Source organism: Microtus oregoni, unplaced genomic scaffold (genome assembly GCF_018167655.1).
Source record: "Microtus oregoni isolate MIOR12 unplaced genomic scaffold, Mior012 000033F_ref0000390, whole genome shotgun sequence".
NCBI lineage: Eukaryota > Metazoa > Chordata > Mammalia > Rodentia > Cricetidae > Microtus > Microtus oregoni.
Genome location: NW_024543092.1, coordinates 9448011 through 9520099, shown reverse-complemented (window position 1 = coordinate 9520099; position 72089 = coordinate 9448011). Strand labels below are relative to the sequence as shown.

Below are 72089 nucleotides of genomic sequence, written 5' to 3'. Positions count from 1 at the left end.
CTGGTCCTGCGATACCAGTGACAATGCAGCCTCAGGGGTCCATCAGGAGCTGAGTCCTACCTCTACTATGATGTGAGGTAGACTGGATGGAATTGAGTGATCCCAGAAGTAAATGGTAACAGTGACCTAGTGAGTTACCCATAGGATCACAGTTATACCACAAAGAGAGAGAGAGAGAGAGAGAGAGAGAGAGAGAGAGAGAGAGAGAGAAATGTTAATAACAAATAAATAAAATTTAAAAGAAAGGTTAATTTTATTTCCTTTTGCTTCTGCTGAACAGCGATTAGCAAACTATTTCATTAAAGACTTATCTGTTATGTATAAGGTGCTCTGCTTGCATGTAAGCTCACTCGCCAGAAGAGGGCACCAGATTTCATTACAAGTGTTGTGAGCCACCATGTGGTTTCAAGGAATTGAACTCAGGACCCCTACAAGAGCAGCCAGAACTCTTAACCTCTGAGCCATCTCTCCAGCCCAATTAGCAAACTCTTTAGTACTCAAGACAGAGGAGAAAGGAAAGCCTGTGGGGAAAGGAGAAAGATTAAAGAGTAGAAATAGAATAAATAACAGAAAGCACATTGAGATATTCTAACCCAGCTGTGGTTTCCCCCATCAAATGGGTCCGGATCCTAAAGGTAGGTCCTGGATTATTTGCTGGGGTTAAGCCAGCATTCTCCAGATGAGCAAAGAGATCTTATTAGACAAAACTATACAAAACTACATATCCCCGTAGAAATGTTTTCAAAAACTCACAAGTCTATACTATATTCCTAAGACACGGTATCTGGCAGAAGTAAGTAATGCCTTCTTGGATTTAATCCATAGCAGACACTTAAATGTTCATTACATGTTAATTAATTAACTGCCCTTCCCCCCACTGCCATAAATTTTAGCTACAAAACTGTAGCTCAGACTCCACAGACATTTAAAGTTCCCAGCTCTTCCCTACCATTGCGTATTTATAAAGGCCACCATTCATAACCGCTTTGTTCTGATTTTCTCACTTTTTCAATTCAAAAAAAAAAAAAAAGAAATTGCTGTCAGTAGAAAAGGGGGTGCTAAGTAAGAATCCAACAACAGCCAGGCCCTGGTAGCACAGACCTTTAATCACAGCACTCAGGCCCAGGCAGGAGGATCTCTGTGAGTGAGAGGCCAGCCTTGTCTACAGGGAAAGTTCCAGAACTACACAAAGACACCCTGCCTCAAAACATATCCTCCCACCCACTCCCATAAAAAAGAAAAGAATCCAGTAATAAAGTGACAGTCACAAAAGCATGAAGTTCAGATCCTGAGCACTCCCACAAAGAGCACCCTCATCTGTAACTTGAGCACTTAAGGGAGGGTAGAAACCTAGAAACCTAAGGAGCCCTGTAGCTCATTGGCCAGCCAATCTAGCCAATCAGTGAGCCAGATTTAAAGAGAACAATCAGGTTGGGTGGGGAAAGAAGATGAAGAAGAAAGTGGAGAGCAATACAGGAAGGGAAGAGACAACTCCAGCTGATCTCTGGCCTCCCCATGCACCCATCCAAACCATGCACACACACACACACACACACACACACACACACACACACACCTTAGTACAGTGTTACTTTTCCTCAAATTTCAAGCACACTTGGTGTCTACTTATTAATATGTTCAAAGCAGTTCCCACAAACTTAGTGTTTTTTTATGTTTCCTACTAACCCTGGCACACATTTTCCTTGATTTCCAAATGCAGCCAGTGTTCTGCATTCCTAGTATATAAGAAACCAATTGGTTACAACAAATGACTATTCCCTCAAAGTGGTGGTGAAAGACAGAACCGTCTGGCGGTCTTCACAACTGCTATGCACCCCAATCTCCTAAGGATCTAGCATTGATTTTAAAAGAGAAAAAGGAAGGAAGAAAAAAATTCACAGCCCTCTCCTTAAGCCTTCACATCTGTAATCTAACTTCAAACTCAACATGCATCAGTCCACAAGGCATCGCTCTGTGTGTTAGAATAAATACAACCAGTTCCACATGAGACGGAATTAATTTTAATCATTCACATCATCCCCATATTCTAAGTTCACACAATAAAATTCCTCATTTTAAATAAGAGTACAGCTATGCAAGTACTAGGGGAACTGGGGCAGGATGTAAGTTCAGCACCAGCCTGGGCTACATAGGTGACCCTGTCCCTCTCATTGTATGTACGACAGACAGGTGGTTAGACACAACCTTCATTTCTCTGGTTTTTACCTTTAAAATTCAAGATTCTTTAACAGTATACACACTGGGAAATAGGTATGTAACGCATTTAAAACATAAATATAAATATGTTTTAAATCCATAAATTATTCAAAGTATCCCTGAAATAATTTCTTACCCAGTGAATCAAAATTACATTCTTACAACAAGAATATTTATTTTATGAATATATATGTAGGTTAGTGATTACCTTGTTAGCCTGAGACGACATAAATCAGAGAACAAAATGATCAACTCATAGAAAAAATTTATTTTTTTTCACTTTTTGTAAACTTTTAAGCCCATGTTTTGTTTAATTTCTCCTTAACGTTCTAAATTAAGCTACCTGCTATGCCTCCTTAGAGGTGGTAAACGCTGAAAGATACAGACGATGGTTATTATAAAACAAATTTCCTTATCTGAGGTATGTCAATATCATATCTCAGAATAAAAGGATTTATTTTTTAATTTAAGCCAGAAAGAGCAGAAATCACAGGACTCGAAAACTCCCAGTTCACTGTTCTCTGATTCACAAAACTTTCTATTTCTGATCAGCACCAGTTCCCACATCCAGCTGCTAACTTTGGTCCTCCGATTATTTCCAATTCTAAAAGTAACAAGGGCAAACTTTGCTCTCTGCCTGACCAACTTAAGATGCGTGTAACCATTAGAGTGGGCCCGCTCGCTGTTTATGCTACACTTGAAACTTGCTGAGAAATGCTCTCTACTGGAATCAGTGTTTTAACAAAAACTTGCGCAAAAATCCGCCCGACCGAGGTAGCCAGTGCAAAGTCTCCAGGGCTCCCCACACCACTAAAGACATCACAACCAACCATGTACGAAAATCGAAATGAGAATTCACCACACACACACACACACACACACACACACACACACACACGTGTTTACTTCTTGTCTCAATTTCCCTTAACTTAGAACAATTTTTTAAAATTTATTTTTGGTTTCTGGTGACTTTGGGTGATCTCTATGCCTCTATGGGCAGGAAATCCAAGGAATCCATTGGGCAGCAGTGGAGAGACAAAGGAGCCCTCTTATGTCATTTCTAGATATCCCAGACATCACAGGCTGCATAGAACCCTCTGCTGACTGGGAAACACGCAGCTTTGGCAGTGCATTTGATGACGCCTTGTGGGGATGGGCACCAATACTAGGACATGGATATGCCCTAATCTGGGGTCAGAAGAAGGGCAGAGGACAAATCTGCTGTCCCCTTCATCAGCTTGTTTCCTTCTGTTGCTGTCACACTGAATGCAGACCTGAGGATTTGATGCAGGATTGATATAGTGAGAATAGTGCCTGCCATTTACAGAAAAAAACAAACCCTCTCCTTCCTAAATGAACACCAGTATCTAATGTCATCTCCCCAGAAGGTAGACTATACGAGCTTGGGAGCAAGGACAGAAGATTTCAAACACCCCACCCAGGACCATCGCTAGAGTCTTCCATAGTGGACAAGGTGTGCTAGCCCCTGCTTAGCTGAGGGTTTTTCAGGCATGAGCAGTCTGCCACCTGGTGGAAGAGAACGTAAATGCATTTTATGGATGGGAGAACAGGAAATGCAAGAAGGACCAGAAAGTGAGGAGCCATAGCCTGAGTCACGTGGGAATGGAAACTGAGCTTAGACCGAGGGAAAGATGGGATTATGGGAGTAGGAATTTGTATGGCTGTGGCTGCCTGTGGCTGTGATTGTCCCTGGAAGTGTCTATTGTCTTCTTCCAGAGAACAGCGTCTGAAGGTGGGGAAGGAAGTTCAAGAACAAAGGGTTCCTGGAATGGTGGAGGGCTTGTGAGGAACCCCAGGAAGGCAGTCTTCAGAGCACAGACTGCCTTAGGTGCAGGGCAGCTGTCTGACACCGCTTCCTGGAGGGCTGCACACTGGGGACTCGGTTAGCCTTCTGTGGACCCCAGTGGTGCTGAGGGCCTCACTAGCTACTCCCCTCTGCTGCTGTGCCTTCCTCATTCATGCAGCCCCTTCTGGCCCTGCCACAGTAACTTTCCCCACAACTTTAGTCAATCCACTGAAGAGAAAAATGAGGGGGACGCGGTGAGGACTAGGGCTCCCAGACTTATATCCGGGTGATAGCAAAGAGAAAGAAACCCAGGAGCTTCCTGTGAGACTTTAATCTTCCTGACTCAGTAGCCCAAATCTCCCCTTTCTCATCCCCATCCAGTTAAGTCCAGGTAACTCACTGGCTTGCAGCAAAGGTCCCAGACAGATCAGCAGAACGAAAAGGCACAGAACTAGGGAAAGGTAGTATCCGAAGGCTGCAGCCTTTGCCATGGTTCCTTCCTGAGGCCCAGGCTCCCAACAGGTGTGTCTGGAGCTGTAGAGAGAATGGGGAGTCCTTAGTACTGCCCCGCAGAGGACACAGCGCAGAGATTCCCCAAAGACTTGACACCTGGGCTGTGAATTCAGTCCTTCCTGTGCTAGAGCCATGCCGGTTCCTAGTTCCCATCTTTTCCTACATCTCTTCGGGGTCCCTCAGGGCCATGCAGCTCCGGTTCTCTGGGAGCCCACTGCCATTTCCTTTCAGTCAAGCTTGGGCACCTGGAGCGCTCAGCTCAGTGTGAACAGAGAGGCGAGGGCGCTGTGGTCCTGGGCCCCCACACAAGCTGTCCCTTTATGTCACTCACCTCAGCTGGGCCCTCAGGGACCCTGAACAACAGAATCAGGAGAGACGAAGACAGAGTAATTCGTGCCTTCTGCCGGTTCTCTGCTCAATGTGCCCCAGAAATTTACCCCAGCTTGTCCCTGTGAGGTTCCATGCCCACAGCAACAAAGTGTCTTTTGGTCTTTCCAGTAGGTGGCACTGTTAGCTTTAGCGGTTTCCCCTACTCCTCTAGATTCACACTCTCTCTGTCTCCCTCTAGACCATCCCTCTGGGTCCCATGGGACCTCCAATATGCTCTTCCTCACTTCCTCTTTCTCAATTTTCTCCCCCATTCCAGACTCACTTGCCGTCCAGGTCCCTTCCCCATCACCCCCTCAAAGTCTTTGCACCCCAAGTTCCTGTCTCCCTGCTTGTCAAGGTGGTTGCTCCCCCAGCTCTTTCTAGTCACTCTCCCTTCCTCCTCCATTTCCTTCCTTTCACTCTCTCCCTGTTGGAGACAGTAGCTGTCTTGTGGGGAAGGAAGTCTGAGCTTTCCTCCTTACCTCTGTGACACTGGCACCTAAGACCTTCAGGAGAGTTCTGCAGTTAAAAATCTTCCCCCAATTAAAAGGAGCTTCTGGGGTCTGGAGAGAGGACTCAGAGGGTGAGAGGACCAGCTGCTGTTTGGGGACCCAGGCTGGATCCCCAGCACTCAGTCAGCAGCTCACAGCCTGGGGAAATGAGGTTCCAGGGGATTCCATGCAGGCTCCTGGCCTCCATGGGCACTGCACACACATGGGCCAGAGAAACACACATGGATAAAGTGTTCATACACATGAGTTAAAAATTATTTCCCCCTATGTATTAGAGAGGTTTTTACATATGAAAAGTCCAGATCTTTGGTAAAATATTTTTGAATTTGCTGTCACTTTTTTTTAAAAGGGATTTTTGTTTTGCACATTTCTTTTGCAGGTGAACCCTATGTTTGTGAAGATGTGTGTATGAGTGTGTGTGTGTGTGTGTGTGTGTATAAACACACAGTGGGTGCTGTACATGCAGGATGGTGATTGATCTTGGCTGTAGATCCACAGGTTCCATCCATCATACTTGAGGACACAGTTCTTTCTTTCAAAGGCCTCAGCTCTCTGAGTTGGAGTATGGTCAGTGAGTCCCAGAAATCTCACCTCTCCCCACTTCTGTATCTGAAATAGCTTTGAATTCATTCTGGATCCCAGTTTCTAAAAGTTAAATATAGTGATCTAATGGGGAGTAAGTGTGGGGAGAAACCAGGAAATAAAAGAAGGTCCAGGAGATGGGAGAGGGGGTATAAGGCAGAGATGAAGAAGGAGAGTAGAATATGAAAAGGGAACGGGGAGTTACTGGGAGAGGAGGGTACAGTAGGGCAGGGGTGGGAGAGGCTGTGAGATTTATCTGTAGTGCAATCTGTGTGTTTTTATGTGAGTGTTGCCTCCATGCTGTGTTTACTCTATGGTAGGAACTCTAAGTTAAAACACGGAGCACAAAAATGTAAGGGGCAGTTATGGTGGACTCTATTGTCGGTCTGACTGTCTTAGCAGATAGGAAGAATGGTTGAGATGCTCTGTGTCTGTGGGAGTGTTTCCAGAGTGGACAGTGAATGACAGCAAGACCCTCCATCAGTAGGGGTGACTCAGCCCAGGTCACCATAAAGAGAAAGTGTCTCTATTACTGCTACAACCACATGTATTCTCAGTGACAAAGGCATGGATCTATACCTGCAGTTGCCAACTTTAACTGTCAGATTGCCACTGCAGAGGCACCCAGCCTGTTGGACTGAGCAGTACTGAGTTCTCTGCTTCTCATTGTACCCAAGACAATCTGTCAGCCCAAGGTGTCTGTTCTAGGAAATGGACCAGGGTGGAGTTCATGGCAGTGTCTAATTAGAGAAGCACCTTGACTGGGCAGGAGTCAGTCTGGTCCATCTGGAGCAGGGAAAATACACTCCATTTCAGTGCTCCCCCTGGCATGGTCCTGGGCCCTGGGAGAGAACAGCCTGTGGTCCTGGGCTATCAGAAGGCCATCAGGCCTCAGGCAGACATCATGAGGTGAGCTCTTTCCCACTAGGCTGTTATGTGAACAGATCACAGTCAGACAAGATGTCCAGAAGTGAGACAAATCCAGAAGGGACATGGTGGTCATACATGTTGAGAAATGCTGTTAATGTGTATTGCCACGAGGTTGTGGCCTACTGACAAAGTTTCACCAGGCTCCAGTGCAGGCCTCTGTCCTCAGCGAAGGCTACATGGCTTTTCCCCGACTCTGCCTACTCTCTCCTCGTCCATCTGCTTGGAACTCCTGCCTTGCCCTATTCTTATAGGCCACTGGCAAAACCAGATTTATTCATTAACCAATAAAGGCAACACATAGACAGATTTCCCACACCAGAGGAGTGTTGGTATTAGCTCTTTTTTGAAATTCTGATAGAATTCTGTGCTGAAACTATCTGGCCCTGTTTTGTTGTTGTTTCTTTGTTTGGTTTTGGTTGGGAGGTTTTTAATGACTGTTTCAAATTTCTTAGGGGTTTTAGGTCTATTTAAAATTTTTGTCTGGTCTCTATTTAATTTTGGTATGTGGTATCTATCAAGAACATTGTCTGTTTTTTTTAATTTTTTTTGTCTGTCTGTTTCTTTCACCAGCTGTTTTAGTGGTAGGAGGAACAGTGAATTTTGAAGGCATTTTAAAGAAAGCATCCCTGACTTCCAAACATTTGCCAATTAATAATAGCAATAATGATAACAATAATAGGTTATGAGGGATGAGTTATAAGGAAGTATTTATAAATAGACCCCCACGCTGTAGTAAGGAAAACATTTCTATAACCTCTCACAACTGTGCTACAGCAGTATTGATTAGACAAGGTCTCTAAGAGACCTGGGACTCCACAAGTAGTCTAGACAGGCTAACCACTGACCCCAGGAATGGCTTTCAGGGACCTGGTCAGAGGCTGGTCCATACTGCATGAAATAGAAAATCAAGAATTTCTAAAACTGGTAATAAAGGGCGTGAGTAAAGACTAAGAAGAGTACACGTGCCAAAGGGGATGTGATATGAAATATGTCCACTCTGTTCCATAGGAGAGCATGGAGGACTCTTGCATGTCAAACATGGAAAGATTGCCCGGGGAGAAGGACATGGGCCTCTGCAGACGCCCAGTGATGAAAACTGTACAAGGCCAGGGCAGGGAAGGCAGATGGTGTTCCTGAGATGAGACGTCAGGAACATGGGCAGAAATGTCCTGATATAGTAGACCAAAGTGGAGTGGTCAGGGGACAGCATCATGGAGGGACCAGGGTTCAGACGATTTGTGATGTGTGTGTAACCCAGGCTCTGATCTCAGGCTGGGGTGTGTGCCCCAAAGTGACAGAACATACAGATTCTACAGGCAAACAGATGGTCAGCAAGTTACATGTTGCCAGAAATTGATAATTAACCATATGAGAACTAACATGCAGGACAAAGCTAGTGCCCAGTGTCCACCACAGAACCACTTCTCAGAGATCTCAGAGTCCTTTCTGGGAGGAGAGAAAGGATTCAGATAAGGAGGACTCCTCACCCACAGCAGGTGCAGCTCTTCTCCCAGGGTCACTGCTCCATTTAGACAGACATATGGCCCTTAGATTCTACTGTGAATGGCTAACGGGTTTGTAGGCTCAGGTCTGCTCTAATAAGTTAAAGCCCCCATGGACAATATATGAATGGTGAGTGTGGCACAATAGATGTCCTCTGTGTCGTGACGGAGGACGATCTGTGACACTGAGGCATGTATGGTAGATGCTATGTGGAGTTCTTGGTGGTAACTAATTGAAGAATCACAAGAGACCCCAGAGGTTGAAAGCAAGCCTGCACAGTGACAGCAGAGACAGTCTTAGAATTTCAAAGTGGCCACTGGCACAGTCTTGGACCCTGGGAGAGAGGGGCCCTCTGGTCCTGTGATACCAGTGACAATGCAGCCTCAGGGGTCCAATAGGAGCTGGGTCCCCCACCTACTATGATGTGAGGTAGACTGGACAGAATTGAGAGACGATCCCAGAAGTAAATGGTAACAGTGACCTAGTGAGTCACCTATAGGATCATGGCTATTACACACACACACACACACACACACACACACACACAGAGAGAGAGAGAGAGAGAGAGAGAGAGAGAGAGAGAGAGGAATACTAATAACAAATAAATAAAATTTAAAAGAAAAGTTAACTTTCATTTCCTTTTGCTTCTGCCCAACAGCGATTAGCAAACTATTTTTTTTTTAAGATTTATCTCATATGTATAAAGTGCTCTGCTTGAATGTATGCTCACCCACCCGAAGAGGGCACCAGATCTTATTACCATGTGGTTTCTGGGAATTGAACTCAAGACCCCTACAAGAGCAGCCAGAACTCTTAACCTCTGAGCCATCTCTCCAGCCCAATTAGCAAACTCTTTAGTACTCAAGACAGAGGAGAAAGGAAAGCCTGTGGGGAAAGGAGAAAGATTAAAGAGTAGAAATAGAATAAATAACAGAAAGCACATTGAGATATTCTAACCCAACTGTGGTTTCCCCCACCAAATGGTCCGGATCCTAAAGGTAGGTCCTGGATTATTTGCTGGGGTTAAGCCAGCATCCTCCAGATGAGCAAAGAGATCTTATTAGACAAAAACTATACAAAACAATATATACCCATAGAAATGTTTTCAAAAACTTATAAGACTGTGCTATATCCCTAAGACCCCTAAGACATGGTTTCTGGCAGAAGTAAGTAATGCCTTCTCTGATTTCATCCATAGCAGACACTTAAATGTTCATTACATGTTAATTAATTAACTGCCCTTCCCCCCACTGCCATAAATTTTAGCTACAAAACTGTAGCTCAGACTCCACAGACATTTAAAGTTCCCAGCTCTTCCCTACCATTTTATATTTATAAAGGCCACCATTCATAACTGCTTTGTTCTGATTTTCTCACTTTTTCAATTCAAAAAAAAAAAAAAGAAATTGCTGTCAGTAGAAAAGGGGGTGCTAATTAAGAATCCAACAACAGCCAGGCCCTGGTAGCACAGACCTTTAATCACAGCACTCAGGCCCAGGCAGGAGGATCTCTGTGAGTGAGAGGCCAGCCTTGTCTACAGGGAAAGTTCCAGAACTACACAAAGACACCCTGCCTCAAAACATATCCTCCCACCCACTCCCATAAAAAAGAAAAGAATCCAGTAATAAAGTGACAGTCACAAAAGCATGAAGTTCAGATCCTGAGCACTCCCACAAAGAGCACCCTCATCTGTAACTTGAGCACTTAAGGGAGGGTGGCAACCTAAGGAGCCCTGTAGCTCACTGGTCAGCCAATCTAGCCAATCAGTGAGCCAGATTCAGAGAGAGCTATCAGGTTGGGTGGGGAAAGAAGATGAAGAAGAAAGTGGAGAGCAATACAGGAAAGGAAGAAACAACTCCAGCTGATCTCTGGCCTCCCCATGCACCCATCCAAACCATGCACACACACACACACACACACACACACACACACACACAGACACACACACGTGTTTATTTCTTGTCTCAATTTCCCTTAACTTAGAATAATTTTTTAAAATTTATTTTTGGTTTCTGGTGACTTTGGGTGATCTCAAATGCATGTTTCCAGCGTTGGCCCCGAGGTGGCAAAAGAGAGGGCCAAGAGATACAGAAATCGTGGCGGGGGAAGGAGGCTTGCAAAAGGCGCCCAAAGGAAGTTCCATAAGGAAAGAGACCCCGCCAAAAGAAAAAAGAAAAAAAGAAAAGAAAAATCAGCAAGGAGAAAGAAGGAAATGGAAGTTGGTCAGTGACTGCAGGACAGAGAAGGGAAACAGAAGCGAAGTTTACCTTCGTGTCCCCCGTGGAAGTGTGGGGCAAGAGCCCTAATGCCACCACGCAGTGCGGCTCGACCCAGGCTGTCACTCGGACTGGACAGATTCCTCTGCCTTGGGCGAGCCTAGGGCAGAGCAAGCCTCTGGGAGGGTCAACTATCTCTCGGGGCCGCGCGGTGGGCCGCGAACTCAGGGTTTGAATTCCAGACCCCCCCTCCTTTTGGCCTCCCCACCCCCCATCCTCGGGAGGCGATTAAAGTTTTCCCTCGCCAGCCAGCGAGCCCCTTGGCTCTCTCAAGTTTGCCTCCTCCGGTTGCGGTAGGCTGGGAGCGGGGCGGATCCCAGGGCTCCTGAGCTTCACAATCCCCACCCCTGCCTGCCTTTTCTACCCCTGCCTCCACTGCACCCACCGCCACCATCACCACTGCACCCACCATTGCCGCCACCGCCACTGCACCCACCGCCGCCACCACTGCACCCACCATCGCCGCCACCGCCACTGCACCCACCGCCACCGCCACTGCACCCACCGCCACCGCCGCTGCACTCACCGCCGCCACCACTGCACCCACCATCGCCACCACCACCGCACCCACCACCGCCCTGTCTGGCCCAGGAATCGAGCCGGCACCAGACAGCAGCCTCTGAGTGCTGAAGGGCGCCTGCAAGGGGTGCGAGAAGAACGCGACTCGCGACTCTAAGGCCATCGCGGGCGACCGACCGCAAACAAGTTGCAGGCACCAGTAGCACCCGCCACCGCCGCCGCCGCCGCCGCCGCCGCCGCTCGCCTCTCCCACACACTCGGGCCCGCACGGCCAGCGCTGCACCGAGGAGAACGCGGCCCGGAGGGCGCGGGTGCCCCGCCCAGCCCGCGCCCTCCTCCCCGCGGGGACGTCAATGCCAGGCCTGCGCCGCTGGCCGCGCCCCCTTAAAAAGCACTTTCCTGCCTCGGGGAGAGCTCACGCGAACTCTTGCCGGCCCCGCCGCGGCTCCGCTGTGCACGCCAGTGAGGCCGGCGAGAGGAGCCTCTGCCACATTCAGCCGGTCCCTTCTCCTAATGTAGCCGGGAAGCAAAGCTCCTTTTCCCACTGCCTCGGTCTCTCGCACTTGAACTTGCCGCACTCGCTCCTTTGCTCTCCAGGTGTGCGCCTGGCGCTAAGGCCACGCGGGTGGAGAGGGCTGCAGGGGCGGCGCTCCTGGGCTCCAGTCCTCCCGCCGCCTAACCCAATCGTTAAGGCGACGTCCCCGCGGTCTCCTCCCGAAGCCTGCGCTCCCTGGGGAGGCGCGGCTCCGTGGCGTTCCCCCCACCGCCGCCACTCCACGCCCAGTGTCAAAAAAAAGCAACCAAAGTGACAAGCTAAGGCTGCAGTGGTGGGGCAGAAGCATCCCGCCGCCCGCTCTCGGTAAAGGCCCAACGAGGCCAACTTGGCCGGCTCCCTTCCGGAGGGCCCTCCACACCCTTAGCTCTATGCACCTAAAAGGAGAAAAAAAATTACATCTCTCTTCTCCCCCCATTTTTTCCCCTTTTCTCTCTTTTCTTCCTCTTTCACACTTTTTACCCACAGATTTCCCCACCAGCTGCTTCCAAGTCACTTGCCCACTACCCCGCCCCCAAATTAGTTTTCTCCTCTTATGGAAAGGCACAAAGAAATTGGGGAGAAACTCCTTCCCCTCCCCTGACGTCTTTCCAAGACGAGGGTGTGAGCTCTCCTCTCGGAACTTTCTTCCTCACACAGATTAAAAAAAAAAAAAATCAATGATTGACTTTGGCACCAGCTGAGAAGGTTATAGATTTCTTTGTCTGCTTCTGCACCTTCCTTTTTTCTTTCCATAAGGCAATTCTCAGAGCAGCTAATCCACAAGGTGCTGGTTAAATGTGTGCATTCAGCTATTAAATAGCAGGCCCTGCTCTCACACCAATTGCTACCCGGGGGCTGAATACAAGCCACAGGTCAAGAAAAGTAAGAAATGAAGTTCTATGCTTGTATGGAGTTTAATTTGCCCCTTTCGAGACTGGAAGAATACATAATAAAGTCTGAAATGGCGCATTTGTTCTGCATCCAAAATAGGATTTCTATTGACAGATTCAGCGGGGTAGGCCTCTGTTCTAAGGAATGCTGGGAGTTCTACCTCAACTTAGAAATCCCTGGTAAAGTGCCTAGACAGGACTGCCCTCTTAATGTACTCAGGCAAGATGGATGAGCTCTCCTAAATAGCAAACCCTGCCTTTGTCAGCGCTTCAAATCTGGGTCAAGCTAGTATTCTATTTTGATATTGACAGTTTTCTGCTTATGGATGGACTACAAATTGGCTTTGGGAGAGTTTATGATTCCTCTTTCTACAAGGCTCGGGGGGCAGACAAAACAATTTAAAGTCATTAAAGTTGCTAAAATATGTTGATGTCAATGGGAGAGTCTGCTGTGAAAGGAAACGGGAATAAAGCAGCAACCTGTGATTGCAGAGACAAACCTAGAACTTTGTCCAGAGGGGACAAAAGCGGTCATGTGTGTTGAGAGATGCCTAGCAGAGAGAGAAAAGGACAAAAATCTACTTTCCCCAGCTGGCTGTGGAAATCTTATTCTAGACGAAGTGAATGGGGTTCCCTCAGCAAGCATCTCTGACTCAGGAGCGTCCTCATTCCCAGGGACTGCAGAGCACAATGGGCACAAACACCAGGAACTCCCCATATCCTCTCCAGCTGACCCAGGAACTCCCCATATCCTCTCCAGCTGACCCAGGAACTCCCCATATCCTCTCCAGCTGACCCAGGAACTCCCCATATCCTCTCCAGCTGACCCAGGAACTCCCCATATCCTCTCCAGCTGACCAAGGAGGCACAGGCAGCACAGGACCATTCCTGGTTGTTTAGCACACAGCTTTGGCATCACTTGCAGAGAGTGCTCAGGGAAATGGGTACCAATAGTGGGATAAAGGATGCTATCTAATCTGGAGTCAGAAAATGAGTACAGAGGCCAAACCTGGTCTCCAGTTGTCCACGAATCTCTTGAGCTGCTTTCACACTGAAGCTGGGATAGGGTGTTTGATGTAGAGCCAGGTAGGGAGTGGCTTGCCAAATGTAAATATTATGTGCCCCTTAAGTAAAAGCTATGCACTGTCCTCTGAAATGAACACCATTATCTGCTCCTTTCTCCCTAAGAGTTAGTCTAGGGGGGACTGAGAGGCCAGAACAGAGGGTTCCTTATGCCCCACTTAGAACAACTGGCAGATCATATGTGATTTAAACTTTGCCTGGAGCCGGGCGATGGTGGTGCACGCCTTTAATCCCAGCACTCGGGAGGCAGAGGCAGGCGGATCTCTGTGAGTTCGAGACCAGCCTGGTCTACAGAGCTAGTTCCAGGACAGGCTCCAAAGCCACAGAGAAACCCTGTCTCGAAAAACCAAAAAAAAAAAAACTTTGCCTGATAACCCTTGCTTTAGGTTCTATGGGTGAGAGTTGATGGATTTCCTAGTGTGTGTCCTCAGGCAGGGGCATGCAGTACGGGTTGAGGAGGGAATAAATCACCTTTCTGGGTGGGAGGGTGGGGGAAGGGGATATAAGGATGGTGAACTGGGTGCTGGTTCAGTATATGAAGTATTCAGTGAAGCTGTGTGTGGTGACCTCTGCCCTCAGCTCTGAGAAGGCTGATGGAGGGAACTGGTGAAGCTGGCAACCCAGCTTATACAGGGAGGGAAAAAATTAGGAGGAGAAGATAAATAAATAAAGAGAGAACTGGGGTGGTGTGAATCCTGTCCCTAGGAGCAACTTTGGTTTTAGAGATTCAGTAACTTCTTTTGAACCACAATGAACTTCAGTTTCTTTTATTCTAGGCTCACCATCTTGTTGTAGTATTTTCTCGGCTTTTCTGAAAGCCTCTGAGAGAAAGTGTATGGGTTGAGGTAGGGAACAAACCTCAGGGTCTGGACTGTACAGTCATCCGGAAGGAGCCTGAAGTGGATGGGGGTCTGATGTTTGAGGCCAAAGATCATCAGTTCAGCTAGGAGCACCCTTCTTCCTTGATGCTATGGCCCTGTGTCCCTCAAACTCTATTGTTGATTCCTCCAAACTCATGGGTTGGTCTCCAGTACAATGGGAGAAGAGCCAGGGTGCAATTAATGACCGTGTTCACTGTGGCCCAGGCCGTGGGTTCCCTTCTCTAAACCCAGCCTCAGATATGAAGGGCACTGTAGTAGACGCCAGCTTCCTGCTGATGACATTCATGAAAATTTCTGAATCCGGGCTGTGACCTCAGGCAGTTTGAAGTTTGTCTGTCACATCCTTCACTTTTTTCTTAGAGGTTTTGTGGTTACATCAACTTCCAGGAGAGCCTCCAGGATCTCAGGACCTCTTCCTGAGAGGCCATGGCACCCAGGCAGAAGTTGAGCAGCCTGGGCTCTGTGGCTCTGGTGTCACCAGGCCTCTGACTCCATGCGGTCTCTTCTCACACACTGGCTGAGACCCTAGGCAGCGGAAGCAGTGCAGAATGTCAAGGAAGAAATTTGGTGCTTTTAGCCTGTGCTGCAGGCTAGTGCCTGCAGTCAGAGAGGAAGTATCAAGGACTATTTATGGGGTTTCTTCACATCCTCCTAATCCTTGTCCCAAGTCCCAAGCTTGCTCAGTCTCACCTTCCACTCTCTTCACTGCTGCCCCCACTCCCCGCTCTGTCCTGTCCTACCCCTACTGTCTAGGGCACCCACACAGGTTCTTTCCCTCTTTTCAGCCCCAGCTTTAGGGCCTTCTCTGTTCTGCTGGCAGTCCTCAAACTCTCACTCACTGTTCCCCTCCTTTACCCATCTATCTTGACCCTACAACCCCTAAACCCCAATGCCTTATTCTCTCCTCCAAACCATCCTCACCCCTCTTGACCTTGGGTGAGGTGTGGCACTGCCTACAGGCCTGTTTTTTACTTCAGCCCATCCCTTTCTTCACTTTCTCTGTGCCCTTGTGGTCCTCAACCTCTTATCTCTCTCCTGCCTCTCAAACCTTAATTCCATCACAGCCCCAACTGCCTTAATCTCCTTCCCCCTCCCTCCTTCCCTGGCTACACCCTCTACCCAATCCCCAGCAACACCCTTTGTTGATAGAGGTTTCTGTTCTGCCTGGTTCCCACCGCTGTTCAGTACCAAAGAAGCACACAGAGAACTAGAATAATTATAAACAGGTTGGTTTATTAGCTCAGGCTTTCTTATTAACTAAGTTTCACATTGTACATTAACTCATTATTTTTGTCTATGTTAGCCATGTGGCTTGGTACATTTTATCAGCAAGGCATTCTCATCTTGCTTCTTCTGTGTCTGGGTGGCGACTGCAGAATCAGCCTTTCCTCTTCTCAGAATTTTCTCATTCTGTCATCCTGCCCTTACTTACTGCCTGGCTACTGGCCAATCAGCCCTTTATTAAACTAGAACAATTGGCAAAATTTTACAGGATATAAGTCCCACAGCACTCCCCCTCCACCTTTTTTTTTTCCCACTGCACTATTAGCTATATATGGTCTTAGCCTTCCTTTCTGTCCTTCTGGCCCTATGCGTTCAACCCACCTTGTGCTTTGTTTCACTTGAAATAGGGTTTGAATTCCTAGTAATTGAATGTCTGCCTCTTGAAGAGGCCAATTTGGATACCAAGATTGCTGAGTAATGATACGTCTGCACCCATGTCTATTAATCCCTCAATTACAATGTCATTTATGTGTGCTGTCAGTTTTGGTCTTTGGTCATTTATAGAAGTATGCCAAAATATACATTTACTATTTCCTACTGGAGTTTTTACTCATCTTCCATATCTATTCCATCATCCAGACCAGTATGTTATTTTACAGTAGGCACTGGATTGCTTAATTTTCCTGGTGAGACATGTTCTCCACAGTGACTGGGAATGACTGGACCTTGTTTGACATGGGGACCTGTGAGAGGCCTCCTCAAGGAGTTTCTTGGTGGTATCTGGTTGTCTTGTCTGTCTTTTGTTAAACTACATTCATTAGTCCAATGTCTGCCTTTGCCACACCTCCTACACATACAGGAAGGCTGAATCCTCCTATTCTTGCCATCCTTAGAGGAGACATTATTCCTAGGAATCCCTTGTCTTCTTAGTCCCTTCTTAGATGTCCTATTCTACCACAATTAAAACCATTGGCATTTTGGTTTCTCCTCATACCTTTGGAAATCATTTCTCCTACCCAAGCCTCAGTACTATAGTCAAATGTTTCAACATTCATTGTATGCAAGATCCATTCATCTATGGGTGCTGATCTGACCTTTAAAGGCCCAAGGACCTTCTTACATTTTAAGTTGGCATTTTTAAAAGCCAAAGATTCAATAAATACACTTCTAGCTTCAGGGTCTGTCACTCCCACTATTACAGCCTTAGTTAATCTTTGTTTCACTAATGTGTTCTCTCTGACCCTGTTTAACCCTAATATAGGACTCAAACCTCTTTCCTATTTCCTGAATCCTGTCCCAAGCATGTAAAGCAGGGGTGCAGAAATGGAGTTGAGGGAATGCTCACCTGGGGAAACTATGTCAACTTCTTGTGTGCATTGCACTAAATGGCAGAGGGGCCTGAATGAGAAGGTTGGCCTCTCCTCACCTCCACACAGAGACTACCCCTGACCATGAGCAGGAGTCAAGCAATGAACTAAGCATGTGACCCACTCACAGAATGGAAAAGATGGATGGTTCTTGTTTTTCTATTTATTTTTGTCTCTCTGGGTGACTTTATTGAACCAAAAAAGATTCAAGTCCCCAACAAGATGGGCACAGTTCTTAAGCCAGGTGTTCACATACTAGAGAAAGCCACTAGTCAATGCAGGAAAATAGAACTGAAAGATACACAGATACACAGACACACAAATGCACATAACACACACACACATACACACACAGTTAAGACAAGCAGTGGTGAGTATCACATATTCATTCATATGAAAAGATGGGGAATCCAGTGACATCCCACGAGGTTCCCAGCACTGGACCAATGGCCTTGTCAGACCTCTCCTCTGTGTAAAAAGAGAAGGCGCCTTTGCCACACTTCCCTCTGGACCTGATAGACTAGGTGAGTTTCTGATTTGTTACCTTTTGGGGTGCAGACTTCAGACTCCTTTGAAGCCTTAGACACCAGTTTATCAAAGACAACCCTGGTGACCTGGAACCCAGGTGGCACACACCCCCTAGGACAGTGGATCTCAACCTTCCCAATAGTGTTATCCTTTAACACAGTTTCTCATATTGTGGTGACCCCATAAAGTTATTTTTGTTGTTCCTTCATAACTGTAATTCTGCTAGTGTTATGAATCATAGTATAAATATCTGATATGCAAGAGATCTGACATATGGCGTGTGACCACATTGAAAGGCCCCTTGAACCCTCCAAAAGCTTGTGACCCACAAGTTGAGGACCACGTCCCTTGGAGCTCCTTGACCACCACAGTCTTCTCTGTCCAAGGGTCTCCAGTGTCTTTAGGCCTGGCTCTGGGATCTTGGTCAGACTTCCAGAAACGTTGTGGGGTATTCACCAGAGAAGACTGCTCAGACATGGATTTAAGTTAATAGAAACTCTTTATTAGCAAGTAAGCAACCACACTGTATATTTGGGAGCCAGTGTAGCACCAAGCATTTCTCAGGTAGAGCTTTTTTTGCACAAAAAAAAATGTTCTGTGTGGACATGCTTTAGTCAAGAATGATTAGCCAGGAATGCGAGTACAGAAGCCAGAAAGCAAGGTCAGTCCATTCAGAGTCTGTCCCTCAACTATGAACTTGGAGGGATTAGGCCTTTGTTTTAGGTTTTACAAGTATTGCTGTCTGTGTGCTGAGTTTTACGGTGTGAATGACACTTTCATCATGGAGTCAGCTGTGCTAAGATATGGGACCCTGTTGAAGGCGTAAGTCATAAACAATGCCACACCAGTTTGGAATTATGATTAATATGGTGGTATTTATTTAAAGGGGAAAAAACTTACAGATCACCGTCAGCCCTCTGCGCAACCAGGAAGGGAGTCTAGTCGCCGGCAGAGCAGGAAGTGAAGAGAGAGAGGAGAGGGAAGTGGCCGCTTTTTTAAAGGGAGAGAGACCACGCCCCAATGGGCTGGTATCTCAGCAGTGATAGGCTGGAGGAGTGGGAGGACCTCCCGCAACACCCTGTTACAGTTACCAGTGATTTCTATTTAACAACTGGTCCTCAGTTTCCATTTACTATGATTAGTTGTTGCAGGTTTCTTTTAGTTATACTTGAGATGTTTGAATATTGCCTGTTACAAACATAAGAGTGAAAACATCACATTCCCACTAAAGAGATCTGGTTATCCTGTTTCCTATGCTAGGGATGTATATATAACCATGTTCTTTTCCAAATTTCTGGTTCAAGTTTCGCTTAAGAGCATATCCCACCAGGGAACACCAAGGAAACAGTACCAGGTGGTAGGAAAGGGCCCAAGTGACCGCACAGAGTGAAAGACATGAAATGCTGTGTCCGCAGCATCCTGATTCATCTGGTGGAGGCTGATGGAAAGGGAGAGTGGTGGCACCAGATGAACTCTCACAACTTCTCTGGAGCATCTTCAACCTGCAGCAAGGAAACACATCTTTTGAAAGATCTGAGGAGAGCCTGGGTCAGTTCTCCTGGGTGCCCTGTACCAGTCATCACTACCCCACAGCCACCCTCACTGAGGGACATTCAGTTCCCTCCTCCATCACCCCTGGGCTCTCCACCCTGGATCCCCTACTGTCTTCCTCATTTTTTCCCCGTGTCCCAGAGCCCCAGACCCTGATGCAGACCTGGGAGATCAGAATAAAGTGGTGATGACTAGCTCTGCTTCCTCACTCTGGGCCTAATGAGGGTGGGGGGTGGAAGAGACAGAGGATCTCTATCCAGAAAGAGCCCTGGGTTTTGGTTCCCCAGGCTATGAGTGGGGTTCCAGACATCATTTCCCTTTCATTGTAAAACCCTCAAAATCTAAGAGTGGCATCACACCTGTGGGTGTGCCTGTCCCTGCCCTACCTTGTTCATCTGAGTAGCCCAGAGGGGAGCTGTAGACTCCAGGAACAGCTTAGTCTCATTTGTCTCCAGTGGGGACACTGTTCCATTGATTCTGGAGGCTGCTGCTGCTGCTTGATTTATTTATGTGTATAAATATGAGTCTGATAGTCTTTAAATGTTCTGTTGTGAATGCTTGGTGTATGTGAAGAAGAAGGGGCTGGCTCCTCTGGACCTGAAACTGTATGGTTGTGACTACCCTGTGGGTTCAGATAATGGAACTTGGGTGTGATGCATGAGCAACAGGTGTCTTGCCACTGGGCCATCTTTTTATTTGTATCTCCTTTATCTTTGTCTATGGGGTGGAATCTTATTCCCTCTACACATTGAGTGGGACTACCATGTTCTTTTGTATTCCTGTTGTCTCCTCATCTCCTCCTGATTAGGAACCTGCTGTGTTCCCCCCTCCTTTCCCACTGGTCTATGTCAGGATTCCTGTCCTGTCCAGGCTCCGGGTATACAAGCTATTGCTAGCAGGTGACATGAACTCCAGATCTCTTGCATCCTATCTCAATTAGATGCTCAATAAGATGAGGGACAACAATAGGACTCCAGTAATTCACTCTGGCATCTTTGCTTCTTACCCTCCTATCCCTCACCCCACTCCCAATACAACACACAGTACCTGTCATTGCCAAGGATTTTTCTCAGAAAACACAGAAGAGAGGAAGGGTGTAGGAAAGGATTATCAGCAGGACAGTGATCTTAGGATCGATGGCCATGGATGAAGACTGGTCCACACGTGGAATAGTGGTTGTTGAGGCTGAAGGGGAAACACAAGTTGAGTCTTTCCCCAGACCTCAAATCTTACAAAATCTCACCGTAGCTTCCAGGTTCTCAAGTAATTCAACAACATAAAGTTCCACCCCTGTTGCTGTGGATAACTGTTTAGGTGAGCGGGTCCCCAACCTCAAAAGACTCATGCAGCTATGTTAGGAAGAGCAGGATAATGATGAGTCCTTGTCTTTCCTGCTGGCAGGAGAGCAGGCATGAGGGTGACCTGTGAAGATGGTGACAGGGAAGAAGAAAGATCAGGGGAGATGAAAAGCAACAGTGATTCTAGAATGAAGAAAACGTCAGGAAATAAAGACTCAGACTGACAGCCAGTGAGAACCACAGAGAGAAAACAATGTACACACAAGTAATGAGATAGGAGAGGGTGAGAAAGAAGTGACTGGTGGAATAAACGGCCATCAGCACCAGAACTCATGGTGATTAGATCATCACACACCCCACGGCACCCTTCACCTGCCTGAGTTTCCACCCCACCTTCCCAGTTACCTGCAGGCTCCAGCTTTTCTTCGCAGTGTGACTCGAACTCCTCAAGCAATTTCTTGCAGTCCCCCTGTAAGGTCACTTTTAAGAAGGGAGTAAAATCTTTCTTCAAAATCTCTTTCATCTGGCTGGATCCAGGGTCAACTTCAGTCCACTCTTCAATGCTTGAGTCAACATGGACCATTTTGTGTCCATTGAGGCCAAAGTCCCAGGATCCATTGAAACGTCCATCTACTTCATGCCAACAACACAGCCTGGCCTGCAGAGAGAGGGGCTCTGTGCCCATTGGAAAGAGATCAGCCTCTGCCCTTGATCAATCCTGTCTACCTACCCTCCCTCCTTTCCCATTATCTGACCTTGCTCTACCCTCCACATTTTAGCTTTGGTGCTGGACCTCTTCTTTTCCTCCATGCAAACACTGAATGTCCCTAACTTGTCACAAATCCTGTTCTTTCCTTTAGGGGGCCATCTAATATGTTCTCTTATTAAATTGTAGCTGTGGGGATTGACCCTAGGACCTCATGCATGCCAGGCAAGCACTCTACACTGAACTAAATCCCCAGCCCAATGGAGCCATTTGAATCTTACCTCTGATAGTATTATTCTTCTGATTCAGGTGAATCGTTTGCTGTTTGAACAGGTCAGATAAATCTCCCAGAGTCTCAACCTGTGTTCCCCAGATCTTTGTGGCACTCAGTCTATTTCCTAGAACACCATTGGGATAACAGTTGTTGGTACTGTTACAGTAAATAAAACACTTTTTGTTCAGTTGGCCTATGACTTCCTGACTCCATTTTCCAGATGCTGGTTTTTTAACGGTGGAGTTGTAGCAAAGAGAAGCAGCATCTGTGAAGGAAACATGCGGTGAGATTAGAGATGCAGAGCAGGGACGCAGAGACAGTCCCTGCCTGTGGAACAGGAAAGTCCTCTGGAAGGCAGTCTTTAAAAAAGAAAGAGAGAAATAAGTGTTGACCGAGGTTTCTGTCTCACCCAGTCCTGCCTGGTCTGACAGAAATTCAGTCACAAAGAAATCACACACTGATAGGATACAAAACATTGTCCCACAGCTAGTAAGTGAGTCAATCAATCAATCAATCAATCCCAGGCTGAGTTTCCACTGTGCTAAAAAATTTAACCTTTCTCTCCTGCTTGAAGATGCAGATCAAGGTGTGGCCACCCCTGCTCTCCACCAGGACAATTCCCTTCTCTGTTATCACATGATCTTGCTAGGGGTGCGCCCTGTCAGTTATGACAGGAAAATTCAGGATGTCTTCTCTGGATCTGTTCATTCTGTAGAATCTCCAGAACCTGCTCATGTAGACTGTGTGGAGACAGGGTGATGCGTGAGGCTGGGGGGGGGGGGGGGGCAGAGTGGAGCAGGGTGAGGATGGAACAGAGGTTGCATGGACACCGTTTTAACTCATCTGTACTCAGATCATAGACTTGAACATCTTTGCTGGTTAGATTCTACTGCCAGTTTGATTTAGCCTAGAGTCAGCTAAGAAGGTAGTATCTACTGAGGGGCTGTTTTCACTATTAATAATGTAGGAACACCCGGCCACTGTGGGCATTATCATTCCCGGGACAGGTGGTCCTTGGCTGGATAAGAAATCTAGCTAAGCAGGAGCTGGTGATTCAGACAGCAAGCAGCTTCTTCCATGGTTCCTGCTGTGCCTCTCTGGTTGTGAAATGAGTTCCTTCGTCCTAGATAATGCTGTGTGGAATAGCATGTGGGCCTGCCTCTGAGTACCTGCCCTGACCTCCCTCAGTAACAGACTATGGCTTAGAAATAGGAGTCAAATAAATCAGTTTCTCCCTTACATTGATTTTGGTAGTGTTTATCACAGCAACATAATGAAACCAGAACAACACGCGCCACATGCAATGTATATTTCAGTTGTCCAGTGATAAATTCCTGGACTGGTCAGAGGTTAGCCCACACTACAGGACACAGAAAATCTAGTCTGGTTAAATCTGGCAGTAGAAGAGTGGGGATCAAGAATCTCAGAGAAGTGCATGTGCCAGAGTGGATGGAACAGCAAACATTTCCAGGGGAAGAGTGCAGAGTTCATGCTGTCTGTGGATGCTGGAGCATCCCTGCTGAGAAGCACAGTGAGAAGGACCAGAGAGAAGGGCACCAACATTCCTGGAAGCTCGGAGATGACGATGATGGCTCAAGGCTGGGGTGGGGTTAGGAAACTGTATTCCTGAATCCCAGCAAATATGGTACAGAAAAATCCCATCAAGTGGAGTGGTCAAGAAGCAGTAATATCAAGGACAGTGGTCCATTGCTGTGTAAGGGGACCCACTTTGAAGCTTAACTGCTTAAGGGAGTTACGACTAACAGAACATGAAAATGCTAAATACATATAAGTGGTTAGTCAACCCACATGTGACTGAATTTTAATAATTAAAGACAGAACAGATAATTGTGAAGCTGAAAGCTGCTGTCTTATGAAAATCCCAACTCCTGTGCCCATTGTTTAAACTGGACCATTGGGCCTGAGAGGGTTCTGTTCCCCTGCCACCCTCCACTTAGACCCTGGGAACTCACCAGTCAACTTCATGGTCACCAGACAGCTCAGTAGAACCAAAAGTCTCAGCTTCTGAAAATGATTGCTCAGGGAGTTCCAAGGCTTTGCCATGGTTCCTTCCTGAGACCTTGATACTGACAGGTGTGACTGGAGCTGTGGAGAGAATCCAGGAGACCTCAGTACTGCCCTACAGAGGACCCTGAGCAGAGATTCCCAAAGGTCCTAGACACCTGGACTGTCAATTCATGCCTTTCCCTGTTCCAGCCATGCTGGTTCCTAGTTCCAGTCTTTTCCTGCATCTCTTGGGCCCTGTGCCCAAGATCGCCCCTGCCAGAGAACCGCGGTCCTTGTGCCCTTAGGCGCATGAAGGGCACCATGTGAACTGAGAGGTGAGGGCACTGTGGTCCTGGACTCCAAGCCCTTGGTCCCTTCCTCTCACTCACTGGCAGCTGTGCCCTCTGGGACCATGGGAAACAGAACCAGGAAACTCATCTATGCTTTTGGCTGCTTCTCTGCAGACCTCAGGGAGATGCAGATAAATTTATTTGGGACAGTGTAAGCCCTGTGTGGTGTCCATGCACACAACCACGCCCTGTGGTATTGCTTGGCATTCCTGTCCTCATCAAAGTAGATGCCTCTGAATCACTCTTCTAGCAGTTCCCTCTGCTTCTGCTACAACTTCACACACCCTGAATCTCCCTCAGACCTCCTGCTCCTCCTCACTTCCTCTTTCTCACGTTTCTCCTCCATCTCAGACTCATCTGCCACTGTAGGTCCCTTTCCTATCACCCCTCCTGCACCCACATGGTATTTGTCACCTCTCTGCTTGCCACTGTCACTCAACCCCCATGCTTGACCCTCCCTAGTTATCCCCCACCCCCTCCATTTCCTTCCTTTTACTCTCTCCCTACTGAAGACAATTGCTATCTTGTCAGCAAGGCTGAGCTTTTCCCTTAACTCTGTGACATTGGAACCTAGGACATTTAGGAAAGTTCTGCTATCAAAAAACTAGTTACAATTAAAAGCAGATTCTGGGGTCTGGAGAGAGGACTCAGAGGGTGAGAGCACCAGCTGCTCTTTGGGGGCCCAGGCTGTTGGGGATCCTCAGCACTCACACAGCAGCTTACAACCTGGGGAACTGAGGTTCCAGGGGATTCCATGCAGGCTCCTGTCCTTCATGGGCACTGCACACACACACAGTGCAGAGAATCACACACAGACAAAGCGCTCTTCAGATAAAAATGAATGATTTTTTTTTCTGTTTTAGAAGAGGCTTTTACATAGGAAAAGTCCAGATCCTTGGTAGAAAATGGGACGGGGGGAGGATTGGGGGCAAAAGGCCTTCCAAAGGGCGCTGGAGGAAGTTGCATAAGGAAAGAGACTCCGTTTTTTCCGCGCCCCCCACTCACCCAAAAAAAAAGAGAGAAAAAATCAGCTGGGAAAGAAGAGGAAAGGAAGCTGGTTTTCTCTGTCCTGGCAGGTGGCTTCAGGACAGAGAAGGAAAACCGAGGCGACATTTACCTTCGCGTCCCCCGTGGAAGGATGGGGCAAGAGCCCTGACCCACGTGATCAGGCAGTGTGGCTCGATCTCTTACCCTGGCTATCACGGAGCAAGCCACTGGTCGGGTCAACTTTCACGTTTGCGCCATGGGCAATGATCGCGTGACCACAGAACTCCCCCTCCCCCTTTTCTCCACCCTCAGGAAATGATTAAAGTTTCCCCTCTGCCAGCGAGCCCTTTGCAGGCTGCTCTCCCAAGTTTGCCTCCTCCTCCAGTCGGAGGCTGGCAGGAGCCAGAGGATACCGAGTTTCCCAATCCCCACCCCTGTAGGCCTCCACTTTCTCCGCCCCAATGCCGCTCCCCAAGGGGCCCTAGTTGGAAGCCGGTACCAGAAGGCAGTTCCTGAGCACGGAAATGCAGGCGCAGGCTGAGACGATGGCCTGACTCGTGACCTTGGGCAAAGCGGGCAACCATAAACAAGTTGCAGGAACCTCTGTCCACCTCTGCTGCCACCCGCCTCTCTCAGACGCCTGCGCCCTACAGGATGTTACTTAATAAGGGGTCAAATGATGAGTACAGAGGCCAAATATGGTCTCCTATTGTCCCCTAATGTCTTGAGCTGCTTTCATACTGAAGCAGCAATAGAGTTTAGTGTAGTGCCAGGTAGGGAGTAGCTTCCCTAGTTGTAAGTGTTATATGTGTTCCTTAAGTAAATGCTATGCAATGTCTGCTGAAATGAACACCATTATCCGCTACTGTATGTCTAGGAGTTAACCTGAGAGAACCAAGGGGCCAGGACAGAGGTTTCCTGACGCCCCACTCAGCACCACTGGCAGATTATATGTGATTGAAACTTTGCCTTGTATCCCCTGCTTTAGGTTTTATGGGTAAGAGTGGATGGATTTCCAGGGTGTGTCCCGGCAGGGGCATGCAATGCCAGCTGATTGAGGAGGAGATAAAGCAGTTTTCTGGGTGGGAGGATGGAGGAAGGGGGTGTAAGGTTGGTGAACTGGGTGCTGGTTCAGTATATGAAGTAGTCAGTGAAATTGTGTATGGTGACCTCTGCCAAGTTGTCATAAAACTATCCAGCACATATCTTACATTTACCAGTTTTATTCATTATTCCTATATTACCGGGCATCTTTGTTAGGAGCACCTGTGAGTCCCTCTCACCAAGCTTCAATAGGACATCGCTACAAATGATGACTTAACAATGTGTTGGATTTTTGTTGTTGTTGTTGTTGTTTGTTTTTTATTCTGAGACATTATTTCCAGTTCCAGGGAATCCGATGCCCTCTTTTGACTTCTGCAAGTACCGGGTACACACATTACATACACACATACACATAGGAAAATACTCATACATATTAAAAACCAACCAATCTTAAACAGTGTCCTAGCACATTAATGACACATAGAAACTGTTTCCATATATGTGTATGAGGTATTTTGGTCATACCAACCCTTCCATTCCTTCTCCTGTCCCAGTCCCACTCTCTAGCTGCTTTCTCATCCCAGTTACTCTCCCTCCACTCTTTAAAAAAAATTTTGGCCCCGTGATTTCATGTGGGGTAATTTATAGATGCAAGGGTGAGGAATTATTGATAGCAACATGGGCTTCTTATTAGGGGTCATACCACCGAACAAAATGTTTTTTCTGCTCCAGCACCATTAACTACAGATAGATTCTCAGGGAGCTCTGGAGCCTCATGACCCCTCTCTCTCCTTAAGGGAAGGCTGACAGGTCTGCTCTAGGCAGGGATCGTGCAAGTGCTCAGAGCTGCTGAGAGCTCAGCGGTGCAGCAGCCCTGTCATGATGGAACACAGGGTTCCCTTACAGACTTTCTGCCCCCTCTTGTAAGAGGTTTCCTGACTCTTGGATGTGGGGATGCAGATGTCTGGTTTAGCGACTGCTTTTACCTTCATACCTTTGTCTCATCCTCCTGGGACAACATTTTGGTGGCCTGGTTGGGAAACTCTCCGTTTGGCTCCATTGGTCTCTCTTTCCTCTGTGGCTTGTAACAGTTGATGGGACAATTCATGAGCAGCCGAAGATTTCTGTCTGGAAAGTTTTTGCAATGACATTCAAAGCTCCAGACTATGAGTCTGAAAGTAATTATCCCCGTACACCAACAGAGAAGTCTGCAAGTCACCACTTAACTTGTACCTCAATGTCCCATGACCCTTGAAAAAGGAAGGGGGTTTTGAGTACAGACCACACAAGCCCTTCTCAGACAGACCCATTCTGGGGTCAGCAGCCTCTCAGAAGCAGGTGGCACAGAGGGAAGCGGGGCAGAAAGAGTAGACGGGCAGTCCTAGTTGACTGTGTGAAAACACCTTTGCAGTTGTGTTTGCGATGAGGACATGGTAAGGGTCCCTCTCAGGGCCAGGACAGGAGTGCATGCAAGTGATGCGTTCAGAAGCTTGTTATATTCAGTTCTCATCGTCTGAGCAGAAGACAGTATATTGAACTGGTAACCAGACAGTCAAAATATCAGTGTTGAGGCGATGGGAAGATAGCTCAGTGGGTAAGGCCCTTGCTATGGAAGCCTGAAGAATGGAATTCACATCCCGCATACCCAGTGAAACACCTGTTCCATGTCCTCAGCAGACTACCCTACCAAGAACCAGAGTGAGACCACAACCTGCTCCTTACCTCCTTGGGGACAAGATTTCCTCTTCACACACATGTAAATGCAAAGGCAAACAATGACAGACGGGATGATGTCGTGGGGGGGGGGGGTGACGACTGCTGTGACAGCAGATTCTTCCTTACTGCGGAACTGATTGGTAGATGGAAACTGGGTGATATCTGGGGTCCTGATGTTGGTTCTTAAAGAAAAAAAAATCAGGAAAGTTCTGGATAAAGCTAAAAACACACTTCCTTCAACACCTTCTCTCTCCAGGCAGCCAGAGGGATTCAGGTGCTGTTGGGGACCCTTCCCCAACCTTCTTTGTTATGGATGACCCTGGGTAGTGCTGCAGAAATCAGGACACAGGGGTTGCAGAGTAGGAGATACAACTGCATCCTTTATTGCAAAGCCAGTGCTCTTTTTATAATATTCAAATCATGATTCAAGCTAGGTTCCCATAATACATGAAAAGAGTTTCATAGACTAGTCACTTGGTTGCAAATAATTTCAAGAGCTTTGTGCCCTAGCTAATCTAAACAAAAACCTCGGTTTTATGGGGAAAAACTCTTGTTGTAATATAATATGTAAAAACACTTTATCAGAAAACAAACCACAACCTAATCAGAGCCTTTGAACTACAGTGCACATCTGTGTTCTCAAGGACTGACCATTGGCAAGGAACTCTACTGCTGGGAGAGGTTTGTCTCCTCCTGACTTGGTTTGCCAAGCCTATCAGCATGCGACCTCAAGTCTCCCCTGCACAGAGTTTCTATGCAGCTCAAAACCAGCCCTCTACATCTTCCTCCTTTTTCCTTTTATAATGAGTTAGTTTGTTGATCCTCATAATTAACAACAATTCTTATATGCTCGACTGATGAGGCTTAATAAGAAGTAAATAAAACAGTAGCATAAGCAAGCCTAGAACAATAACTACTATCCCCGTACCGCCAGCAGTGTGGGACAAATTTTGTATCCAGGCTTTAGGGTCTAACCCCTCTAGTTTCTCAGCAATCTGCTGAGCAATGTCAGCATCTGTCATCTCTGGAAACCTCTGTGCAAATGTAGATTCAATATCAAAATGCCATTTTTTCAATTTTCCATCTTACAAATTTTTTGCTCAAAAAATAATTTTTCATTTTACCCCAGGATAATAGAGATTCATTAAAAGCCAAATCAGTAACACAAAAAGCAGTGGAATTCCAATCACAATATAATCTTTGTTCATTTTTTAACATCATCACCTTTTTTCCAGGATACCATTTGCTTTAAGGCATCAACTTCATTCTGCATCAATTTCATCTTGCTGGGACAAAATTTCATGAATCTTTATGCCAAGCTTCAACATAATGCTTAGTCTGTAATGAATTGTGCAAGGCTATTCCAGATACCATGGCTAGCGTCACGACTGAAATTAGCCTCAATAATATAACAACAATCATTCCAATAAATCTTTTACTACCAGCAAGCAATTTCTTTAAAAAATCTACTGTTAACTGAATTAAAGGATTAGATGACCAAGGCCTATTTACCTTTACAGGTAACCAGACGTAGGGTCGCTGCTTCACAATCATGATGCAATGACCATTTAAAGGAACAGAATTCTTTAAGCAATTATATAAGGTACAGTTGACACAAGAAATATTTTCAGAAAAAAAAAGTTCCCAATTAGCAGTAGATAAGGCGAAGGAACACAGGCTGTAGCATTCCAGCTTTTACACATAGCAAAATTATACACAGAAACACTGGAAGCAGTTCTGGAAAATGATCCAGTATAGAGGTGCACAGTCTTTATGGCAGCAGCCAGCTTCCAAATATGCATCTGAACAGCATCAGGAAATTGTATAGTAGCCATCCGAGGTCCACTTCTCCCTCCTTCTCCCCAGGCCATAAGCCGAGGACTGTTAACTGTCTCGTTGTTGTCTGTAGCTGGAGCCATTGGCTTCTGCAGAAGTTACGGACAGTAAAGCACTCATGGTCAGGAAAAGATGCTCGGCTGCAACAGGTTTATCACACCTCTGCAGAACAGCTTGACCATTAGCAGTGAGAGACTTAATTTGTCCCTAGGTAGGCACAAAAGCTTTAAAATGCCCATGAGGACGTTATCTGGCCAATGATAACTGGGCCATTGCTGCCAAGATCACCTCAAGATTGTCCCCGTTTCCCCTAGATGCCATTCTTCTCTGCACAGCTGTTTTAATGGGTCCTTTGGGTCTTGATCCAGTGGCCTGGAATCCACTGCTGGTGGCCATCCTGAAAAGACACAAGACCATACCCCCTTCCATCTACCAACAACTGGGCCAGAATCCGTTCAGCATCAGTAGCAGTTTTTGCTCAGCTTTCCTTAAAAGAAGCTGACTCCAAAGCCTGAGACTTCAGACACAAAATGCTTCTCTGCTCTAGTCAGAATGTCTCCCTGTGGTAAATTCAAAAAGTTTAAAATAAACAAAGGGTGGTGCATAATAGCTCTAGAATTATTCTGTAAAGCCCAAATGTCTATCATACCCAAGTCCTGCATCTTTCCTTTTTTTTTTTTTTTTGGTTTTTTACTTTGTTGCTATAAGGTAGCATGGGCTCTTTCTACAATGGCTTGACCTTGAGGGTTATATTCTATGCCAGTCACATGTTTAATATCATATTGATCACAGAATCACTGAAATTTTGTAGAAGAGTATGTAGGCCCATTGTCTGTCTTTATTATGGTTGGCACCCCCAATACTGTAAAAGCTTCAAATATATGGGTAATGACATGATTAGTTGTCTCCCCAGATAATGGCGTAGCTCATATCATGGAGGAGAATGTATCTATGGTCACATGAACATAAGATAACCGGCCAAATTCTGGTATATGAGTTGCATCCATCTGTCAAATATGGTTGGAATCCAAACCCCGAGGATTTGTACCAGGGATATTTTGTATTAAATGCAGGGGATGACAGATAGGACAGTTAAGAAAAATACACTTAGCTTGTCTGTAAGGGATGTTATATTGAACATGTAAATGAGGGGCATTGGTGTGCAAATGTTGATGCTCATCCTCAGCCTAAGCAAAGTTTACAAGAGCATCAGCTAGATTATTTCCCCTTTGTTGGAAATCCAGGTGATTTGATATGTGATCGTATAAGCACAATAAACACTACATGATTTTATTTTGTAGTAACTTTTGTAATGTTAAAAATAACCCGTGCACTATAGTATTATTAACATGAATAGAAGCAGTGTAGATGGTCTTTACAACCCAACTACATATTTGGAATCAGCTACAATATTAAGGGCTTCAGTAGGAAAATCCTGCAGTGCCTGAATGACTCATAACTCATAATGTCCATAACTCATTCTGTTGTGCTGAGGAATAAGGAGATAGTCGTGACTAAAACTGATTTAGTCCAATAAGTGACATGAGTTCTAGAACCATCAGTAAAGACAGTTCGATCTTGAGAAATGGGTTGTTCCACTATAAGGTAATTAATGACAAAATGTTTTTAAAAAATCCTTACCCCTGCTCAGTACATCATCTCAAATCCTTGAGATGAATTTATTCCAGAGGCTGATATTGAGATTTTAGTAACATTAGTTTAATGGTACCCAGATAGGAATTATTATTTATTGAAGGCATTAATGGCCAAAATCCCTGTGATGACTGATGGAGAATTATTTTTTTAACATTCCAGGGGAGCGGGGAAACAGGGATGATGTATTTGTTTCTGTAATTACTTCCTGTTGACCTTAGGATGTTGTTCTCGGGGCCCTGGAAGGCTAGAATGCTAGTTAAAAGCAATGAGGGAACTTAGAAGAATCTGGTTCATTGACAAGCTGAGAATACAGCAGTCACATTGGCTGGATGGGTCCACGTCAGGTTTCAGCAAGGTCAGGACTCATAGTCATTTGGAGCGGGTTGTTATCAGCAACTGATGCTTGGATGTGTTTATCAGTCAAGTGGAAACCTGGTAAAACAAACACAAACTGGGAACAGAAGTTAAATTTATGGGCTAATTTGAAGCTTGTTTACTCATATTCTTAATAATTAAGGAAGGAGAAAGAAATCTTGTAAATTTTTATATACATCTAAAGCCATTATTTCTTATAAATTTTATATTTTTGAATATCCTCTAAGACCCACATAGTCTCCAAGCTTTTATGTCTTTACATCCTTACAACCTGTATTGATGTTCTCAGGTTTTTATTTATTTTTATTTTTTCAACCCTCTGAATTAATATAGACTCACAATAAAAGCATTTTGACCTGTGACTAACCATCATAGGAGCAGTTAGAGTACAGTTTTAATTTACCGACCATAGATGTGATGTTGAAGTTTTTAAGAAACACATTTGGACTTCTCCATGGGAGTCTAAATAGCTAAGAGCTTCAGCATTGTTATTTTATAAGAGGACAATCATATAGAATCCTGTAATTCGGAGAATTGTTTGTATTATGATGATTAATTATTAACTTGTATTTGGGACCTCAGTCTTCCTTTTACCTTTAAAGAACATGATTGCATAATTAACATAACTATTTTTTAGTGAAGAATCACCAGCCTTATTATTGGAGAAGTCAATCAGAATTAGCACAAGATAATTAAATATTTAGAATTTTTATAGTTTTTCTTAAAACTCACTATTGTCCATAGATGAGTTTTTCTATATCATTTTAGTCTCTTGTTCGTCCCCTTGTCCTTTAGACAACATGTAAATCTCCATGAATGTCTCCTCTAGTGAGTGTATCCAGCAGTCAGGAACATTGCATAGATACATTTCAAACAAAAGCCAAAATATATAATATATGTGTATGTGTGTATGTATCACAATAAAAATAACTTAAATTTGTAGTGACATATAAAAACCTGTGCTAATGTGAGACTTTTAAAACCAGCAGTAGCTTTCTTTATCTTAACCAATAATATATTGTACCCAATTTCCTTTAAAGATGATAAATATTTGTAACCAATTGATTAAATTGCATAATCTAAATGATTAAAATGCATATATTTTTTTCTGTGAAACAAAAGCATAATTTTCCCCAAACATAATGTATCTTTAACTATTATTTTAAATCAACTCTTTTAAAAGTACACAGGAAGGTATAACTCAACATTTCTTTTTTTAAAGCAGTGTCAAGACAGAGAATGGTTAAAATGAGAAATAGCTGGCCAGCAGAAAAGACCTTGAGTGTTATCACAGTGAAGAAGAACTTGACTTAGGAAAGAAAAGAGGGGGAGCAGCACTGGTGGGCACAGAGTGTCCTTGACTGCCAGCATTCCTGAAAAAAAAAAAGTTAACTTCTCCAGCCACCATCAAAGATTCTCTGTTACACATCTGTGCAGTTTTTCAACTTCAAGTAATTAATTCCCTGCCACCCCATACAGAAGCACATGTCTCCCTGTAGTATCTCTGCCCACCTGAGCATGCGCCTGCACCCCTGCCCTCTGCAGGAGCTGCTGGCTGGCTGTGGACCAGAGAACAACGAAGGAAGGTGGCCAGTGTCATGCCTCACCTTAGAGAAGTTTTTATTTCAGGACCCAAAGACCTGGATCTGATCCAGTAAAAATGTCCAGGACTCTAGAAGCAGAGGCTGCCTGCCTCATCTCTTCCAAGATAACAAAGGTCAATAAACAAAAACGGACAGTAATGACAGACAGACAGGTGCCAGTACCACTTAAACTTTTCAAAAACATAAACACATAAAACAGCAACATAGTAACAATCAAACACAGACCAAGACAGAGAGGGCTTATTCATTTGCACATGTCTTTTAAAATCTCTAGATTCATACTCCCTTTTGCAGGGAACCAGGGACACACATCCTTTATAGATTTCAAAAACTGAAGCAGTTGTTGCTGTCCTTCCTTAGTCCCCCTAACCTTTAAAGTATCTCTAAGTAAATGTACAAACAGCTCTTGGCTGTCTTCTTGGCCCATATTCACTTTCCTTTTTTTAAAAACACCTATATACATGTTACTTCTTAAGTTACTTCTTATTTTACAATTATACTCGAGTTACTTTTTACTTGTATTTCATGCTGGGCATCTAACGTCTTTTTTGTATTTACACCGCACCTCCTGTCCTTATAGCAAAAAGATTGATAGGCAAATAAGGTAAAGGCAGTTATTGAGCAACACTTTTTTTAAATTCCAAGTCAGCAATACCAGACATCATAATTTGTATTTCACCCTTATAATCACTATCAATTATTCCTAAATGCACTAGAATTCCTCTCATACTTAAGGTAGATCTTCCGGTTAATAACCCAGAAGTCCCTGGAGGCAAAGGCCCATAGATCCCAGCCGGCACCTTAACAGGCAAATTGTCCAGCTTTCCAAGTTATATCAGTCACGGCTGGTATGGCCACTGCGGCCCTATGTTTAGTGCTGGCTGGAGTGAAAAAATTGTGGCTTGCCCTTCTTACATCACGGAGTTATGTCCAGTTTGGCACCCTGCCTAAGTTGTTTACAGTTTTTCTTAAAGTGACATTTCATAGTCTTCCCTGAATTCTCATTCAGTTTATGGTAAGCAGCGACCATAGTTTCTGCCATAAGCTGTATTTTTCTGGTCTTTGATAAAATATTGTTACAAGTTTTATGTATTGATTCAAATTCCCTGATTCCTTAATGGGTAAAATGGCCCTTTGGCAATCCTCATTAGCATTCTTATAAGCCAATAACGTCAGTAACTGCTGTCTTGCTTCCTCAACAACTACAGCTCTCTCAATAGTCTTCTTGACGTGGGCATTAAAATCTATGTAAAGTTCATTAGTCTTTTGAAAAATCTTAGTCCAGGACCCGTAGTGTTCTCCAGCTGCCTTAATCCGTTCCCACGCCTCATTAACAATTTTTTCTTGTTGATGTGGATCATTATATTGCCTAGTTCCTGATAGCATATGTGATAGCTCTAATTTGAGGGTCCTGACTGTGGGCATTCTGCTTGCTTTCTCAGTACACAAATCATCATACCACATTTGAAACTGCAAACACTCCCCTTCTTTGAGTAGTGAACCCACCACAATTTTCCAATCCTCAGGAGCCCAATTTCCATAATAATGGCCAGTGCCAATGAAAATTTCTTTAGTGAAATATGATTGTGGACCGTACAAAGTAACTGCTTTTCGAATCCTACTAATACCATCCACATTGATACCTTCATACCATGGCGGTTGGGCTACTCCCCCAATAGGTGGTTGTCCTATGACAGGGAATACATGATGATGATGATCAGGGTGGTCATCCTCATCCTGGTCAAGGCCAAATTTATCTGGAGAGTCAAGATCAGAAGACTCCAAAGATTCTGTATATCCCCTGACTGCAGCTGCCTTAAATGATTGCCCCGACAGTGGAGGAGCTGACAGTTTTCCTTTCACTTTATCTTTGGCGATAGCTAACAATTCTTCCAGCTGTTTTTCTTTATTTATCCTTATTTATCCTTTCCTTAGTAACTTCATTATCCTTCTGAGTAACTGTAACTGGCTTATAAACTAACTAGAAATTATCTTTTTCAATCTCAGTTTGCATTTCTTCACTAACCTGTAACTTTTTCACCGAAGCATGAACCTTGGATGCTAAGTCTTTCACTGGCTTCTCAGTCTGCACTGCTTTAAAAACTACATAAACAAGAGAATATACAGACTAAAAGCACACCAGTATTCTTTTACCTTGCTTTACAGCCTTCTCAACGTTCATCAGAACCCGATCCCAATTTTCTATATCCATTAAATTCTCATTTGAGGGAAACCAGGGATTATAGTCTTTGATAATTTCAAGACACATCTCTAAGTCTGACATAAACACACGAGCACCATGAGTTTTCAGCAAATGTTTAAGCATAGACAGAAGCGGAGAAGAGTTAGCTTGTTCCATTACCCTGTAATTACTTACCTTATTATCCGGCACTCCTGATGTTCTTTCAGGGTCCCTGTTTGGGTGCCAATTGTTGGGGACCCTTCCCCAACCTCCTGGGTTATGGATGACCCTGGGTAGTGCTGCAGAAATCAGGACACAGGGGATGCAGAGTAGGAGATACAACTGCATCCTTTATTGCAAAGCCAGTGCTCTTTTTATAATATTCAAATCATGATTCAAGCTAGGTTCCCATAATACATGAAAATAGTTTCATAGACTAGTCACTTGGTTGCAAATAATTTCAAGAGCTTTGTGTCCTAGCTAATCTAAACAAAAACCTCGATGTTATGGGAAAAAACTCTTGTTGTAATATAATATGTAAAAACACCTTATCAGAAGACAAACCACAACCTAATCAGAGCCTTTGAACTACAGTGCACATCTGTGTTCTCAAGGACTGACCATTGGCAAGGAACTCTACTGATAGGAGAGGTTTGTCTCCTCCTGAGTTGGTTTGCCAAGCCGATCAGCAAGAATGCTACCTCAAGTCTCCCTTGCGGAGTTTCTATGCAATTCAAAACCAGCCCTCTACAATGTGCAATAACTATTTATAAGGTCCTGAGTAGAGAGAGGAGTAGAGTTTTGTGTGCAATGTCTTTGCAGAGTTTATTTTATTACCAAAGAAAATAAATGTCTCTGGAACCATCAAACAATGTAACGTATTTACTTTGGTTAGAACTTTCTGGATAGTGGCTCTATTTGGTGATGTTTAATTGTGCCAGAGAAAGATAGTTAAGCCTCTCAAAGTGATGTGGTGCTGGAGAAAGGGCATCTATAAGTGAGGCAGAAAAGGCTGGAGGTTTACAGTGATGCGTGATGCATGCAGACTTGGGCGCCATTAGGAGGCCATGTAGTGTCTGGACCATTGGTTAGTAGGAAATGAGAAACTTTGGGAGGTGAGGCGAGATAGAGAAATCCTGTGAGAATCAGTGGAACTCAGACAAGAAAACCACCAAGAAATGACCCACCCAGTCTATCAAATGTGATAGAGTTGGCCCCTGATAATCTAGGTAATACCTACTAGGCTTGTCCTTCTGGTGCTTTAAGAGTTTGTTGAGTCAGAGACTGCAGTCTGCTGTGGACATTGTCTTGAGATCTTTTATTAATTGTTCATTTTCCTTCCAATTTTTATGATACCACCAACTTCATGATCAATCAGTGTCCAATTCATATTCACTGTGTTGAAGATGAAAGAGTACTTTCCACTGATGTTAAATCTCTAGGAGGCACCAACAATTTGTCCTTGTTCATACTGAGAAAGCATGGTGGCTTGTAAAGTGGGCTGACCTGTGAACCACACACAATACCATCATACTTCACTCTCATAGATCCATCACTTCTCCAAAGGTCAGGACTTTCCCACTGGGTTATGAGCCAGGATCATCTCCACATGACTTGTCCTTTGTTACCCACTGGGTACCACATGCTTCCAAGGTCGGGCCAATGTTCAGCTCTTTCACACAGATACATTCACTATTTTATTCCCACATTCCTCTGTCCTTCCTTTCTCTTCCTCTCTGCCTTTCTGCTTGTCTCTGCCTCTGTACTGGATCCCACACTTACCACTGATCTTGGTTGACCCTAGTTTGGTGTTAGCCAGCATTTTCCTGAGCTCTTGCCCCAAGTATTCCATCTTTTGCACAAAATCTGTCCACACAGGTGTAGCATTTACCGCCTTCCCCAGGTCTCCCAAGGGTGTGGCTTTGTTGTCATTATCATACTGCAGGAAAGGCTCTCCATCCACTGAGCACTGTCCTTCATACCAGGACTGCCCAGGTGTGGTACCAGCCTTGACAATGATGTCACATCTAAGAGAGTGTGTATCTGTGAGAGAAACAAGCAGGTGAGGTACAAAGAGGGAGCAGAAAGTCAAGGAATCCATGGTTCTGTGACACCCAGAATCCTTCTGAAGGGCAAAAGACCAAGAAGAGAAGTCTCTGTTCCATATGTCCACCAACTTCTGGAACCTCATTTCCATGCTATCTTTGGCAATCTTAGGGTGGTAGGACCCTCAGATAGACACTGTGTCACTAGGGGAGTTTATCTCACAACTGCTTATAGTGACTTTTATCAAGTGCTGAAAAATAAAATACGTCAATAATATCTTTGTTCCTGGGACTGAAAATCTACTGAACGCACAGGGAAAGGAGGCATCATAGAACATGTGGTAAATTCAACATGTAGTATGGAGTTCAGGAAAGGTCCCCTGGACTATGTTGCAACTTATCATGGCAGGGGAGCTGTCACCTGTGAGCACAGTACTCACACCGTATTACCACTGGGCTACTTCAAACACCAATGTTAAGCATCAGATGCCAGATACTCACTTGCTAAACTACACTTCTAATTCATTCTCAAAAAGAGATCTCTGTCTGACCTTCTCGAAGCCCCAATTGTCTCTTCCCTTCCTCAGACAGTTGTTTCCCAGCACACTTATAGCCCCTGGTCTCCCAGACTTTTCCCTAGCATCAACAGAAGATACCACATGCTAGAGCTGTTCTGTTCAGCAGAGTGCACAAACAAGCAGGCAAGACCTAGTGAGGATGAACATATGTACTCCATGCGTGTGTGTGAGCACTGAAATCTAAAATAAACAGTAATTTTAAAGGACCTTTTCAACAAGTTTGCAATATAATTGTATCCAAAAAAATGAAAAAGAGATGCTTAAAAAAAATCCCTCTTTCCCTCCTCCCTCCCCAAAACTTCTGCTATGAGGTGGGCTGCTGCAGGTTTGGGGATGTCCTTTCCTGTCCCCCTCAACCAGCTTCCTCTTCCTTCACCTCACTGCCTCTTCTACCACCTGTTTCTTCTGTCTCCACAGTTTCCCCCAATCTACTTTCCCCTTCCTCACACTCTTGCTTTTCTTTTTTTTATTACTTTATAAATAATACCATTCAAAACTTCCCCTCCTCCCCTCCTCTCACTTCCCTCCTGCTCCCCCACTTATCCTCTCCCCCTCCCCCTCCAGTCCTAAGAGAGGGCAGGGTACCTTGCCCTGTGAGAAGTCCAAGGCCCTCCCCACTACATCCAGGCTTAGGAAGGTATGCATCCAAATAGACTAGGATCGCAAAAAGCCAGTACATGCAGTAAAGACAAATCCTAGTGCCATTATCATTGGCTTCTCAGTCTTAGAGAGATTAGGGATACAAGGATCATATCTGAATATAATAATAGCAATATACAGCAAGCCAACAGCTAACACCAAATTAAATGGAGAGAAACTCAAAGCGATTCCACTAAAATCAGGAACAAGACAAGGCAGTCCACTTTCTCCATATCTCTTCAATGTTGTGCTTGAAGTTCTAGCAATAGCAATAAGACAACATAAAGAGATCAAGGGAATTCTAATTGGAAAGGAAGAAGTCAAACTCATTTTTTCCTCACACTCTTAAGGCTTGAATTTGTTCTTTAGTGGCTGAGATTCTGTCTCACTCAGTACACTTCACTGAAGGATTTATTGGACAAGAACATGAACTCTGGAGCAGAGAACTAGCTTTGTGGTTTTTAATCTCTCCTCCTGCAAGTCTGCCGACTCTCTCTGTCCAGAAGTCTCTGCTATACCTCTTGATTAGCTACTGGCTGTTTATCTTTTTATTAAACCAATCTCAGTGACGCATCTTTATACAGTGTAAAAAATATCTTGAGCAGGGAGAAGCCAGGAAATAACAAGAGGCCCAGGAAATGGGAGAGAGGGTATAAGACGGAGATGAGGAAAAACAACAGGATGTGATACATGAAAAGGGAATCACAAGTTCCTGGAAGAGGAGGGTGTGGTGGGGTGGGGGCGGGAGGCTGTGAATGTTATCTGTAGTGCAATGTGTGTTTTTCATGTCAGTGTTCCCTCCATGCTGTGTTTACTCTATAGTAAGCACTGTAAGTTAAAACACAGAGGACAGAAACGTAAGGGGTAGTGACGGTGGACTCCAAGGTTGGCATGAGTGACTTAGCAGATAGGAGAATGGTTGAGATGCTCTGTATCTGTGGCAGTGTTTCCAGAGGGGAGAGTGAATCACAGAAAGACCCTCCATCAGGGGGGGTGACCGAGCCTAGGTCTCTACAAAGAGAAAGTGTCACTATTACTGCTACTACCACAGTTATATTCAGTGACAAAGCCATGGAATCTATACCTGTAGCTGCCAGCTTTCACTGTCAGATTTCGACTGCGGAGGCACCCAGCCTGCTGGACTCTAACTCTCCAGTGTCCCCAGGGCAGTATGTCAACCTGAGGTACTGTGCTAGGAAATGGCCCCTCGGTGGAGTTCATGGCAGCGTCTAATTGAAGAAGCACCTTGCTTGAGCAGAAGCCAGGCTGACAACCCGGAGCAGGGAAAACATACTCCATTTCAGTGTGGCTATTGCGTGGTGCTTGGCCCTGGTAGAGAGCTGCCTGTGGTCCTGGGCTTTCAGAAGACCCATCAGTCCTCAGTCAGTCATAAGGAGAGCTGACTGGAATATGTTTCTATCTAACCTGCATCTTTCTGCAGCACACCAAGACTGGCTTGGGCATTCATTCACTCTATCCCTTTGTTTTTCTTTCCAATGTGTGCATGATTGACAAACTGATTTTATTCCCGTGTCCCCATACAAGACACCAAAATATCTACTGAGACAGTCAGGGTCTGAGAGGGACCCGCTGTCCTCACAGAACACATTATTTCTTGCTTTGGGCACCCCTAGTCCACACAGTTGTTTTAATGGAACCATTTTATTTTCCAACATCACTCAGGCAGTGAGAGAAGTCATCAAAATTAAGTATTGTCTCTATAAAGACTGATTCCCTCGATTTTCAGGAAAGATAGAAAGAGGATTAATGTGTTTGTTCATTTTTGAGATTGTAGTTTAATTATAATATGTCCCCCTTCCCATTCGTTCCTCAAAACCTTTCCATATATCCCTCCCTACTCTTTCTCAAATTCATGGTCTCTTTTCCATAAATTGCTACTCTGTGCATATATGTATTTGAATATTCATATATATATATATATATATATATATATATATATATATATATTTGCCAATAGAACATGTTGTGTGTATTGATTGTTGCTTTATGCATGTTTTCAGGGCTAACTACTCAGCACTGGACAATCAGTTGCTGGGCTGTTCTCTGGGGAGAGCCACCTCCCCTGCTCCCATCTTTACTCATTTGCCTGTAGGTCTCTGTGTAGGGTTGACTCGTCCTGGGTTACATATTCTAGTGCTAAATACTATTGAATGTTTTCACGTGCTTATTGGCCATTAGCATGTCATCATATTAAGGTTAATATCTTTCCAAGTCTATATCTGATTGTTTTACTTGTGTTATTTTCTTTATATTGTTAACTTGGGGTCTCAAGAGATAAAGGATTATGTAATGACGATAGGATTCCTTTGACAGCAGCATATCACAGTCTTAAGCTTCTATTTAACATCAGAGCTTACAAATGATGAAATATGTATTACTGAAGTGAGAAATCTATAGCAACATGGTAATTGAATTAAATTGTTGATATTCATTATTTTTATTTATTTAGTTTTGTTCCCTGAGATAGTTCAAGGCTGGCCTTGAACTCAAAAAGATCCATCAATTTCTAGCTCTCTAGTGCTGGGACTAAAGGCATGTGCCCCTGTCCTTGGCTTAATTCCTCACTTCCAGTAATGGAAAGAACAGCAAGATATCAGTAAGGAAACATGACTTGGACCTCTACTATGACCCCAAACTTAGACCTTTACTCCAACCCAAACTATGCATAGACAAATACAACCTGTATTATTTCTTTAATCATGCTTCCTTGCTTTTTAAAAAAATAATTCATTCTATATACATTGGTGTTTTGACTGCCTGAATATCTTTCTGAGGTGTTGGATGTTGTGGAACAGGAGCTACAGACAGCCGTGAGCTGCCTGTGGCTGTTGGGAATTGAACCTGGGTTCCTCTAGAAGAGTAGCCAGTGCTTTTAACCTCTGAGCCAACTCTCCATCTCTGATCAATCCCAGTATATTATTTTCAAAGCGTTCATAGAGTATTTCCCAAGATAGGTTTTTCTAAAATACGCAAGGCTTAAATAAAGTTAACATAACTACCATAAAATTATCTTCTCTAGTGAAATGGTACCAAACCAGAAATTAATAAACAGAAAGAAAATAGAGAAGGCACAAGATTGTGAAATTTAAGCATCACTTTTTTATTTTTTATTTTATTTATTTATTTATTAAAGATTTCTGCCTCCTCCCTGCCACTGCCTCCCATTTCCCTCCCCCTCCCCCAATCAACCCCCCCCTCCCTCATCAGCCCTAAGAGCAGTCAGGGTTCCCTGCCCTGTGGGAAATCCAAGGACCTCCCACCTCCTTCCAGGTCTAGTAAGGTGAGCATCCAAACAGCCTAGGCTCCCACAAAGCCAGTACATGTCTTAAAAAATGCTGTCATTCTGCCACTCAGTAGCTTTATTGAAATTACAGTGGTTTGTCTCAAAATGACAAGTCCATCCAAGACTCTACAGGTGCTGGTACTTGCTGCCACTGGAGAGGAGAAAGGGTAGGGCTCAAAGGAAGAGAATCTGAGCACCACTCATTGGATCTGGGAGGAGTGGAGAGCCTTTCTTTCTCAAGCAGTAGATGTAGTAAATGTTCGATGAGTTTATAATTAGCGTCTGTAAGCAGTTTTTTGTTGTAAAGAAGCAGGCTGCATTCCCAGCCCGGCTAGTTTAACCCCCGAAATAACCACACTGAGATCGGTATTAATTAAGTTGCTGCCTGGCCCCTTATCTCCAGCCCCTTATTGGCTAACTCTCACATATTGATCTAACCCATTTCTAATAATCTGTATTGCCACTTGATTGTGGCTTACCAGCGTTTGTCTAACCAGCATCTGTCTCAGAGAGGAGAGCCATGGCATCTGCCACACTGCCTTCTTCCTCCCAGAATTCTGTTCTGTCTACTCCACCCACCTAATTTTCTGTCCTATGAAAAGGCCAAGGCAGTCTCTTTATTTAATCAATGAAAGTAACACATAGACAGAATAACCTCCTACACCAGTTTTTACTTATTTTTATATTTGTTATTATTTAAAAGCATATCTTTTAGTATTTATTTATTTATTTTGTGCATCCTTGGCTGCCTTAAAACCCCCTCTGCAGAACAGGCTGACCTGGAACTAACAAATTCACCTGTCTCTGCCTCCCTAGTGCTAAGATTAAAGACATGGGCCATTTTGTTTGGCTGAAAATCATTTTCAAATTTACATGTGTTTTGATCACATTCCTCCCCCCCCAAATGTTTGTCCAGCTCTTCCCCTCCTCCCTACCCACTCAACTTTAAGTTCTATCTCAAAAAATAGCCAAAACACCAATACAAATATAAATGCCTAAAATGTAAAAAAAGAAAATATAACATCACCCAAAAAGAAAATACAAAACCAAAAATGAATCAAAATAAAATTCAACTCTAACTAATTAAAAACACACACACATACAAACACACACGTGCACACACACACACACACGCAAACTGTGGCATTCATCATTTGTTGGTCAGCTACTCTGAACATATGATTTTCCCTGTGGTGTTATTTATAGCCAGCATCATTTTCATTGGAGTAGATTGATTTTCTCTGTCCCAAATGGTATAAGTGACAGTCCCATTGTTAACCTTTATCCTAGTGACTAGATTTATACCCATTTATTCATAGATTCATTCATGCATTTCAAGAAACTGTAACAGGCTAAAAACAAACCTACCACATAAAAGTAAGACAGTAGAGACAAACAGAAAGAAATGAGCCCAAGAAAGGGCACAAAAGTCAGAGAGGCAAACTTGTTCCTGTGGTCAGAAAATCCCTTTAAACAGTAAACCTGAAGGCAGCATATAAGCCCAGGGGACCTGGTGCAGAGCCATGCAGACCCTGCATGCTGCTTGCACTTCCTGGGAGTAGCTATAGCTTTGCTCATGCTGATGCAGAGGACCTTGTTTTCTTGGTGTCCTCCACCCCTGCTGGACCCTACACTCTTTCTGTGTCCCCTTTCCACAGGGTTCCCTGAGCTCTGAGGAGGGATTCATTGGAGACATCACTTTTAAAACTCAGTGTTTCAAGATCTCTCATTCTCTGCATAATGTCTGACTGTGCGTCTCTATTTTAACACAAGGCATTTTTAAACACAGTATTTTATCCATTGAGATTGTCATGCCGGAATACAAAGTTTCCCCTCACTCCTCCCAGATCTATCCTTCCTAGTTCCTAACTTTTTTTTTAAGGAACTTTTCTAGGGATGTGGTTCTGTGATTAAGAGCATTGTCTGATCTTCCAGGAGACTTGGGCTCAATTCTCAGTCCCTACTCAATTCTCAGAACCTACATGGAAGCTCACAACTGTCTGTAACCCCAGTGCTGGGGATCAGATGCCTCTTTTGCCTTCTACCAAGAATGCACGTACAGGGTGCACATTCCAATGTGCAGGAAAACACCATAAAGAGTTGATAAAAGTAAACAATGGAGATGAACACATATAAAACAACAATAAATCTTTAAAGAAAGGAAAACTTGGTACTGTAAACACCGAATGAGGCATCTTCATGATGGCTCCTGCATAGTGGGGGCAGGGAATATGATATGGATATCCCATTTGTGAAATCTTTATTATCAATCTGAGACATAAGTCAACTTTATCTTTCAGCTGGGGGCAGAGTGTTCAGCTAGGAGATATTCTGACAGAGGGTAGATGCCCGGTTTGGCTGGATGTCTGCAAATGTAGCTGCATCTCATCGTCAGAGAAGATGCTGGTAGCTTTCAGTTTAGGAAAAGTTCTCAACCTTATCAGTTCTGTTTTTAAACACCTTTGAGCTAGCTCCAGCAACTGGGACCTCCTTACACTTATAATTTTTTGGTAACTTCTATATATTTTTTCTAATATCTGAGGCTGAATGGGTGACAAAAGAAAACATTCTATCAGGTGTCTTTAATCTTTCTAAAACTATTTATTAAAAGTTGTTTAAATTCTCCCTAGTCAGTGTTGGACAGAGGGGAGAATCCACTCTCTCCAGACTGTGTAGACTGGCAGGGATCACCCTCCAGGCTCTGGGATGGTTTTTATTTATTTATTTTTCCAGATAATGTGGTGATGAGCTTTCAAGCTGTATGGACAATTTGCTGACAAGAAGACATACGTCACAAAGAGGAAGGGGTGGATTCTCTTTTCCTTCAGGTTCAGCTGAGGGGAACTTTCCACCTTCCCCAGGGCTGCTTAGAACAGACATGGAGTGGAGGGAATGCTCACCCGGGGAGCTATTTCCCCTCCCTGTGTGCACTGCACTAGATGCAGAGGGGTTTGAATGAGAAACTTGGCCTCTCCTCACCGAGACCAACCCTGACCATGAGCAGGAGGCAAGCAATGAGCCAAGCAAATGCTCCCCATCAGGGACTGAGACAGGTGGAAGGTTCTTGTTTCTGCTGTTTCTTTGTTTCTGTTTCTTTCTAGGTGACATGGCAGACCCAAAAAAGATTTGGGTCCCCAACAGAAGGGCACAGGTCTTAATCCAGGGATTTCTCATACCAGAGAAAGCACTGGTTAATAGAGAGAGCAAGAAGTGACAGAAACACAGACACCCAGATACACACACAGACTGAAGACAACCACTGATGGCCACCACACATTCATACACCTGAACAGACAGGGGGAATCCAGTGACATTTCACAAGCTCCGGACACTGGACCAGTGGCCTTGTTGGACCTCTTCCATGTGTTCAAAAAGATGTCGCCTTAACTGGATTTACCTCTGGAGGTGACGTTCTAATTTTGTTTCCTTTTGGGGTGGAGATGTCAGACTCTTCTGAAGTCTTAGGCAACAATTGATCAAAAGGAGCCCTGGGGACCTAGAACTCAGGTTGCACAGCCCCAGGACAATGGTTCTTAATCTTCCCAATGCTGTGACCCTTTAAGACAGTTTCTCATATTGTTTTTGATCCCAAAGCATAAAATTATTCTTGATACTCCTTCATAACTGTAATTTTACTACTGGTATGAATCGTTATGTAAATATCTTCTATGCAATGTATCTGGTGTGTGACCACGTTGAAAGGGCCCTTCAACCCCCAAAGGGAGTTGAGACCCACAGGTTGAGGACCACTGCCCTAGGGGCTTCTTGATCAACACAATCTTCCCTACTCCAAGGGGTTCTGAGATCTCTGTTGTCTTGAGGTCTTGCTCAGGATTCTCCGCAGGAACTTCCAGAAATGTGGGGTATTCACTAGAGAAGACGGCTCAGACATGGATTTAAGTCAAGAGAAACTCTTTATTAGCTGATCAGCAACTACATTGGGTGTTGAGATTCCAGTGTAGCAATGAGCCTCTCTTTTAAACACAAAACCATGTTCTGGATGGACATACTTCAGTTAACAGAAGAACTGATAGAAATGGAAGGACAGAAGCCTAAAGCAAGGTTAATCCATTCAGAGACTTGGATGGACTAGGCCTTTATTTGAGTTTTGGCAGGTAGTGCTTCCTTTATGCTGAGTTTTACAGCGTGGATGGAGCTTCCATCATGGAGTCAAGTGTGCCCTGGCACAGTTACCAGTGATTTCTACTGAACAACTGGTCCTCAACTTCTGTTTTCTATGATTAGTTATTAGAGGTTTTTTTGACATCTGAGATATTTGATTATTGCCAGTTATATATGCAAGAGTAAAAACTTCACGTTCCCACTAAGGAGATCCAGTTATCCTGTTTCCTATGCTAGAGATGGATAAAAACCACATTCGTTCTAGATCTCTAGTAAAAATATTTCCACATGAGAGCAATTCCCACTAAGGAGCACCAAGAGAAACAGTGATAAGAAAAGACTCTAAGCAATTAGCACAGAGTAAATAACGATGAAATGCTGTGTCCGCAGCATCCTGATTCATCTGGTGGAGGCTGATGGAGAGGGAGAGTAGTGGCACCAGATGAACTCTCACGACTTCTCTGGAGCATCTTCAACCTGCAGCAAGGAAACACATCTTTTGAAGGATCTGAGGAGAGCCTGGGTCAGTTTTCCTGGGTGCCCTGTACCAGTCATCACCACCCCACAGCCACCCTCACTGAGGGTCATTCAGTTCCCTCCTCCATCATCCCTGGGCTCTCCATCCTGGATCCTCTACTGTCTTCCTTCTTTGTTCCCTTGTCCCAGGGCCCCAGGCCCTACTTTTGACCTGGGAGATCAGAATAAAGTGGTGATGACCAGCTCTGCTTCCTGACTCAGGGCCTGACTCAGGGTGCGACTCTCCCAGTCCAACCAAGTCCATCTAAGCAGTCCAGAAGGGAGTAGACTCCAGCAATAGGATCAGTACACCAGCCTCCAGTGCAGACTCTGCTCCTGGGGTTCACAAGGCCGTTGCTGCTGCTTGATTCACTTCTATTTTATGTCTGTGCATGTGAGCCTGCATGCCTATATGTGCACTGTGTGAATGCCTGGGGTCTGTGCAGAAGAACAGGCTGAATCCTCTGGATCTAGAGCTGTATGGTTGTAATGGTCCTGTGGGAGCTGGAAACAGAACCTGTATCTGATGCATGGGCAGCAGGTGTTATTGCCAATGGACCATCTCTTTATTTATATCTTTTTTATTTTGTCTGTGGGATGGAATCCTCTTCTTTCTACATATTAAGAGGAACTACTATGTTCTTTTTTGTTCCTGCTGTCTCAACATCTGCATCATGGGACCCTCCTGATTAGGAGTCTGCTCTGAGCACCCACTGGCTGTGTTCCCTCCTCATTCCCCACTGCTCTGTGACATGATTCCTGTCCTGTCAAGGGTGAGGATGCAGAAGCTATTGCTAGCAGCTGACATGAACTCCAGATCTCCTGTCTCCTTTCGCAATAAGATGCTACAGTTGAGGGACAAGATCATGACTTCAGGAATTCACCCTTGCGTCTTCACTCCTCACCCATCTGTCCCTTACACCACTCCCAGTTCCGCCCTCAGTACCTGTCATTGCAGATATTATAAGAGAAACAGGAGGGCTAAGGCGAACAGCAAGACAAAGGCATTGGGCTGCATGGTCATGGATGAATTCTGGTCCACGTCTGGGGCAATGGTTGGTGAGGCTGATGTGAAAATACCAGCTGTGTCTTTGACCAGACCTGAAATCAAGATAAAGTCTCACCTTAGCTTCTGGGTGCTCAGGTAATTCAGGAACACAGAGCGTTCTACCCCTGTTGCTATGCAACAGCTGTTAGGTGGGTCCTGAGTGGGAAGAGAGAGAGGGCGTGTTCCCTCATGCAGCTATGGTAGGGGAAGCAGGGTAATGATGGGACCGCATCTTTCCTGCAAGCAGGAGGGGAGGCATGAGGATGACCTGTGAGGACGGTGGCAGGAAGAAGAAAGATCAGGTGAGATGTAAAACTACAGTAATTCTAGAGTGAGGACAATGCCAGGAAACAAATGGTTTCTGTGCTGTGACAGCCAGCGAGAACCACAGTGTGTGAACAATGTAACCACAATTACTGAGATAGGAGAGGGTAAGAATGGAAAAGATTGACGGGAAAAATGACCATAAACCCAAGAATTCAGAGTTTAGATTATTTCTCTCTCTCTCTCTCTCTCTCTCTCTCTCTCTCTCTCTCACACACACACACACACACACACACACACACACACTTCATCTCTAGAGAGCTTCTTCCCAGTTACCTGTACGCTCCAGCTTTTCTTCCAAGTGTGACTTGATCATCTCCTTAAGCCAGGCCTTGCAGTCCCCCTGTGAGGTCCTGTATAAGAAGTCTGTTAAATCTTTGTTTTTTTCCCACATCTCTTTTATCTGCATGGATCCAGGGTCAACTTTAGTCCACTTTCCAGTGCTTGGGTGAAGATACAGCACTTTCTGTCCATTGAGGTATAGGTCACAGGATGCATAGGAATTTCCATCGGCTCCATGTGAACAGCTTATCCTGACCTGCAGAGAGAGGGGCTCTGTGCCCATTGGAAAGGGATCAGCCTATGGCTTTGATGAATCCTGTCTACCCACCTTCCTCCCTTCCCATCCTCTGACCTTGCTCTACCTTCCACGTTTTAGCCTTGGTGCTGGACCTCTGAGGTGGGAGGGACCACCAGTGGTTCATTTCTTATCCTCCATGAAAACAATGAATGTCCCTAAACCATCACAAGTCCTGTTCTTTCCCTCAGAAGCCCATCTGATTGTTCTTTTATTAAATTGTAGCAGTGGGGATTGAACCTAGGTCCTCACGGATGCTAGGCAAGCACTCTATCACTGGGCTTCATACCCAGCACTATGGGGCCATTTGAAACTCACCTCTGATTGTATCATTCTCCGGCTTCATGAGAAGTGCTTGGTCAGTGACCTGGCCAAGTCCATCTTTCAGAGTGTCACATTGTAGGTCCCAGGTCTTTGTGACATTCAGTTTCTTCCCAATAAGACCAATGGCATGGCAGTTGTTAATACTGCCACAGTAAATGAAAGTATTTTCATTCACTTGACCTTTGACTTCCTGCCTCCACGGTCCAGACCCTGACTTGTTAACAGTGTAGGTGTAGCGAAGAGAAGCATCATCTGTGAAGGAAACATGCAGTGAGGTTAGGGATGAGGAGCAGGGGCTCAGAGACAGTCTCTGCCTGTGGAACAGGAAAGTCCTCTGGAAAGGGAGACTTTAAAAATATAGAAATAAGTAAATAAAATGAAACTTGAACCTGCATTGTGTTAAGTAAAGTATAGTCCATCATTCTCTCTTGTTTGAAGATGCAGGTCAAGGTGTGGCCGACCCCTGCTCTTCATCAGGACAGTTCTCTAATCTGTTATCACATGATCATGCTGTAGTGGGCCTTGTCGGTGATGGCAGAAAAATTAAGAATTTGTTTTCTGGATCTTTCCAGGATTCATCAAGAGGCCCTAAACCCATGCCCTCATCCTGTCATTTCTAGCTAACCCAGAAGTCATAGGCTGAATAGGACCCACTGATTCCCGGGAAACATGAAGCTTGCACAGTACATTTGAATGCACTCTGGAGGGATGGGCGTCAATACTGGTACATGGGGTAGACCCTAATCTGGGGTCAGAAGAGTGATGGAGACCAAATCTGCTGTCCCGTTCATCAGCTCGCTGCCTTCTGAGCCAGTTACACTAAATGTAGACTCGAGTGTTTAATGCAGGATAGGTATAGTAAGGCTTCCCTGGTGGGAAATTTCAATGCCTGCCATTTACAGAAAATGAAACAAAAGAAAACAAACAAACAAAACCCAAACCTATTTCTGCCTAAAGGAACACCATTAATTGATGCTGTTTCCCCAGGAGGTAGACTACATGAGCCTAGGATGCCAGGGCAGAGCCTTCCACATGTCCCTACCCAGTACCATTGCTGGAATCCAGTATGGTCAGCCCTGAGTAGCTGAGGTGCTAATCCACAGATTGTCCCCTGGTGGAAAAGGGGCTGAAAGGCACTTTATGGATGGGGAGTGGGAAAGGGTATATGGACAGGGAAGGGCGCTGAGCTGGCTGGTGGTTGATGAGTCTCATGGAATTGAAGCTGAAGGTTGGTGGTAGAAAGTTGTAATCCTAGCACCTGACAGACCTAGAGAGAGAAGGAATCGCTGCAAATTCTTCAGCGTGGGCTCTGGTGTAAAGTCCTGCTGGAAAACAAAGCAACAGCAAGAATAAATGGGTAAAAAGTGAGAGAGAGGGTGGTTGATAACGTTTTCCCTGAAGCATCCTTTGTCATCTGCTGGAATAGTACGGTGGAATGATGGGAAAGAAAGTTCCAGGGCATAGAGGCTCAGGAATGGAGGAGGGCTCCTGAGGAATCCCCTGGGAAGACAGTCTTCAGAGCACAGACTGCCTTCAATCCGGGGGAGCTGTCTGAGCTTCTTGGCGGGGTCTGGCACTGTGTGCATCACCTCCGGACCTCCTGACTCGGCTTAGCCTTCCCGTGGACACCAGTATGACAGAATGCTCATGGCGTTATGGTAACTTTTCCCCTCCTCCCTTGAACATGGTAGGGGCAGGGCAAGGGAAGGTGCGCTGCAAGCGCCACATTTCCGCAGGCTCTGCCTTTTCTGCAAGTTCTCAATTCTGAGGATCTGGGAGCTTCCCAGAGGAGGACTACTACTTTGGGATTCAATGGCAACTTCCCTTTCCTCCCCATTCCCTTCCTGGCACCCCTCAGGTTGAATTGCACCAACTCACCAGCGGGTTGCAAGGACCGGAAACAGATCAGTAGAACCAAGAAGCACAGCTTCTTAAAAGTAGTTCTCGGCAGCTGCATTTTTTGCCATACCCTGAGCCACAGGTTTAGTAATCAGAGTTGTGGAGAGAAGCGGTGAGGCCTCAGTGCCGCCTGGCACAGGGTTCACAAAAGTGAATGAATTCTCAGTGGGGATTCTGGGCGCGCTGCACGGGACGCGCTCCCTCAATTTATAAGCGGACTGTGAAGGCAGAGACTGTGACCTGAGTGATGCAGGCTGTTGTCCAATCCCCAGGCTTCTAATCATCCCTGTCCCTCCCAGACAATCAATCATGGTTCAGCCTTCTAAATTCATGACAACTGACCCGCCCCAAAACCAAAGTCCTTCCCTAAATTTTTTCTCTTGCCGCGTGACACCGGAAAGGGGCTTGTGTTCCTAAGAGCAGTCACGCCAGAAGAAACTTGGAGTCACTCCCAGGAGTTTCTTTCCGGAGACTCACACACCTCCTTTAGCTTCAGCCACACCACCAGTGTCCCCTCGCCACCCCCACCCCCGCTGCCCGCTGCTGTCTGAATCCCCTTCCAATACTCAGCTGGTCCTTCTGCACTTCCCATCACCTTCCCCCTCCCTACATCTCAATCCCAGACTCATTTTCTCCACCAGGTTCTTTCCTCTCAACCCTGTCCTCCCCCCTCATGTTAATTGTTGTCCTGATTCTTGGTCCAGGGACCCAGCACTCCCCATCCCCTTACAGCCTCAGTCATTCCCCCTCCCCCACCTCCATTTCCTTCCTTTATCCCCAAACCCCCACGGAGGGAAGACAATTACTATCTTGTCAGCAAGGCTGTGCTTTTCTCCTTAAGCCTGTGACATTGGAACCTCAGAAAGTTCAGAAATCACACAGTTTATTCCAATTAGGAGCAGATTCTGGGACTTTGTAGAAATAGCTCAGAGGTTATGAGCACTGACTGTTCTTCCAGAGGACCCATGTTGGAATTCTTTCCCCTCTTCTGCATTGTGCCCTGAGCCTTAGGTGTGGGATCTTTTGAAGAAGCATCCCTTGAAATTGGGCTCCACAACTCTGCATATTGATTGGTTATGGTTTTCTATAGAGGTCTCCCATCCTCTCCCAAGAAAAGTTTCCTTGATGCAGGTAAAGAATACATTTACCCTGGTGTTTAAGGATAAGTCTTTATAGATTGCTGTTAGAGATTATGCTGATTTGGTAGATTAGTGGTTGTGGATTCTCCTCTAATAACCATGACTTCGGCACTTATTAGTTAGCTATGTTTATTATTAGTTTCCAGTACCATGCAGGTATGATATCCATCTTGCTGAGTAGGTCTTAAGTTCAGTGAGAGAGCTGCTGGTTACCACCAATGCATGTGTGCCAGTTCTGTACCTATAAGGGTTATCATGTTGTGCTGCTCATTGATGTGGTCCATAGGCATTGATTGATGGGTGGGATAGTGGATGCCTCTCTCCTTTGGAAGTTTACATGGCACCTTTTAGAACTAAGAAATCTAGTCTCTCATGGAGGTGACTTTAGGTCAGTTGCAGTTCAGGGACCTCGGGGCCCTGTTTCTAAAGTGTCTTCATCAGTAGGGTCTTACGTTCCAACTCTGCTGGGTAAACAAGGGTAACAGCAATGGGTTGTATGTTTTGGGAGTTTTTAGCCCTGACCAACAACTCAAAAGAGGGTCCTTTTGCCTAGTATTGGGGTTTTGTTAGGTAGTCTCTTGGAGGAAATGCCATCAACACACATGAAAAAATGTTCATTAAAACTATATGTGCAGAGTTATATGCTAAATTACATTTGCTTTTTTAGATAAATAGTTATTGTTAGGAGCCCTTATGACTTTTCCAGCTATCATATTGTTATTTTACCTCCCTTGCTCCTTCTCCTGTATTTGCCTTCCTTCACCTTCCTTAAGGAGACCTCATTTTCTGTGTTTCCCTAGCAATGCAATTGTATCAGTTCTGATATTCCCCTTTACCCTCCTCCCACCTTCTTCTGCACTGCCCTCCCTCTCCCTCCCTAAGCCCCCATTCCCTTGTCCCTATCATATTATCTAGCTCTTAGGAGGTCTTAGTAAGCTCAAACAAAGACTCTAGTTCTGCCCACTCTTATCTGTGTTACACTTTTTGGGTCCTCAGAATCTGCAGCCCTCCTTATCTGTTTTCATGTGTGGGGAAATTACTAACAACCCAGATTTCTTTGGAACCAGTGAGAGTAGCATGGCCCTGAAAGGTTTGTCAGTGGATACCTCCCCTGTAACTTCCTCATGGGAGGGAAGGCAGGGAACAAGGCTGAATACCACAGAGATCAAGCTGGGGCCTCCAAATGAAATGATCCATGAGAGCTAATCATTGACAATGATGCTGACTAAATCAATCAAAAATTTTGAGACTTTTTAAATAATGGACAGAACGAGAACGGGCTTAAGCATCTAAAGACTCTAGATGACCAAGCTGAAGTATACAGTGTTTTAAAAAGACAAAATCTCAATGACATCAGTGCTCAAGGTGCGGGATTACTGCAGTAAGGTATTTGACATGGCCTAGTAATATTAGTTTTTTTTTTCAAAGCTCAGTAGTATTTCCCAGACACTCCACAACTGTTTATCATTGATTTTATTTTAGCTGTTTTAGGTTTATGTTTAGTCTTGCACAAACCCCAATTATTTTGGTTAATATATCTGAACCATAGTTAGGATTATGGACTGTGGAAAAGCATTGCCAAGGTAAATGTAGCTCTTAGAGAAAGAGTGAGAAGTATCTAGGCAGCCACAGAAAAAGTTGGGATGACCCCGCTGCTCCCCTCAGACTGGGGCTCTGCGCCTCTATCCGCTCCCTCTCTGGCTTGCTCGAGGCCGACCGGCCCCCTAGGCGCCGCAGGAGGCTGTGACAGCGGCGGCACAGAGGTGCGCGGAAGTGGTCGGCCAGGCAACCGCGCGGCGGCGGAGCGGGCGGGGCTAGGCGCTGGTCCCCTGCTCCTGGCGCTCCCCGCCGCCGCCAGGAGCGGCTCATCTGGCACCCGGTATCTGGGCAGCAAGATCAGCCTCATCCCCAAGGCGCAGATCCGCTAAGAGGGCATTCTCTACACCAACGACACCGACAATTCCACCGTGGCGCTCGCCAAAGTAAGGTCCTTTGGCACTGAAGACAGTCCCCCAGATAGGCCTGCTCCCCCAAGAGAGGAAATTTATGAGTACATCATTTTCCGGGGAAGTGATATCAAAGATATTACTGTGTGTGAACCTCCAAAAGTTCAGCACACACTCTCTCAGGATCCTGCTACTGTTCAGTCCTCGGCCTCCACCTCACCCTTCCAGCCCTATGTGTCTTACAGCCCCTTCAGAGGGATGCTGCCTTGTGGCCAGCTGGCAGCCAGCTCCCTGCTCAGCCAGCAGTGTGCTGCCTCCTTAGGTCTAGAGAAGTTGGTAAGACCTCCAGCCTTAGCCGCTGCTTCCAGCCCTAGTACCTCTCCATCTCCACAGCCGATTTCAGAGCTTGACATGTCCTCAGAGCCACCTCAGCTCACTTCCAAGGGAGCTGGTTTTCAATCTACCCCAGTCGGCAAGAGTCCCATGGTGGAACTAGCTGTCCAGACCAGTTCTGCTGTTAACTTGAATGCTAAGAACCTCTTACCCACCAAGGTCACCTCGGGGACACAACTCAATGGTCGCCAGGCTCAGCCTAACAGCAAGACTGCCATCCATGTAGTCCAGCCGGCACCTGTGCACACTCAAGGGCAGGTGAATGATGAGAACAGAAGACCTCCACGGAGGCGGTCAGGCAACAGACGAACAAGAAATCGTTCCAGAGGGCAAAACCGTCCAACTAATGTTAAGGAAAACACAATCAATTTTGAGGGTGACTTTGATTTTGAGAGTGCAAATGCCCAAACCGAGAAGAGCTCGATAAAGAATTGAAGAAGAAGCTGAATTTTAAGGATGACAAAGCTGAGAAGGGGGAAGAGAAGGACCCTACTGTGATGACCCAGAGTGAAGAGACTCCTGCTGAGGAAGATCTTAGGGGGCCCAACTGTTACTATGACAAATCCAAGTCCTTCTTTGACAACACTTCCTCTGAACTCAAAACAAGCTCTAGGCGAACAACGTGGGCTGAAGAGAGGAAGCTGAACACTGAGACCTTTGGGGTATCTGGGAGGTTCCTTCGGGGCCCGCAGTTCACGTGGTGGATTCCGAGGAGGCAGAGGCAATGGAACAACACGGCACAACCCCACTTCCCACCAAGCTGGGACTGGCCGGGTGTGAGGGTGCAGTACAAGGTCCTGAAGAAGACAGAAGGAAATGAACGTTACAGTCACCGGGAGAAGTGATCTTGTTTACCAAGTCTGGATGCTACTTAGCTACTTATCTTTGGACTTAACCTAAACTTGGCCGTGGTCTGATTAGAACCACTTGTTTTGGGGGAAGTATTTTGTGGGTGACCTTGTGAAGGTTTCTTGACCTACATTTTCTTCTTGGCTGCACACAGCCTAATTGTAAAGTTTTGGTATTTTGCAAAAAGGTTTTTTTTTAATATTTATTTATTTATTATGTATACAATATTTTGTTTGTGCAGGCCAGAAGAGGGCACCAGACCCCTCTACAGATGGTTGTGAGCCACCATGTGGTTGCTAGGAATTGAACTCAGGACCTTTGGAAGAGCAGGCAATGCTCTTAACCTCTGAGCCGTCTCTCCAGCCCTGCAAAAAGGTTTCTATAGACAAAGGCTCAGTCCTCACGTTGTAATTTTTTTTTTAAATGATAGCTTTGACTCTTAAAACAGAACCAAATTTTATTTGGCACATGTGGTGTCCAAATGTCTCTGCAACCCATCTAGCCTCTGGTGCTACTGGCCTGCTACCCCAGCTGCTAAAAGTTGGAAGTCTCAGGAGCCAAGCAGGGCCAGCACAGGGTGAACCATTCATATCGGGTGGGAGGGCCAAGGGCAGTGAAGGGGGGGGGGGTTCATGGATCATGTTGTGTAATGAACCAGTGATGTTCAGTGCTTGAGGCTGACAGAGGGATGAGTGAAGAAGTTCATGTAGAGCCTGGCTTCCACAACTACTGAGGTTTAGTGTCGAGATCCAAGACAAGGGATGTGGTGTGCCCGGCTTCCTGCCTTGTCTGGCTCTAACCCAGGTCAGCCATTGTTAGAAGACTCTGGCAGCACCTAAGTATTCTCATCCACTTTGAAATGAGCCAGTCTTTTATTTTTAATGTCACTGGCCTTATTTCTTCAATTGTAAATAGTTCTTATATGTTTATTTTAAAGGAGATGGTGGAGGGAGGGTGGGAACATAAAGTTGTTGCATGAGTAAATGGGTCAGATTTTCTGTATAAGCATGCATCCTCTGACTGACAAGGCATTTTGTTGAAAATAAGCACCTTGATATCCAAAACCCCTTAAGAATAGCTACAAAGCTTTAGTTCTGTATTGATGAAGTCAGATTGCAAAAGCTTGGGTTTATTTTTGTAGGACTTCATAGCCGAGACTAGAACATAGCACTGGGGCTACTGTTGGGGTAATGCAAACGCTAAATAAACATTCAAGCCTTCAAAAAAAAAGAAATAAAAATTTGGGATGAGATAGCATTACCTTGGTCATTGCAACTGGATTTAGACTGTGAGGTAGAAGCTCTCAGTGAGAACAGCTTTACCTCTTGGCAATCTGTAACTGGAGCTCCCCCTCCCTTTTCTTAGGCAAGGTTTAGAATATTCTTTTTTTATTGAAAAAATTTCTGCCTCCTTCCTGCCTCCCATTTCCCTCCCCCTCCCCCACTCCTCTCACTCTTCCCCTCCCCCACTCCTTTTCCCCTCCCCCACTCCTCTCCCCCTCCCTCCAGTCCCAAGAGCAGTCAGGGTTAGTTGCCCTGTGAGAAGTTCAAGGTCCTCCCCCCTCCATCCAGGTCTAGGAAGGTGAGCATCCAAACTGGCTAGGCTCCCACAAAGCCAGTACGTGCAGTAGGATCAAAACCCAGTGCCATTGTCCTTGGCTTCTCATCAGCCCTCATTGTCTGCCATGTTCAGAGAGTCCAGTTTTATCCCATGCCTTTTCAGTCCCAGTCCAGCTGGCTTTGGTGAACTCCCAATAGATCAGTCCCACTGTCTCAGTGGGTGGGTGCACCCCACGTGGTCCTGACTTCCTTGCTCATGTTCTCCCTCCTTCTGCTCCTCATTTGGACCTTGGGAGTTCAGTCCAGTGCTCCAGTGTGGGTCTCTGTCTCTATCTCCATCCATCGCCAGATGAAGGTTCTATGGTGATATGCAAGATATTCATCAGTATGGCTATAGGATAGGGCCATTTCAGGTTCCCTCTCCTCAGCTGCCCAAGGAACTAAGTGGGGACATCTCCCTGGACACCTCGGAGCCCCTCTAGGGTCAAGTCACTTGTCAACCCCAAGATGGCTTCCTTAATTAAGATATATACTTCCCTGCTCTCATATCCACCCTTCCTTTATCCCAACCATCCCATTCCCCCAAATTCCCCCCATCATCCCCTTCTCACTTTTCTCTCCCCATCTCCCCTTACCCTCATCCCACCCCACCCCCAAGTTCCCAATTTTTGCCTGGCAATCTTGTCTATTTCCAATATCCAGGAGGATAACTATATGTTTTTCTTTGGGTTAACCTTCTTATTTAGCTTCTCTAGAATCACAAATTATCGGATCAATGTCCTTTATTTATGGCTAGAAACCAATTATGAGTGAGTATATCCCATGTTCATCTTTTTGTGTCTGGGTTACCTCACTCAGGGTAGTGTTTTCTATTTCCATCCATTTGCATGCAAAATTCAAGATGTCATTGTTTTTTACCGCTGAGTAGTACTTTAATATGTATATATTCCACACTTTCTTCATCCATTCTTCCATTGAAGGGCATCTAGGTTGTTTCCAGGTTCTGGCTATTACAAATAATGCTGCTATAAACATAATTGAACAAATGCTTTTGTAGTATGTTAGGGCATCTCTTGGGTATATTCCCAAGAGTGGTATTGCTGGGTCCTGGGGTAGGTTGATCCCGAATTTCCTGAGAAACCGCCACACTGCTTTCCAAAGTGGTTGCACAAGTTTGCATTCCCACCAGCAATGGATGGGTGTACCCCTTACTCCACAACCTCGCCAGCAAAGGCTATCAATGGTGTTTTTGATTTTAGCCATTCTGACAGGTGTAAGATGGTATCTCAAAGTTGTTTTGATTTGCATTTCCCTGATCACTAAAGAGGTTGAACATGACCTTAAGTGTCTTTTGGCCATTTGAACTTCTTCTGTTGAGAATTCTCTGTTCAGTTCAGTGCCCCATTTTTTAATTGGGTTAATTAGCATTTTAAAGTCTAGTTTCTTGAATTCTTTATATATTTTGGAGATCAGACCTTTGTCTGTTGTGGGGTTGGTGAAGATCTTCTCCCAGTCAGTAGGTTGCCTTTTTGTCTTAGTGACAGTGTCCTTTGCTTTACAGAAGCTTCTCAGTTTCAGGAGGTCCCATTTATTCAATGCAGCCCTTACTGTCTGTGCTGCTGGGGTTATACATAGGAAGCAATATCCTGTGTCCATATGTTGTAGAGTACTTCCCACTTTCTCTTCTATCAGGTTCAGTGTGTTCAGATTGATATTGAGGTCTTTGATCCATTTGGACTTGAGTTTTGTGCACGGTGATAGATATGGATCTATTTTCATTCTTCTACAGGTTGACATCCAGTTTGCCAGCACCATTTGTTGAAGATGCTCTCTTTCTTCCATTGTATACCTTTAGCTCCTTTATTGAAAATCAGGTATTCATAGGATTGAGGGTTAAAATCCAGGTCTTCTATTCAATTCCATTGGTCGACTTCTCTGTGTAGTAATAAGGGCGGCGGGGCTGCGTCCCCAGCACCCGGCCGCCCCCACGGCTAGCTTTACCCAAAATAATTACACTGACACTGTATTCTTTTAAACACTGCTTGGCCCTTTAGCTCTAGCCCTTACTGGCTAATTCTGATATCCCGATCAACCCATTTCTAATAAACTGTAGCACCGGTCTTACCGGGAAGATTCTAGCCTAGTCCATCCTGGGTCGGAGCTTCATGGCGTGTGTCTGCCCAGGATCGGGGCATGGCGTCTCTCTGAGGCGTCTGCTCCCGAGAGGAGAGCTGTGGAGTCTGACCTCACTTCCTCTTCCTCCCAGCATTTTGTTCTGTTTACTCCACCCACAGGGCCAAGCAGTTTCTTTATTGCTTAACCAATGAAATCAACAGATTGATATATGACACTCCCACATCATCTCTGTTTTTATGCCAATACCAAGCAGTTTTCAATACTGTAGCTCTGTAACAGAGTTTGAAGTCAGGGATGGTAATGCCTCCAGAAGTTCCTTAATTGTATAAGATTGTTTTAGCTATCCTGGGTTTTTGTTTTTCCATATAAAGTTGATTATTGTCCTCTCAAGATCTGTGAAGAATTTTGATGGGACCTTGATGGGGATTGCATTGAATGTATAGATTCCTTTTGGGAGAATAGCCATTTTTACTATGTTGGTCTTCCCAATCCAAGAGCAAGGGAGATCCTTCCATTTTCTGGTATCCTCTTCAGTTTCTTTCTTCAAAGACTTAAAGTTCTTTTTTTTTTTTTTTTTGGATTTTCTAGACAGGGTTTCTCCGTAGCTTTTGGTTCCTGTCCTGGAACTAGCTCTTGTAGACCAGGCTGGCCTCAAACTCACAGAGATCTGCCTGCCTCTGCCTCCCGAGTGCTGGGATTAAAGGCGTGCACCACCATTGCCCGGCTTAAAGTTCTTGTCAAATAGATCTTTCACTTCCTTGGTGAGAGTTACCCCAAGATATTTTATGCTATTTGTGGCTATCGTGAAAGGTAATGCTTCTCTGATTTCCCTCTCTGCTTCCTTATCCTTTGTGTATAGGAGAGCAACTGATTTTTTGGAGTTGATCTTGTATCCTGCCACGTTATTAAAGGTGTTTATCAGCTGTAGGAGTTCTTTGGTGGATTTTTTGGGGTTGCTTATGTACACTATCATATCATCTGCAAATAACGAAAGTTTAACTTCTTCTTTTCCAATTCGAATCCCCTTGATCCCCTTATGTTGTCTTATTGCTATTGCTAGAACTTCAAGCACTATATTGAAGAGGTATGGAGAGAGTGGACAGCCTTGTCGTGTTCCTGATTTTAGTTGGATGGCTTTGAATATCTCTCCATTTAATTTGATGTTAGCTGTTGGCTTGCTGTAAATAGATTTTATTATATTTAGGTATGACCCTTGTATCCCTAATCTCTCCAAGACCTTTATCATAAAGGAGTGTTGAATTTTGTCAAATGCTTTTTCAGCATCTAATGAAATGATCATATGTTTTTTTTCTTTTATGAAAAGTATTTGCCAAGAAGCAACTTAAGGAAGGAAGGGGGGATTTATTGGGGTTATATTTGAAGAGGTACAGTCCTTCATGGAACAGAAGGCTTAGTAGATGGGATAGAGCCACTGGCCCTGTGGCACTAGCAGTTAGGACATAGAGAGTTGGACACGAAGTTACAAAAAAATTAACTCCTACCCCCTAGGGAGCCATTTCCTTCAGTGAAGCCCTGCCTTCTGAAAGTTCTACAACCTTCCCAAAATATAGCCAGCAGAGACCCAGTGTGAAGTGTATGAGCCAAGCCCACAGGGTAGGTATTAGGGGTCAGGTAGAGGGGTGGGATGGGACAGAGTGTGGGGCATTTCACTATTTTTTTTTTATTTAGAGACAGGGTTTCTCCCTGTAACAACCCTAGCTGTCCTGGAACTAGGTCTGTAGACTAGGCTGGCTTCGAACTCACAGAGATCCGCCTGCCTCTGCCCCCCCCCCCGCCTCCCCAGTGCATCTCACCTTTCCACCAGGAGGTATGAGTGGTTCAAGAGTGAACGCTGGTTTTCAGAGATGACTGTGTGTGAAGCAGTCATAAAAAGAAAGCACCCTTGCAATTTTAGTGAACTCTTATAACCATGGGTAAAGAGTAGCAAGCAAATCACTCAGTCAATCGTTTTAAAGATAATTTAAAAAATGCTCTGATGAAGATCTGACTGATGCTGTGACTATGAAGACTGGAAGCAGTGCACACCTCTGAACACTAAGATATGCCGGTTGAACTGCCTTGTTGACAGCTCTTAGATGTGTCACCAATCTCTGTTTTCCAGATTTCTTTTAACAACAAATACAGGAGAATTCCAAGCGCCAGTTTATTCTTCAATATCCTGGTCCTTTAATTATTACCGTACCATCTTATCTAAAGCCCGCAGTGCTGTGGGGCAATGGTCTGGTACCCTGTAAAGATTTGTTACTTGTATTTCAATAAAATGCTAATTGGCCAGTAGCCAGGCAGGAAGTATGGGTGGGGTGACAAGGCAGGAAGTATAGGCTGAGCGATGAAAAAATAGGCATTCTGGGAAGAGAAAAGACTCAGTCTCCGATCGTAACCCAGATGCAGAAAAAGCAAGATGAGAATGCCTCACTGATAAAAGGTACCAAGCCACGTGACTGACTGACTCAGACAAGAATTATGGGTTACTGCAAGATAAAAGAATTAGTTAGTAAGAAGCATGAGCTAATAGGCCAACCAGTTTATAATTAATGTAAACCTTTGTGTGTTTCTATAGGACTGAATGGCTGTGGGACCAGGCAGCATAGAAACCTCTGCCAGCACTGAAGTTTCTCTGTTGTTAAAGGTCATTGCACAACCCATACAGGTTTGTCTGTCAACCATTTTGAAGGTATGGTTGTTGGTGCCTTTGGAAGATCAGCAGCTGTTGTGCCCTGTTCTTGTACAACCTGAATGGTTGGTGACTGTTCTTTATGATACCTTCTAATGTTTTCCCCAGAAACAGGTTAATTTATGGACTGTTAATGTGAGTATTCCATTGCTGTAAAAAAAAATCATGTCCCCACAAATTCATTGCTATGTTAGCCACATATGGTTTTAATTTTCTTCTCTGTCCTCTTGACCCTATACATTTGACATATCTCATGCTCTGTCTTTGCTCACCTTCTGTATAATCCTTAAGGGAGAGGCGTTCTATTTTATTTGAATTATGCTTAGAAAAAAAGCATTGTTCTGGGAATACCTTGTGTTCAGTCCCTTTGAAAGTGACCTTGTTTGCCACAACTGAAACACTTGACATTTTGATTTTTGTTCAAACCTCTGGAAATCACCTCTCCTATCCATGCATCATCATGGTCATGAGATTCACTATCAACAGTATCCTGATTCTATTCCTCCAATGGTGCTGATCTTGCCTTTAAAGGCCTAATTATACTTTACATTAAGAATTAACATTTTCAAAAGCCAGAGATTCAATTATAATTTGTCTGGCTTCTGAATTTGGTATCATTCTATTTACTGTTGGTGTCAATCTTCTGATGAAATCTGTGAAAATTTCTTTTGGACCCTTTATGAATTTAATAAGTGACCCAAACTTCTTTCCTACTTCTTCAATTTTGTCCCAAACATTCAATGCTGCTGCATAGCATAAAGCCAGGGTATGGGCATCATGTTGAGATTGCCTATCTATAGTAACATAATCTTCTTCTACAAGAAGTTGATCTTGGTCGATTTCCACACCTCCAGCTCTACTCTGTTGTTCAACAGTCTTAGCTTCTTATTTTCACCAGTGAATTCACACCCCAAACATCTGGGTGCCAGATGTAATTTGAATTCTAATTGGCATTAATAATAAAAACAGAGTCATATATAAGGGTTAATGATGAAGATCAGAGAAGCAAAGTGAACAGACACTAGAGAGTTCTTACCTCCACCAATGCTCAGAACAAAGGGGTGATTCTGTCCTCAGATTGCATCCTCAGACTGCTTAGACTGAATGTCTCAGACTGCACTGTTTCTCAGGCTATACTGCTCCTCAGACTACACTGAGTTCCTATTTCCTCACCCTACCATGTCACTCCTTTCTCCACTTCCCTAGAGGTGGGACTAAAGTCACAGGATCCCAAGTTCTGAGGTCATCTTTGTGGGAGCCCTAAAACAGATTTTAGATTGAATCTGTTTCCTTTAAATAGATTCAATCTTGTGTAGCCCAGGGTGGCCTTGAACTGACAGAGATCCCTCTGCCTCTGTCCATCTCTTGGGATTAAAGGTGTGTGCCAACACTCTTTGGCCTCTAGTGGCTTAGCTCTGCACTCTGATCTTCAGGCATGTTTTATTTGTTAAAAAAAAACAAACAAAATATCAATACACTCTAACCACCCTCAAGACCCCCAAAAATGTATACTGATTTTGACAGGACTTTATACATATTGACAAAGAACAAAGAGAATATTACAGTTACTTTATCACAAATGAAATAAACATTGCCACAAACTTTGAGAAGTAATTATGAGAAAATTCTTTGGAAATTTTTATGTAAAAGTCATACAGTGCAGCCATGCACACATTTGTATAAACATAAACATGTGCAAGGCAATTATAAGAAGAAAGTTTATAAGCATCTGAATAGAAAGATGGCATTTTAAAGTCAGCAATGTGATAGCTTCCAGTATGGAGAATGAAGGACAGACATTACCAGTGACTGCTACTAAACAACTGGTCCTCAATTTCTCTTTCAGAGGATTAGTTGTTACAGGTTTCCTTTAGTGATGCCTGAGATATCTGAGGATGGCCAGCCTGCTTAATGCCACTGTAGTTTACAAATTAATTAGGGAGAAATAGTGTGTCTTACATTAGTAATACTTTAGTAGCACAACATAAGAGCTCAAAATCCAAGAATCTTCCAGGTGTGGTGCACATACCTTTAAGCTCAATATTGGGGAGGTAGAGGAAGGTGGATCTCTGAGTTCCATGCCAGCCTGGTCTCCATAATGAGTTCCATTTCAGGTCGTTCTAGTTAGCCTCTTCCTCAAAAAATAAATCTCGTTTTCAACAGTGAACTTTCCATACTTTATGGTCCTTATGCTGTCACTGTGTGTGTGTCACGTGTGTGTGAGTTCTAGTGCACGTGTGCAGTGTCCCTGTGCAGTCAGAGGAAACCAGTGTGAGTTCACTCTCCTTCCATCCTGGGTCTCAATTGCAGAAGAAGCTTCTCTGACACAGTGGAGAGCAGCGCTGACCCAGACCCGCACCAGGAGGATGTGGACTCAGCAGCACCAGCTCCCACGACCTTCTGCCTTTCACCACGAGATTGTCACTGCAGGGACAGCCAGCCTGTCAGACTGAGCAGCTTCCGGGTTCTCTGTCCCCAGTGTACATGTGGCCATTGCTGGACCTGGTGCATGTCACAGAGACTAAACTATAATAATATTATAAAATATTAACTTTTCTGTTATGAAATATCCTTATCATATATAGTCATATGAAAATATCAAATACATTCTTTGTTTTGTGCTAGATAAGGCTGCCTTGTATAGGTGTGGTTATAATAAATATCTATTACAAAATTGATATACTTAACAGAATTTAACTCCTAGCCAAATACCTTAGGGAGGGTGGAGTCTTTCTGGTCTGTCTCAAACTGACTTAGATACTGGCAAGTTATTTGCACAGGAGAAATAACTTCACATTTTTCCACTAAGGAGATCTGGTTATCCTGTTTCCTATGCTAGGGATGTGTACATAACCATGCTCTTTCCTGATCTTTAGTTCAAGTAGTTCCATGTTAAGGGCAAATCCCACCAGGGAGACCAAGAGTACAAGGTGATAAGAAAGGGCCCAAGTGACCACACAGAGTGAAGACCATGGAATGCTGTGTCCGCAGCATCCTGATTCATCTGGTGGAGGCTGATGGAAAGGAAGAGTGGTGGCACCAGATGAACTCTCACGACTTCTCTGGAGCATCTTCAACCTGCAGCAAGAAAACACATCTATTGAAGGATCTGAGGAGAGCCTGGGTCAGTTCTCCTGGGTGCCCTGTACCAGTCATCACCACCCCACAGCCTCAATGAGTCATTCAGTTCTCTCCTCCATCACCCCTGGGCTCTCCATCCTGGATCCCCTACTCTCTTCCTCCATCTTTCCCAAATCACAGAGCCCAAGACCATCCTGCAAATCTGGGAGATCAGAATAAAGTGGTGACAACTAGCTCTGCTTCCTGACTCAGGGGCTGATGGGAGGGCCTGGAGGAGCTGGCGGGGGGAACCTCTATTCAGAAAGGCCCATGGGTCCTGGTTATCCAGGCCTTGAGTGGGGTTCCAGACATCATTTCTCTTTTATTCTAAAACTCCCAATATCTAAGATTGGCATCACACCTGAGGGTGTGACTGTCCCTGCCCTACCTATCCATCCGCACAGTCAGATGAGAGCAACAGATTCCAGGAGCATCTCAGTCCACAGGCCTCCAGTGGGGACAGGGTTCTGGAAGCTGCTGTTGCTTGATTTGTTTCTATTTCATGTGCATGAGTGTGTGCCTGCATGTCTGTAAGTGCACTGTGTGAATGCCTTGTGTTTGTGGAGAAGGGGCTGGATCCCTTGGACCAGAAGCTGTTTGGTTGTGAGCTGCCATATGGGTTCTAGAAAGGGAACTCAGGTCTGAAGCAAGGGCAGCAAGTGGTCTTGCCACTGAGCCATCTCTTTATTCATATTTTTATCTTTGTCTGTTGGGTGGAATCCTCTTGCCTCTACACAGTAAGAGGAACTATATGTTCTTTTGTGTTCCTGTAAATGGGACCTGCCTGATTAGACACGTGCTGTGTACCTCATTCCCCACTGCTCTGTGACATGATTCCTGTTCTGTCAAGGGTGAGGATGCACAAGCTATTGCTAGCAGGTGGCATGAACTCCAGATCTCCTGCCTCTTTTCTCAATAAGATGCTGCAGTTGAGGGACAAGAGCAGGACTTCAGGAATTGCTTCCACACTCCTCATCCATCCGTCCCTTACTCTATTCCCATCACTGCCCTCAGTACCTGCCATTGCCAAGGATCCTCCTGAGAGAAGAAGCAGAAGGGAGCAGGTGAGGAGAATCAGCAGGACAGAGATGTGAGGCTTGATGGTCATGGCCTTTAACGAACCTGAAGTGGAGACACAAGCTGAGTCTTTGACCGGACCTCAAATCTGAGAAAACCTCACCTTAGCTTCTGGGTCCTCAGGTCATGCAGCAACACACAAGAGTTCCACCCCTGTTGTTGCTCTGCAGCAGCTGTTTAGGTGTGTCTCAAGGAGGAAGGGAGAGAGGGCGTGTTCCCTGATCTCAAAAGACTCAGGCAGCTATGGAAGGCGAAGCAGGGTAATGATGGCAGAGGAGCAGGCATGAGGGTGACCTGTGAGGACGGTGGCAGGAAGAAGAAAGGTCAGGTGAGATGAAAGCAACAGTGAGTGCAGAATGAGGACAAGGCCAGGAAATAAGGGCGCTTGTACTGTAATAGTCAGTGAGTGTCAAAGTGAGAGAGCAATTAGTGAGACAGGAGAGGGTGGGAACCCAAGTGAATGACGGAAAAAATGATCACTAACCCACGAACTCCTGGTGATTAGATTATTACACACACCACACACACATACACATACACCACACACACACACACACACCACACACATACACACACACCACACACACACATACACACACCACACACACACATACACACACACCACACACACACACATACACACATACCACACACACACACACCACACACACATACACACACACCACACACACCACACACACACACCACACATACACACATACCACACACACATACACATACACCATACACACACATACACATACCACACACACATACACACACCACACACATACACACACATACACACACCACAAACACACACATACACATACCACACACACATACACATACACCACACACACCACACACACCACACACACCACACACACCACACACACCACACACATACACACATACACACACACCACACACACATGCACATACACCACACACACCACACACACATACACATACACCACACACACACATACACACACCACACACACACATACACACACCACACACATACACACACACCACACACACACATACACACACCACACACACACCACACACATACACATAACACACACGCACACACCACACACACACACCACATACTTACACATACAACACACATGCACACACACACATATATTTACACACACACACCCCTCATTTGCAGTGAGTTTCCTACCCTTCTTCACAGTTACCTGTACGCTTCACCTTTTTTGCCATGCGGAAGCTGAACTCCTGAAACCAGGTCTTGCAGTGATTCTGGGAGGTCATTTGTAAGAAGGTAGTTACTTCCAAGTTTTGCTTGATTCTCTCCAACAACAGGACTGATGCAGGATCAATAGTAGTCCATGCTCCAGTGATTGCATTAAAATGCAACATTTTGCGTTCATTGATGTCAAAGTTCCAGGATGCATTGAATTGCCCATCTGCTTCATGCCAACAACACATCCTGGCATTCAGTAAGAGGTGTTCTGTGCCCATGGGGAAGAGATCAGCTTCTGGCCTTGATGAGTCCTGTCTGCCTAACTCCCCTTCCCATCATCTGACCTTGCTCTACCCTTCACATTTTAGCCTTGCTACTGTGTAGGAGGAGGAGCAGGCAGTGTCCCGCCGCCTGGGTAGCTTAACCCCCAGAAATAACCACACAGAAACTGTATTAATTAAATTACTGCCTGGCCCTTTATATCCAGCCTTTTCTTGGCCAACTCTCACATCTTGGTCTAACCCATTTCTAGTAATTTGTGTATTACCACGAGGTCGTGGCTCACTGCGAAGATTCTAACCTACATCCATCTCAGGCTGGAGATCGATGGCATCTAGGCTCTCTCTGTTGCTTTCTTCCTCCCCGAATTCTGTTCTGTCATCCCTGCCTTCCTGAATTCTGCCCTATCAACTAGGCCAAGGCAGTTTCTTTAATAACCAATGAAAGCAACACAAATACAGAAGGGCCTCCTACACCACTATTGGGTCTCTTTGGTGGGAGGGACTACCAGTGATTCTTTTTTTTTTTAATTTTCCTCCATGAAAACAATGAATGTCCCTAACCTGTCACAAATCCTGTCCTTTCCTTCATGGAGCCATCTAATAAGTTCTTTTATTTTGTTTGTAGCAGTGGAAATTGTATCTGGGGCCTCGTGCATGCTAGGTAAACTATCACTGAGCTACATCCCCAACACTACTGGGCAATTTAAAACTCACCCCCCAGTGTCCACTCCTGCATCACACGAAGCACGAGCGTTTCGAACAGTCCACTTCCTTGTTGCAGAACACCAATCTGGGGTTGCCAGATCTTTGTGGTATTCAGTTTTCTTCCTAGAATACCGTTTGCACGGCAGGTGTTATTACTGCAGTAAACAAACGTCTCTTTGTTCACTTTGCCTCTAACTTCTTGCCTCCATAATTCAGGCCCTGTCTGGCCAACAGTGAAGGTGTAGCAAAGAGACACAACTTCTGTGAAGGAAACATGCAGTGAGGTTAGGGATGAGGAGCACCAACTCAGAGACAGTCCTCAGAGACAGTTTTTGGACCAAAAAAGTCATTCTGGAATAATGTCTTTAAAAAAAAAAGAAAGAGAGGAAAGGGAAAGAAAGAAAGAAAGAAAGAAAGGAAGGAAGGAAAGTCTTGACCATCTTTGCTGGTTTACTTTGTCAGTTTGATCCAGCCTATATTCACCTAAGAAGGGAGTGTCTATTGAGGGGCTGTTTTGACTGTGAATGATGTAGAAATGCCCAATCACTGTGGGAATTATTGTTCCTTAGGCAGGTGGTCTCTGATGAGAAATCTAGATAAGAAATCTAGCTCTGCAGAAGATGTGATCAAGACAGCTAGCAGCATCCTCCATGGTTCCTGCTGTGCCTCTCTGGCTGTGAAGGGAGCTCCTTGGTCATAGATAATGCTGTGGGGAATAGCACACGGGCCTGCCTCTGAGAACTTGCCCTGACCTCCCTCAGTGACAGACAGGTTTGATTCTTGGTTCTCAGCAACTGCTCTTGGTGGCTCACCATCGCCTGTAACTCCAGTTCCAGGAGACCAAATGCACTTTGTCCTCCAAAGGCACCAGGCACATAAGTGGTGCACATACATACATGCTGTCAATACAAAAAAAACTAAAATAAAGATTAAAACTGAACCACCTCTATGAAAGACCCTGATTGCCTTCCTAGGAGGGCCACAAGAGTGACCACTCAGCCCAGCAGCAAATGCAGTCATTCTTTCTGCACTATTTCATTACTGCCCTGTCACTCAGGGATGAACCCAGAGATGCTCCTGTGAATGGATGGTGTGCTGGTTTGGGTGAGCCTGTCCTCTATAAAGTTAAATTTTGAATATTTGGTCCCCAGTTGATGGCAGCTGCTTGGACAGGTTCGGGAGGCATGGCTGTCTGAAGGAAGTATGACACGGGATGAGGTTTTGAAACCCATTCCGTTTCTTTAAGAAAACCCAGTCTGGACCATGCTTGAGGTTTAAGATGCAGGCTCTCAGCTAGGCATGGTATCACAGGGCTTTAATCCCAGCACTTGAGAGGCAGAGGAAGGCAGAACTTTATAAGTTTGTATCAAGCCTGTTTTATGTAGTGAGTTCTAGGTCAGCAGGGACTAAACAGTGGGACTTTGTCACAGAAACACAAACCAAACTAAAAATACTAAGCTTGCTGCTCCAACCACCATGCACCCCAGGTGCCATGCTTCTCTGCTGTGAGGTGATGGACTCTTGTCCTCTGAAACTCTAAAATCCCAAATCCTTCCTTCTGTGTTTGGCCGTGGCCTTGGTGTTCATCCCAGTAGCAGAAAGTGACCAATACAGCTACTATAGGAACAATGAAATCTTCACAGGACAGACTGTTTCTGTTACATCTGGAAAACTTTGCTCTTGGAACTTGAAAGCAACTAGAGACATGACTGGACCTGTCCTAGGGCTCTATGACCCAGGACAATCTGTCAGCCCAAGGTATCAGTTCTAGTAAATGGCCCTGGGTGGAGTCCATGGCAGTGTCTAACTGGAGAATCGCCATGCTTGTGCAGAAGCCAGCCTGACCCATCTGCAGCAGGGAAAATACACTGTGGCTCCTGGCATGGTCCTGGGCCCTGGGAGAGAGCAGCCTGTGGTCCTGGGCTATCAGAAGGCCCATCAGGTCTCAGGCAGACATGATGAGGTGAGCTCTTTCCCTCTAGGTTACTAGGTGCACAGGTAATAATCAGACAAGGTGTCCAGCAGTGAGATATTGCTGCAGGGACAGAACAAGCCCCTTGTGTGTTCACAGCTGCCTGGCAGGGAGGGACAAGGACTCTTGTCTGACAGAACATCTCCTGTTTCCAGATGGTTGTGGAGATCTTATCTAGATGAAGAAACTGAAGTTAGTTCTCAAGTCAGTACCACCTCTCTCTCAGCAAACACCTCAGGCTTCAAGGAGTGTCCTCACAATGATGGAATGCAAGGACTCCATTGGGTAGCAATGGACTGAGCCGCATTCCCTAAAGCCAGGACCTCTTTGTGTCATTGCTAGCTGACCCAGATGTCACAGGCAGCATAGAACCCACTGCTGACTGGGAACCATGCAGCTTTGGCAGTACTTCTGAAGACACTCTGGGTGGGTGGGCACTGATACTGGTTTTGGGATTTCCCTAATCTGGGGTCAAAAGAATGGACAGAGGACAAATCTGATTTCCCATTTATCGACTTGTTACCTTCTGTCTACACTGAATGTAGACCTGAGTATTGGATGCAGGTTAGATACAGTGAGACTTGCCAGGTTGAAGATATTTAGTGCCTTCTATTTACAGAAAAAAACAAACCCTCTCCTCCTAAATGAACACCAGTATCTGATGACATCGCCCAGGAGGTAGACTATATGAGCCTAGGAGGGCAGGAGATTTCATACTCTCCACCCAGTAACATTGTCAGACCCTAATGGACAAGGCATGTCAGCCCAGGCTTAGCTAAGATGTCTTCAGGCATGAACACAGACTGCCACCCAGTGGAAGAGGGCTTAAATGCACTGTATGGATTTGAAGTGTGGTTTGGTTAGAAGCACTGGAAAGGGAGGTGAGCAAGACTGAAAGATGATGATACACATAGGAGTTGAATCTGAGCTCGGTGTGACACATCTGTGATTCAGGAACTTGAAATACTGAATGATGTGGGATTCACCTCTGTATGGAATACCATCGATTAACAAATGACTGCTTTGAGCCTATAGTAGAACAGAGCAGAAAGAGCTAGGCAGGGAAAACTAAAGTGAATGCTGGGAGAAAGGAGGAGGAGTTAGGGAGAAGCCATTTAACTCCACCAGAGACAGATACCAGAACTTTAACTGGTAAGCCACAGTCATGTGGTGATACAAAGATTAATAGAACTAGTTTAAATTCATATGTAAGAGTTAGGCAATAAGAAGCTAATGGGCTAAGCAGTGATTTAATTAATATAGTTTCTCTATTGTTATTTCAATTCTGGGTGGCTGGGACAAACAAGCAGCCTCCTCCAACCCACTGTCACCCACGTGGCCAACTAAAATCCACTTAAAACCTTCGAGGGCTTGGAAAGGAATTCTAGAAATACAAAAATACAGAGTTTAACACACCTTCTTGCTGTTTGCTGGTGGTGTGCCACAGCTCCTTTAAGAGAGGTTTTCCTGATTCAGCAGTAGCAGAAAAAAAAGCCATGTCGTTTTGAAATGCAGGATGTCTGGGCCATGCTTCCAGCACAACCTCTGGCTCTTTCAGGAGACTGAGCACTTGAATGGGGTTTTGTGAGCAACATGCTATGGTTTGCTTGGTGGCAACATGGACCAGCTTTGTGTCTAGAGACAGGGCACTATGCATGGCTTTCAGAGGTGCTGAGCACCTCTGTTATGCTGGGCTGGATGGGGCAAGCAGGCAGTGCCATATTTCCCCTAGCAATGGCATAGCTTAAGTTTTTAAGAAGTGCTTAGCATTTTAAGAAGCACCCCTGGACAGTAAAGAATTACAGATATACAATTGGACAGACTCAGACATAAAAGACCTCTAAACAAGATACAGTGTGTTTAAAAAATGTACATAGGCCTGAGAGAAGAAAAAGAGTAGAGAGAGTTATACAATAATAAAACAAAGTCATTAAAGAGACAGAGTAGAGACAGTCATACATTAGAAGGAGTAAAGAAAGAAAAATCCATGCAAAGATGGAGAATACACAGAGAGACTGGATTATGTATATTATTGTGTTTTCTTTGAATTTTTTGACTGTGAATGAGCTAAATATAGAGAGACATTTCATTCCATGGGCTGCTAAGCTAAACCAGCATAGATATTTTAAAGGCTTCTTGAATTCAAAATTTGAGTCTAAGGATAAGTTGCTTTGGAAAAGAGGTTCTTCATTTGATTCCACATAGGATGAGAACCTGCTTCCAGACTAATATGGTTTGATACTCCAAGACCCCCTGAAATTCACTGTGAACACCCTCCAAAAAATTACTTTGCCCAA

The 72089-nt window shown here is 45.0% G+C and overlaps 1 protein-coding gene, 1 long non-coding RNA gene and 1 pseudogene across 2 annotated transcripts in view; 2 read left to right on the top strand and 1 right to left on the bottom strand.

Annotated features, from left to right (window-relative positions):
* The window catches only part of LOC121466483, a 19157-nt gene extending 8596 nt beyond the window's left edge, over nucleotides 1–10561 (top strand). Inside the window, exon 3 of the long non-coding RNA XR_005976776.1 lies at nucleotides 10483–10561. This is a non-coding gene — a long non-coding RNA (uncharacterized LOC121466483). The remainder of the gene's footprint in view (nucleotides 1–10482) is intronic.
* Nucleotides 10562–46367: 35806 nt separating this feature from the next.
* On the bottom strand, nucleotides 46368–50756 carry LOC121466320 (UL16-binding protein 1-like). Its single transcript, XM_041679982.1, has 5 exons — nucleotides 50678–50756; nucleotides 48794–49051; nucleotides 48175–48453; nucleotides 47473–47627; nucleotides 46368–46487 (listed from the first exon to the last, which is right to left on the bottom strand). Exons 1-4 carry the CDS (start codon nucleotides 50754–50756, stop codon nucleotides 47488–47490), a joined length of 756 nt encoding a protein of 251 aa, XP_041535916.1. The 3' UTR covers nucleotides 46368–46487; nucleotides 47473–47487.
* A 2724-nt stretch (nucleotides 50757–53480) lies between these two features.
* Nucleotides 53481–54956, top strand: LOC121466319 (annotated as a pseudogene).
* The last annotated feature ends 17133 nt before the right edge of the window (nucleotides 54957–72089 follow it).

Bases quoted from the DNA above. Each gene is read 5' to 3' on its own strand.
- LOC121466320 (XM_041679982.1), bottom strand. From the start codon at position 50,756: ATGCAGCTGCCGAGAACTACTTTTAAGAAGCTGTGCTTCTTGGTTCTA. The intron at 48,454-48,793 runs GTGAGTTTCAAA...CAATGGGCACAG, and splicing joins GGAGAATGATACAATCAGAG to AGCCCCTCTCTCTGCAGGTC. The intron at 47,628-48,174 runs GTAACTGGGAAG...TCTTGATTTCAG, and splicing joins AGAAAAGCTGGAGCGTACAG to GTCTGGTCAAAGACACAGCT.